Below are 72,089 nucleotides of genomic sequence, written 5' to 3' on the forward strand. Positions count from 1 at the left end.
CTTTAAGGAGTTCATCCAAAATGGGTGATTTAAAACATGCACTTGTCACTTTCTTTTTATTTATTTATATAGTTTCATGTGAATCATTTGTAAACCAATTTAGGACAAACATTTTTCTAAATCCAAAAAATTCTGAAAACTTTCTGTCGGTGGTGCTCTGCTCAACCTTTTTCATGTAAAGGACCCTCAATTACTGTATCTATTTGGCCGTGGACCTCCGTCTGAGAATATCTTGTTCCAGGGACCGACCAGACGCCACATTTTCACAATTTCTCAAATAGAAGATCTACAAGCTCGTATGAGCTTGTAGATCTGCTATATTTCAATAGCTAAAGTAAGCTATAACATAAATGCTTAAAAGTAAAACACAGGGGTTCCCGTCCTGAATGGGTTAAAAACACGTATATCCTTTCTACGTCCAAGCATAGACATAGTAACACCCGGTCTGCCTCCAATTGGTCTGCCGGCACTGCCGGCCTTACCAGAGTTTCCTCTGAGGTAGAAGATACATGCTGGATATGCCACGAGGTTACTCCGTGGTTGGAAATAATAAATAATACAAGAGAATGACAGCTTGGCACTTGCAACAGTAACTTTAATTTTTTAAGAGGCAAACTAATATTTGTTATGCTGTTGGCCTGTTTATATAACAGTATTAGTTTACTATAATTACATTAATACACGATAATCACTTTATTCAATCAAAGCAAACGGCACAAACAATATATTAGTTTATTTCCCACCACGGAGTACCCTTGCATCTCGGAGGACAGGCAAGATGTCGGCAGTGTCGGTAGGCCAATCAAAGGCAGGCGGGGCGTTACCATGTCTATGCTCGGATGTAGAAAAGATATACACGTTAAAAACATTCATTCATTGCCAGTTTATTTAAATATATATATCAGAATACTAATTATATATATAATTATATATATATTATATTCTAAAATAATGGTACTGTTTTGTTGTTATTTATTGTTTATTGACAAGAATGTATGCATGGTTTAAATAAAAGAAAATAACCAAGTTATTCGTATTTACGTATTTAAAGCAATACTGGGTAGCTTCCCTGCTGGTCACTGCCGGTAATGCATTTATTTGTTCGAGTCCTACATTTCCCAGCATCCCATTCGCGTTTTACCAGAAGTCTAGTCCTTCGGCAAAACAGCGCTCCGCCCAGGCGGTGGCGTAACCGTCTGGGCACCCGACTGGTAATCCAGTCACAGTGTGTCGCGGGTTCGACTCCCGAGCCTGACACGGCCTTTACTGCATGTCTTCCCCAATCTCTCTCCCGTTTCCTGTCAGCCTACTGTCTGTCCCTTCAAAAACCAAGAAAAGGCGTGAGCCGCAAAAAAAATAAAAAAAACAGCGCTCCACTCATAGGCTCCACTCCACTGGATTTTACTTTTTGTTATTACGCTCAGAAGTGAAATATGTCTTCAGAAGATTCAGACACTTCACAATTGGTAGGGTTTTACACAGTCTGCATGTTCATGTACCTGAACAGGTGTGCAATCTTCAGGTAATTGTTGCCAGACAGTAGAATATTTATGGCCAACATGAAATCACCAGCCTGCATTCCGAATTTAAATTGAGGTTGTGAATTCCACTTCCACAGCAGGTGTCCATTGGAGCATCTCTACAGTGAACACAAGGGAATGGGGAATGAATTGATTATCAAAAAGTTTCACAAATAGCTGTCACAAAACCTTGTCAAAAAACATTCTTCTGGAAAAATGGGAAATGGCAAAGGAAAAAAATATCCTTACCCATTCTAAGACGTATGCTGTACCCCTTTTCTTGATTTGGCAATCGAATGGTGGTGAAGCATTGCAGGCCACATTCATTTCTGCATCTCCCCAAGTGCAAGTGGTGATGGGAAATGACAGGTAAGTTACAAGCTGCTTCAAGCTGGTCTCATAAGCGATTGCTGCACTCTGGCCGACAATGTCATCTTCACACTGAACTTGGAGAGGGCTCAAATTAAGTAAATAGTAAATAGTAAATAGTATTAGCCTTTCGTCAGACAAATGTTGACTATAAATTATTTTAGATACAATTTAGGCATTTAGCAGACGCTCTTAATACAGAGCCAGTTAAAGTCAGCAAGAACACATGGCAATACATAAAAATAGTAATCACAAATCATAAGTAAGCTAAGAACTGTTATGGGAATATGTCCATCCGGGTGAATGTATATCTTAGAAGTTTATTCAGAAGAACAGCAACAAGCAAACCACATCTCTCAGTCTAGCAGGCTTAGCCTGTATCACTCAACATTGTCTCCCAGTACATCTCTCGTTCATGGTCTCCCCCACCCACCAGTCTCCTGAGCTTCTCTGTAGGTCCTCTCTTATAGGCTACCCCTCACAGTGCGTTGTGATGAGACACGCTGTGGACTGTCGTTTGAGGTAATGCAACAAATTTGTAAGAACGAGACGGCATATTATCGATTGTAGCACATTTATCATTTACACTTAAACGCCTCGTTTTGAATGATATGATATGGCGCTGCACTAGTAGGCCTATAGCCTTTGCGTTATTGATGTTTGTGGTCTGGTGGCTGGAATGTTGTGATGTGTGTTACCTTGCATGACTTTGATGTTTCAAAAACTACTGCTTTCAAATTATGACTCATGATTACACACAAGTAGCCTACCACACCCGGAGTGAGCATGTTTTTGGGGCTACAAACTGTACCACCACTTCAGACTCCATCTTAGTCCATGGCACTTGCCCTAGCCTCAACAACCTTACAGGCCTATGCAAAGGCTAAACTTACGTAACTTAGATAGCATTAGCATTTTATGTAGTCATTGCACTCTATAGTGTATACACATCACATAGTTTCATTGTATAGATATTCCACTGTTAGGTTCTTAGCTTACGTATGATTCTTGATGACAATTGTCTTTATGCATTACCATGTTTTCTTTCTTGCTTACTGTAAATCACTCTGGATTAAGAGCATCTGCTAAATGCCTAAATTGTAAATTGTATTCAACTTTACTACAGGTTTAAACCACAGTAAATAAAAGACTACATACTGTAGCGGCCAGCCATGGCGTCAGCCAATGGGACTGTCGTGGGGGTGGGACTGGCGACTGGGAGTGACGGGTTGCTCTGTGTGTGTAGTTAGGTTGAGAGTGCATGCTTGTCTAACTTGAATGTGCACAAACTGGCTGCTGTTATATGAGTGATCTTGGAAGTAATAAAGAGAGATCTTTATCATTGTGACTACGTCTCTGCCTCCGGTTCCTGAGATCGTTACACTGGTGTCTGAAGAAAACTAAAACTAAAGACGGATTGTCGTACGGAGACGTAAGTTGCGCGCATTGTTTACTAGCTAGCTTAGCTTCAGTTAGCGTGTTAGCTAGACAGGCCGGATAACATGGATAGCTCCGGTGGAGTGAAAGTAAAGGAAGAACCGTGGAACGGAGCAGATTATGGGCTGCCGGGACCGTCGGGCGTCATGCCCCAGCTAGAGTTGACCACGGAGGCTGACCACCGTGGAGGTCGCGCCGCGGGGGACGCCACGGACAGCAAGCAGCCGCCTCCTCCTCCTCCCGCCTTTTTCCCCGCATCTGCTGCCTCGGTGAAGACGCCCAAGTACAATGGTGGCTCGGACTGGGAGGCGTTTCATGCTCAATTTGAACTGCTGGCAGACGCTAGAAGGTGGGACTCGAGGGACAAGGCACTGCAGTTAGCTTTGTGCCTTGAGGGGGACGCTCTGTCATGTCTCCTGCTTCTGGACCCTGTGCAGAGGCGGTGCTACGATGCCCTGGTGGGGGCCCTCAAGAGGCGGTTTGGAACGTGGTCCCAGCCAGCGCTCTTGAAAAATGAACTGAGAGGAAGATGCAGGAAGCCTGGTGAGTCGCTCCGGGGGCTGGCTAATGACATTGAGGGCCAGGTGCGGCGGGCATACAGTCACATGCCCGCCGATGCACGGAGTGAATTGGCTACTGATCTGTTCGTCGGGGCCATCTCCCCCCCTGATCTGCGTGTACAAGTACAGCTCCAGCACCCCAAGTCTCTGCTAGAGGCACTGGAGGCGGCTATAGAGAGAGAGAGCCTACAGAGTGCTGCTGCCAGCGGTGGACAGGAAGTGAGCTCCCATACGGTGAGGGCTGCGTCAGGATGCCCCGCCAGGGAGGAGGTGCCAGCATGGGCGGCGGAGATGACTGAGCTGCTACGGGCGGTGACTCTACAGGTACCGCCGCCGCGTGGCCCGCAGGTCTGCTGGGGGTGTGGCCAGCCCGGCCACATACTACGGAGGTGCCCGGCTGCTCTCCAGAAGCGGGGAAACTCCTCGGGGTCCGCATAGACGGGGATATGCGGGCCCCTATTTCCACCGCTGCCCCAACATCGCCAGCCCAGGCCTGTTGTCCAGCGGAGGGAGCCCAACGGTGCAGCGAGGGGGGAGGGGCTCCGTCCCCCCAAGAAGTAGATGACAGCACGCCGCCACCTTCTCAGCCTCGTCCGTCAGCAGGAGCCCAGTGGTGCAGCGGGGGGGGAGGGGCTCTGCCCCCCCCGGAAGTAGATGACAGCGGTGCTCCACCGGTCGTGGTGGGGTGGATCCGTGGGAGCTCCGGGGGTGGGAGCTCCTGCCATGTCGCTGTCACTGTCCAAGGGGTGCCTACTGCTGGCCTGGTGGACACCGGGTCGTCGGTGACGCTGGTGAGGCCGGACATCCTGCCCGGCGGGACAACACTGCAGCCTACAGCGGTGGGCCTCCGCACAGCCACAGGTCAGCTGGCTCCCATGTTGGGGAAGGGGCTGATGTGGTTGTGCGTGGGAGGCAGACGTGTTTGCCATCTGGTTTGGGTGGCGGACGTGCAGGACTGCTTCATCCTGGGACTGGACTTCCTCCAGGACACGGGGTGTCTGCTGGACATGGGGAGGGGTACGCTTAGCTTTCCAGGGGGTCCTACAGTTGCCATGGGCCCCCTAGCTACCGGCCCCCTGCCCCCTGCCCAGCCCATCGTCCAGTCTCTATCTCCGCTGGCCCCTGTGTTCACCCCGCCACCCTCCACCAGCTTCCCCCCGTGCCCAGCGTGGCCTCCCCAGGGGGGGGAGGAGACGTCGATTGACGCTGGGCACCTCCAGTGCCAGTCAGCAGCCACGGCCTTGCCCGGCGAGGGGGGCGGGGGTGAGCTGCCTCCCGGCGTGTGGAGAGAGGAGTACGGGGACTTGGAGAAGCAGCAGCAGGAACAGCTGAGACGGCTGCTTGAGGAGTTCCAGGACTGTTTTGCGATGAGTGAGAGCGAGGTGGGGAGGACTACCATGGCAGAGCACGTGATTGACACTGGACTTGCGGCGCCCATAAAGTGCCGGCCACGCCGCCTCCCTCTCGCTCGTCAGCAGGCATGTGACAAGGCCTTGGAAGACCTACTGCAGGCAGACTTCGTTGAGCCGTCAGAAAGCCCCTGGGCGGCGCCGGTGGTCATGGTCGCGAAGAAGAACGGAGACTGGCGGTTCTGCGTCGACTACAGGCGGTTGAATGACGTGACCACGAAGGACTCGTATCCCCTCCCCCACATCGATGAGTCCTTGGACCTAGTCTCCGGGTCCTCGTGGTTCACCACACTGGACCTCAAGAGCGGCTACTATCAGGTCCCCCTCTCCCCTGAATCTCGCTCCAAGTCTGCGTTCTGCACCGGGCGGGGGCTATGGCAGTTCAAAGTCCTCAGCTTCGGTCTTTGTAATGCACCTGCCACTTTCGCCCGGCTCATGGACAAAGTGTTGGCTGGTATCCCCCGCCAGGAGTGCCTGGTGTTTCTGGACGACTTTTTGGTCCACGGCCGCTCCTTCGAGGTGGCCCTGGAGTCCCTGAGGCGCGTTATGGAGAGGATAAGAGCTGCAGGGCTGACGTTGCACCCTGAGAAATGCCACTTCATGCGCAGAGAGGTGACTTTCTTGGGGCACGAGCTGGACGCGGAAGGTATCGGCACCATGAATGACAAGGTGCGGGCGGTGGAGGAGTGGCCCACCCCCCGTGACCAGAGTCAGTTGAAGAGTTTCATCGGACTGGCCTCGTACTACAGGAGACATGTGACTCACTGCGGCTGTCCGGAGGAGTACTGCAGCGGGCGTTCAAGGCGGCGGCCACCGGGGAGGAGCAGTGGCAAGTGGTGGTCCCTAAGGACCTGCAGGAGGCTGTACTGAAAGCCATGCACGGAGCAGGTGGGTCGGGACACTTTGGAGTCACCAAAACACTTCGCCGTCTTCGGCAGAACTTCTACTGGGGGCGGCAGAAGAGGGACGTCGCTGACTTCTGCCGTCGCTGTGACCTCTGCGTTGCCCGCAAAGCCCCCCCGGGCGCTCGCAAGCGCCACTCCAACAGTTCCCGGTGGGGTGCCCAATGGAGAGGGTGGGGATAGACATTACGGGACCTTACCCACGCTCCGAGGGGGGCAACTGTTATGTCCTCTCCGCCATAGACTACTTTACTAAGTGGCCAGAGGCATACGCCATCTCAAACCAGGAGGCGGTAACGGTCGCTGATGCCCTGGTGGAGGGCATGATTAGCCGGTTTGGCGCCATGGAGTCCCTACACAGCGATAGGGGGACGAACTTTGAATCTCGGGTGTTCGCTGCCATGTGCTAGCGCCTGGGCATACACAAGACTCGCACTACCCCGTTGCACCCCCAGAGCGACGGGTTAGTGGAGAGATTTCACCGGAACATGGGAGATCAGCTTGCCATCGTCACCTCCCGACACCAGCGGGACTGGGACAAGCACCTGCCCCTGGTGCTCATGGCATGCCGCTCTGTGGTACAGGAGTCGACGGAGTGCACGCCGGCTCTCCTCATGCTTGGGCGGGAGCTGCGCACCCTGGCGGAGCTGGTCTTCGGTCGCCCGCCGGACGCCCCGGCCGTCCCTGCAGGGCCGGAGTACGCCAGGAAACTACAGGATCGCCTAGACTCTGCCCACAGCTTCGCCCGGGGGCAGCTACAGGAGGCCGCAGTGAAGCAGAAGCGCTACTACGACGTGAAGTCCCGGGGGCGAGACTTCGCACCAGACGAGCTAGTCTGGGTCTACAATCCGTTGCGGAAGAAAGGACGGAGCCCCAAGCTGGACAGCAAGTGGACGGGACCCTGCAAGGTGTTAGAGAGGCTGGGAGAGGTTGTTTACCGTGTGCAGATGCCTCCTCGGGGAAGGAAGGTAGCCCTCCACAGAGACAGACTGGCCCCCTACAGGGGGGGACCTCTCTCCCCCGACACGGGCGCACCGGCGACCTCTCCCTCTCCTCCGGCAGCCCAACTCCCCCCCGGGTCTCCGCCCATGCCACAAGGAGACACTGGTTCCCCTGCCCCTACACCCTTGTCCCATTCCCCCCCTGACCCCCCCTCGGGCACCCTTCCCCCCCCCCCCCTGCCCCTGTCCCCCTGCCCCCGACCCCTACAGGTTTTCGGCCGAGGAGGCGGACAAGGCCTCCGGCCCGTCTGGGAGACTATGTGGTGTCCTCTGGGGCACTGGTCTGACAAGGACGTTGTGAAAAAAAAACAAAAAAAAAACAAGAGTTGTGAACTGTATTTGGGATGTGAGGGGGGTGTATTTGATTTCTAGGCGGTTGCCGTGTTGTGTGTTGGCTGTTTGTCTTGCCTGTTGGCCCGGTCCTCGGGGTCGAGGACTTTTGTGAGGGGGGGTAGTGTAGCGGCCAGCCATGGCGTCAGCCAATGGGACTGTCGTGGGGGTGGGACTGGCGACTGGGAGTGACGGGTTGCTCTGTGTGTGTAGTTAGGTTGAGAGTGCATGCTTGTCTAACTTGAATGTGCACAAACTGGCTGCTGTTATATGAGTGATCTTGGAAGTAATAAAGAGAGATCTTTATCATTGTGACTACGTCTCTGCCTCCGGTTCCTGAGATCGTTACAATACATATCTTGTACAATTTTACTACAGGTTGCATCCTTGCATCAAACAGTCCAGGTCTCTGATCCATCTCTGGCTGTTCCTCTGACAACGTTGAATGTCTTTTGGAGGCCATATCTCTCTAGATACTGTACACCTCTCTCTGTGCGGTGCTCTGTGGAAATCACCAGTAGAAAGACCTTTCATTATACTACATATTCAAATAAAATTTCCTGTTCAGTATAAAGGAGCAGTCACTAGCTGTTCAAGTGCTAAAATAATTGTCCCCATCCTGATGTGAACATCAGGTGAAAATAAATTGTATATTGAATGTGTAAAAGGGAAAGTCAAAAAGTAACATAAATAGCCAATTTACAAGCAGCTGTGTGTGGCACTGTGAGCTTGTAAAACATGGCATAATCTTGGACATAGTTTGAATGCTGATTAAAAATCGTGAATAATACATTTTTAAACTGAGCTTACAGTGAAGCTTACAGTGAAGATAATTGACTAGTAATAATGTCTGTGAGATCGATCGATTGCTCATGCATTCAGCTTGCCTAGAACTTCCTGTCTGAGAGCTAGCAGATTTAAGACATCGGGTTGCCTTCAGAATAAAATAAGGTTTTTTTAATTCGTTAATTAAATAACTATTACAATACATTATTAGTGTAAAAGTGTGTTCTTTTCGTTAAGAATCACCCAACAAGGACAGAAACATAATGTGTGTCTTATAGCATCATTTAAATGCTTAATTTGTAGTTTTAATGTGCAAATGAAACTTTTTTCAATACTCTAGAGGGTACTCTTATTTTGAAGAGATCGTCCACCGGAAGTCTTAAATCTGTTCATTAGATCTGCTCACTAGACGCTGCCCAACAATACAGCACAGTACGTCTGCTTATCGGCTAAAAAAACTATTCTCCCCTGTTCCAGGTAAATATGTGGGAAAACGTTACCCTGTGGATACATAGTCTAATGCTATTTCTGCACTCTTTTTTTGTGTGTTTTAATGGGGGAAAGAACATTAATAGCCTTTGTAGTGTTTACTCAACTGTGACCACAACATGTATAGCTAAACTAAGCTAATCTAAGCTAATAGCACTGTGTAGCACAACCAATGTCAGACTGCACGTCGATGTTTGTGATGACGTCACTCACAGAAAAGAGGTTATTGGAAAGATATTAACTGAGATGATTTGCTGAATGCTAGTATGCACAACTCTGAATAACAAGTGGTGCAGTTATAATTACTGTTATTCTGTATTGCACTAATAGTTCATGGGTACATTTATGCTGGTTAAAGTCACATTACAAAGTCATTGGTGAAATATGCTGTTTCAACCAATCAGATTGCTTCTTCGAAATGACCCTTGGTATAATTGCAAGTAAACTTAGCATGCACCACTCAGTTCACAAGGGTGTGATTTTTAGTACTACTACTTATTCACTGAGTCAATAGTTTCCAGATAAATGACTAGGAAAGAACAGTATAGGTGTAGCCAGTTAGACCAAATGTAGGCTACTGTCTTCTGCCATGTTACAGATTCCCCAGATTAGCTTGTAGTTTATATTTAGACAATTTTAGTTTTATGTCATTAAATGTTCGGGTGAATTGAAAATGGACCCTGATGTAAACAATGTTTTTGTTTATTTTTCCTCGTATCAGGTTTTTTTTTTACTTTCATTTAACTGTACCCATTCTACAAACTGATCTGGTAAAAACAGAAATAAATGTACATGGCTATTTAGCTTGTTATTGACCTGGACACTGCTTATTTATTTCACAGAATCCACCCTACTTCCACCCCGCCCATACACGAAAACGCGTCACCACCCCCAGGTAAGTTGTGATTTGCTCTAGTTCACTACAATGCAATTTGCGGCATTTCCAAAACAATATTGTGCAGAGTAGCGATTATCAAACGTATTTGCAATGCCATACGTTGAAAGATCTGTTGCCCGTGGACAAGGCACGTTACCTCCGCAAGATAGATATTATCGGCATAGATGTTTGTCCGTATGTGATTAAGCCATAGAAAATTCTGCCCAGGGTAAAAAAACGGATGTGACGTTGTTGGGCGTTCCTGTCTTGTTCTGTGTCAGTGTATCTTTCTTACCGGAGGACTTCATTAGGGGTCACACAGAAACTAATACAAGTTTAAGCTGTACACTGTGTGGCAAAGAGTTTAAATTTAAAGCAACAGCTGAAGAGTCACACAGAGACTCAGACAGGGGAAAAGCCCTTTTCTTGTATAGTTTGTGGTAAAGGCTTTGTTAGCACAAGTCATAAAATCACACATGATGACTCATACAGTCGAAAAGCCCTTTTCTTGTACAGTATGTAGTAAAACATAACACATTATTATAAATTATTATTATTATTGGCCTACTGGTTTGTGATCCTCCATTTAAACAATGATTTAAAAAAGACGCACACATACGCTCTCTCGCTCTCTCTCTGTCTCTCTCTCTCTGCACGCAACACGCACATTAGTAGGCCTAGTAGAATATGCAAAATATATTATTCTCTCTCTCTCTCTCTCTCTCTCCACATTGCTTGGAACTGGAGACCAATTGGGTCTCCCATTTACCCTCTGAGAGCTGTTCATGAGGTGGACAGCTGCTGCTAGGGCTAAAAGAGGTTTAATGCGCACTCAACCAGGGATTTGATCTTTCACAGGAGAAGTGAATGAGGATTGGGAATCCTTCTATAAATGAAATAATGAATTGATCTTTCCAGCTAGCATATAAACCTTGGGCCTATTTTCCGCATGCTAAGCCCAGCCCAGGCCAGGCCAGCTAAGCATGCAGCTCCACAACACGGTAGGGCAGGCACATGAGTGAGAAGCTCAGTCTCGTCTGTGGAGGTTCAGGTGGAGGGATGACTTCGACAGTGAGACGCCAGCCAAGGCATGCAGCGATCGGTGTGGTCTTCAACCTGAGTTGTTTATTGTTTATTTTGAATTAAAAGGTAATGTCCTGTATTTCCAGGAAACCGGAGGCGAATTTGAAGAAGAAGAGAGGATTGAAGAATATCGCCTTAACCATGGTAAAAAAAAATTAACTAATAGCTATCACAATGAAACTTCTCCAGTTGATTACTTACATTAAGACTAAGCTTTTTTGTATTACAACTTTTCTGAAATTATATGTTTAAATATGCAAATGAGGCATTATATGTGCTAATTTGCATATATTTCGGGACGATAAATCTGAAGATTGGATAAAGCCAGGTTCAACATTATTGTTTCATTTTCTTGACATATTAGAGACAAAGAAAATTACAGATGGGATTTTTGATATCTCTAATTATCACTCCATAAATCATTTTCGCCATGTTTTTAGGAATAAAATGTGATGTAAATCAGGCTATGAATGATATATCAACAATCACTTCTGTAAATATCTGCAGGATATAGATATGAATAAAACTGGACAGTTTTGTGTGTGTATGTGCAACAGAACTGGAGATTCTTTGTCCCAAGTATGAGGAAAAACTCATTTTGAGAAAACGGACTTTAAAGATTTGTATTTTTTAATGCAAATATTTTCACACCGGCTCCGTCCGCCGCGCCGCGTCGCCTAACATTTAGCATGGCAGAGGCCCCTTCGTTAAAAGTGGAGATGGCCATACTAGCTGCTGCCTCAACCATGCTCATATGTAGTGACTCCAGGCCTCTCTCAACTTCTGCCACTGAAATTAAGTATGAATATGGCAAATCAGTCACTGTACATGATCAAGTTTCATTGATACAGTAAACTGTTTATTTTATTTTAGGGGCAGACACATAATATACAATAAGTAGGCCTATGTGTTTTGGAAAGGACATGGGACAATGACATTGTTGTGCCTAATGAGATTTATTTGTTCATATGATGATCTGATTTTCCAGGCAGGTAAAAAAAAGGTAATTTCGGTCAGCTATCCATCAACATCACGTGATGTGGCTTATGTAGAAGCCATACATCAAGATGCCGAAAGATTGATCGAGGTGACCGTGGTCCGAGACCGTGATGATGCCATTGGTTCCACACCACCAGCCACACCACCAGCCACACACCAGCCACACCAGCCACACCAGCCACCAGCAAACAGAAGACAGCAGGAGAGAGTGAAGAAGTGGACATATTATGGTGGAGTGGTGGGGACCACTGCGGGGTTACCGTTGGTGGCGTGTCTGTACACTCAAGTCCCGTATCTCGCGGTAGGATATGATAAGGGATTTGTGGTAGTTTTCATACAGCTCATGCTTGCTACCGCGTTTTCCGGGGCTGGGTTAGCTATTGGTAGGTGGGTGGGTGGAACACTTGCAGCACTGTTTTAAGATATGTGTGTGGTGGTTGGCCTGTTCAACAATGTTCAACTTCAATGTTCAAGAAATGGAAGAAAAATAACCTGTGTAAAATAGTGTTAATGGCTAAATAAACATCAAAAAAATAAATAACATCTTCTAACATGACCTCCTTGCAGTGAAGTCTTTGTCATTGTTCTGCCTTTAGTTATAAATAAAACAATCATAAAGTTAAAAAAAATTGGGGGCTTTTTGCCTTTGTTAGATAGATTAACAGTAGTTTGACAGGATATGGGGAGAGAGGTGGGGGGGAAGACACAGAGCAAAGGTCGTCTGGATCGGGACTCGAACCCGCGACACGCTGTCAAGCAGCCTTGATTACCAGCCTTATAGGTGCTCACATGTTCATGGAACCGAAGCCGTCTACTTCAAAACTGATGATTCTCTCTTGACCCTCTTTTTGAAACGCGGTGGGCAGCTGTACAAGCATATACATGTATTATTTTGTTGTTCCACTTTTGCTTTGGCAATGTCAACGTTTATTTTCTCATGCCAACAAAGCCAATTGAATTAATACATGACAGCATGCATAGTAATCACCAGCTCAGTGGCCTTGTGGTTATAGTGTCCGCCCTGAGACTGGGAGGTTGGGGTTCAATCCCTGGCCGGGTGATACCAAAGACTCTAAAAATGGGACCCAATGCCTCCCTGCTTGACACTCAGCATCAAGGGTTGTATTGGGGGTAAGTCCCTGCGACATACTAGCGTCATGTCCAGGGGGTGTACTTGTACATCAAGCTGCCTCACGCTACAGAAACAGGAGATAGGCTCCTGCCCTATGGGCCTCATGGCTCGGCAAGGCTACCTACTATGCATATAATCACAATGCTATCACATATTTTCGAACACTGTGTGTTTGTGTGTGCTTCCGTCCGTCTGGTTGTGTGATTTTATTATAGTTATATTTTTGCAGAGTTAAAGATCTATCCATTTGGTTACCAACTCTCTTTAGCTGGGGACCACCTGGCTGGAACTCCCTCAAGGACCATGGCATGCACTGGTGATCCCCGTGACGTAGAGCAGGGGTTTTCAACTGATTATGAAGTGGCGGGGACCACCACCCTAACTGAGAATCAACCATGGGGACCACTGTTGTGTTGTATTGGGTGGGGGTACATTGGTTATATGGGCACATTTCCTAATAATGATGACTCAACCAGTCAATCCCGTATACTTGGAGATTGTCATAAATACATCTCAACTTTTCTGAAATGGGATCCTGAACCCTACCACACCCGGTCAAGTAATTTCCCCAAATTCAAGGTACCAAAAGTTAACTCTGCAAACTACATTAAAATTGTCACTGCTCCATTCTTGGTCAAAGGTCATCTAGCGGTTACCTACCACCGCTGTGTAGGATTTCAACTTGGTTTGTGTGAGTTAGGAATGTGTTTCTAGAATGCATAGCCAAATGATTTAATCTGTTAATCTGTTTAATCATGCGTCTCAAGCAGAGCCCGCCTACTGTATATATATGATATGATTTCCTTTTTTTTTCATAGAAGTGTATTTGTACTTTAAATGTTCTGATGAATTGAAAATGGAGGACTTAAGGATGTTGCACACTGGACACGTTTTTAGGGGGAAACAGACGAAGAACGCAGCTAAAAATCTGAAAGAAGCAGCAGTGTGCCGGGACCTTTAGTGCTTTTTCTGGTTTTATCCTAGTAGAAGCTTTTGTATTGACCTGTACTTTCTTTTGAACTGTACGCATTCTCCTGAGCCTCACTGCTGGGTTGGCGGGGGACACTAAAGTGAAAATAAATCGTGATCTCTGATCACAGAATGTGATCTGTATTGGTGTTGCGTCACAAAGGGACGCGAGGAGTGTGTGTGTGTACATTCCCCAAAGCGCATATTATAACAGTGCATCCACCATGAGTGACAGAAACACTCTGTCCCATCCATGCATGAGTCACTCCACTCAAAGCAAACTCTAGTCTATAAACATTTAGGGCTGTATTTAGCGTGTCTTAAGTGCCAGGTCTTATTACTTAACTTAAGACCTGGTCAATGCTCTTTGGCCACTCAGAATAGCCAAATGGCATTGATCACGCCTCCAGGTCTTAAGTTAAGTAATAAGACCTGGTACTTAAGACACGCAAAATACAGCCCATTATCAGTAGTAGCATATGGGAAGTTGTTTCAGAGGTGTTTTATTTGGTTTATGTTATAAGAATAGAATTCCACATAACTCAAGCTAAGACAGACGAGTGAACTGTGGAGATCCAGACTTTTTCTGCCTTTATCAATAGCACACAGTGAATGGAGACTGGAATGGAGAATAGAGAGCGTCGGGGAGTGACAGCAGCAAAGGGTAATCGAACCCGGGACTCGCTGTCATGTGATAATAATACACACCCACAAATTCGATTTTCAAGGGGAAAATAATAGATCAAATCAAAAGGTTGGGAACCTCTGGACTTACTGATACCGTTACTTTCCATTATCATTGCTACAACAAGCTTCCAGTAATGCAATTTTTCAATAACCAACTAGTTGACCAATACCTCATTAAAGTGTTTTGTGACTCACCAGTGCACATAACCTAACCATACGGTGTGCTGTGGAAATGTAACTAAATCCTGTTCAACTTCTGTGTTTCAAAAGAGATTTAACTGAATGACTTCAGACCATTTACTTCCTGTAACTCTGGAAACATTACACTCCTGAGTGTTTGCTGAGTGTTCACTCTTATATTGCTGAGATGTTCTATATCACAAATTGTTTTATTTCCTTAAACTGAATGTTTTTGATTGATGTTGTTGTGCAGGGAGCAATAAGGATTATGATCTGGTTCTGTACATGATGCTGTCTGGTAGAAACCTTGGACGTCTAAAGCCGTTACCTTTCAGGAAATGGAAGAAAAATAACCTGTGTTCTTATTAACCACCTTCAACCAGGCCTAAATCATTTAAGAACATGTCAAAAACATGGCGATAATATTATCTTCAATCAATCATCAATATAATGAATGTGTGCGACAATTTGTTACTTTTGCATGACACTGCCATATAGGGCGTCAATTTCAAAACCAAAAGAAAAGAGAAAAAAAGATGGAGCTAAAGGTTTCTAGCCTGGCTAATAAGCCAGACCGAATCAGCCGTTGGCAAAAAAAGTTGCCTGCCGGTGGTGTGATTTGAGTCTGGCTTATTAGCCAGGCTAAAAGGTTTCTGCCCGACAGCAATGTTAGATAGACACTACTGTCCTCCCCTTTCATATTCTTATTTCTGAAAAGTGCTTAAACACTACTGTCCTCCCCTTTCATATTCTTATTTCTGAAAAGTGCTTAAACACTACTGTCCTCCCCTTTCATATTCTTATTTCTGAAAAGTGCTTAAACACTACTGTCCTCCCCTTTCATATTCTTATTTCTGAAAAGTGCTTAACATCTGTATCACTGAAAAACAACTTCAGTTTGTCTTCCATGTACTGCTTATCTTTAGAAATAGGAAAAGAAAGATGTGATGCAACCATTTAGGATGATCGGCTAAAATAGTTTTCTACTGTTTGTACTGCTTTGTAACTAATACATTTAACTTTAGTATTTAACCCATTTACTAGGCCAGACGTCGAAATTTAAAAAAGTATTTTTAAAATGTATTTTTTGCTGAAAAACCTCATGTTTCTATATCAGTGGTTCTCAATATTTAATGTCAAGGACCCCACAAATGATATGTAATATGCCTCCGCCCCCCCCCCCCCCCCTCATTCAATCAAAGCATACAAAGAAGCATATCCTTCTATAGAATAACCTTCAAAACAATCAAAACAAATATGTACAAAGCATGTAACACACACTAACATCAAAGGAAACATCGAAACGAAATGTATAAATATATACACTTTAAAGCAATACTGGGTAGCTTCCCTGCTGGTCACTGCCGGTAATGCATTTATTTGTTCGAGTCCTACATTTCCCAGCATCCCATTCGCGTTTTACCGGAAGTCTTGTCCTTCGGCAAAACAGCGTGACTTTCTACTCCACTCCACTGACTCCAGATATAAAACTACTCTGCTGCACTCATAGGCTCCACTCCACTGGATTTTACTTTTTGTTATTACTCTCAGAAGTGAAATATGTCTTCAGAAGATTCAGACACTTCACAATTGGTAAGTTTTTACTTTTCAAACGTCTATAGGCTATATATGAAGTTGAACATACTTTATTATGATATGTGTTATTCTATCGTACGTGGACACATTTCGAAATAATGAATGGGGAAAGTTTTCTAACACTGTAACGATTATAGTTCAAGGTTTAGAAATGTTTTGTGCGTGCACGTTTTTTGTGTCGTTGTTTACAGTATGTAGCATAGCGTTGGTACTTGGTAGTCAACGTGGAATCAGTCAGCCAGCCTCCCCCCGCTGAAGTGATTCTATGTTATAACTTATTAAGTATGCACAAAGCCAGGCTAGTGTCTATGTGCACAAACTCTGTGTCCAAGGGACAAACTATAATATGCTATAATGCAGGGCATTTCCACACGATTTGTAGCGACGTTGTTATAATCGTGTTGGTGAATTTGCATCCTTTGTTTGGCTGGTAGCGACCCTCCGCCCCCCCCCCCCCCCCCCCCCCCCCAATGTAAAAATCTACCTTTCCGTAATGTTTTGCAAGCCTAGAGCTATAAGGTCATATCTATCTCTGTGTGTGTAACTTATATACAGGTAGTTTTTCTTATTATTATGAACTTTGTTTCTCCCTTATGTATTCATAGTTATAGACTTGATGAGTAGTGCAGTGAATATAATGTATAGGAGGCGATATGTACTGTAGGAACTAGGAACATAAAATTATACAACATGTGATTCCACTGAAGTCAGTCTAAAATCAATATTATAACTGGAGTCTACGACAGTAACTGTCCCTCATCCCATGCTCTCCTGTACAACTCTCTTACACACATTACGTAGTGTAAAACATAAATACATTATATTGTAGATTAGGGTCCTATTTGAATAACTGTTGGAGTGTTGGTCCTGAGACCCACTACATTGAAAACGACATCAACATCACTATAATTAGATGATAAAGAACCAAAAGTAGTAATGAAGTAACCAAACAAATGTCTTGATTATTTCAAAGTGTTTTCTAAATGGTTCAATGTAGCCTATGCATTAGGCATTTCTTCATACTGTAAACATATAACCATTAGTATGGCTCATAGTCATGAACTACTGTGTATCACTGTGAAATCAATAGATCCATGAATTAATCTATAATTAATTGCACTTTTTCAGGGAGAAGGTATGGAGGTTACACAGTCAGACGATGACTGGACACAGACTCATCTGACTCTGAGCGAATCTGATGAGGAACAACCACGACCATCAGCTCCAGCAAAAAAGAAAAGAAAAACAATGGAAGGAGCAAGAGGTGGACGTGGTGGCGGGGCTGAGTCTGATGAGGAACCAGGACCATCAGCGGCAGCTCGTGGACGAGGAGGGCGTGGACGAGGAGGGCGTGGCAGCCGTGGCGGACGAGGAGGGCGTGGCAGCCGTGGCGGACGAGGAGGGCGTGGCAGCCGTGGCGGCCGTGGTGGAGCCACAGGGAGAGGTAGAGGGGGACGCCAGCGTGGTAGAGTGTTGATTGCTTTAGAAGACGAAGAAAGGATCCAAAAACATACAGAACTTCGACTGGCAGAAATAAGGGTACGATGGATAATACATGATCTTTTAATTTTATAATTATGATTTAGATATTGAAATGACCATGTTATAATACAGTCACATTTTTCTCTTACAGGCTGCAACATCTGCCTTGACTCCGGAGGAAGTCAAGGAAATCCTTGATGAAGTCCTTGTAAGACTGCCGGGAGTTGATGTTTGGGCACGTAGAGGGGCACGACCACCAACTCCACCATCTCCACCATCCCCTCCACAAGCTGATCGGCTGTGGTGGTGCACTTGTTTGAACTGCAGGCAAATGCCATTAGACATTGAGAGGTTGTGTTGTGGCAATGTTCCTGAGAGGTGCATCAGTCGCACCTTTCACTTTGAGACTCTGTGTTTGGAGGAGGCTCACCTGCGATTGAATCGTGAGCTGAGAAATGAATACATTGCACAGATTGATCCACAAGACCCAGGGAAAGACAACAGAGAATTTCGCCATGCAGCCTACAGACAGTATATATTGTGGCAGCGCTTGGGCGCAGGCAATCGGCGTGCCATTCCCTCCTGTGTTGTTTGTCGTATTCGAACGAAATTTCCTGACCCAAATAACCGGTACACCGGTTTCAAACCAAATGCTCTGTGATCCACCCGTTTTTTGTCTTCATTTGAATGAGTAGGAAATGGGAAGAGAGAGATGGAGAGTGACAAGCATCAAAGTACGTCCGGATTGGGACTTGAACCATAGGTGCCCGGATGTGTACGCCAGTCATCTGGACCTATATTTTTCTTGTTTTGAAGTGTATATTTTTGTTTACAGTCATATTTGACACTTCATTCTTGTCACAATAGGATAGTTGTATTGTACTAAAAGTGTTTTAGTTTAGTATTTTGTTTTTTTTTGTTTCTCAAATTGCACCTTTCCAAACTGTTTTGGATGTATATTTATGTAACATAGCCTACTGTGAAGTTGTTCACTTCACACAAAGTTCACCTAACTTTGCTACTACAGGGAAAACATGCACATGTACATGTCATTGTTTTTTTTACTGCTTTTTATTGCACTCTTATTTTCTATGTTTTTGTTTGCTGTGTTTATAATGTTAACTTTGCTACTACAGGGAAAACATGCACATGTACATATCATTGTTTTTTTTTACTGCTTTTTATTGCACTCTTATTTTCTATTTTTTTGTTTGCTGTGTTTATAATGTTATCTATGCTGCTGCAGTCTGAAAGAAGCCAAACAAAAATAAGTTGTACTATATGTACCTGCACACAAGATGGAACAATAAAGTACAACCTTGAACCTTCGTGAGTGTCCCCAGCACAACTTGTTACTATAGCATCAAAAACCAGTTGCGCTTGATGGGTTTATTATATTGAAAATGTTACATTTCACATCTTTAGCACATTTATATGGATCCTGTTTCAACATTTTTCTACTTGTACTCATCTACATTATTAATAATTATTATAGTATATTTTCAAGATAAACCCATATTTGCACTAGTTACTTTATAAAAAAGGAAATCAGGAAGATCTTTTTTTGCACTGTTATGGAAATCAATATATGTCCATCCGGGTGAATGTATATCTTAGAAGTTTATTCAGAAGAACAGCAACAAGCAAACATCTCTCAGTCTAGCAGGCTTAGCCTGTATCACTCAACATTGTCTCCACCAGTCCCATGAGCTTCTCCCTAGGTCACAAAGGTACAATACAATGACTCTCTTGGCTGTCGCCCCCCTCCTGAGACAGGAACTACCTAGCGATACCTATTCAGGCCCAGCACGGTCTCATAACAAACAATAGGTGTGACAGTCTTTTACATACAACTTGATTGGATTAAGACAGGCTTTCAGGCCAAGGTGTCGTTGCTCAGACACGAAAAGACAGACTAGCATGGAACAAAATACTATATAGATTTGAGTCTTCATATTTCCCACAACAGCACTAATTCCTGTTCAAAATGTTTACAATTGTACTAAAGAACATGACACCTTCCAGATAGTCAATATTTTATTTTCCTATACTGTCACACTACACGTTCATTCTGATTATGAGGGCAGATTTTCCTATTTGCAGAATTATGTAAAATAATATTTTAGAAAACACCAATTGAAATGCATTGGCAGAATCCACCCTCATAGTTAGAATAAAAGTGCAGTGACCATGCCATAACCCATCTTTTTTTTATACCATATACCTATAAGTCTTCTGATTTAGATTCAATATTTTTTATGTACCTGCAATATTCCGAAATGTGTGGAATAAATACTCAAAAATACTTAAAGATCAATACAATACAATGCCTCAAGTCAATAAGACAAAGAAAGATGAACAGTAACAATTATATCTCAATGTGATTTAGTAGAGCATATTGATGAGACAGTATGGTAAAATGACAAATGCTAGGTGCTGAAGTAACAATTTAATGGCATTTTTGAGACAGTACAGAAACAATGGCATTGGCAATCACTATGGTACAGTATGTACATTATGTTGAAAAGTAGCAACATTTACTAGCAACTATGTACATTTTAGATTTAGACGGATGCCAGGTCTTTTTAGACCCATACACCTATATTAGACACAGTACGCTGATAGGCCCAGTTCAGTTTGATATCCTGGTAGATGTTCCATAGTCCATACGTGGTGCCGTTGATGGTATTGTCTCTTCCTGGGCCCGGTGGTCAAACTGATTTTTCCATTAAACAGCTGATGTACCTTCATTCGTTGCCCTACAAAAATAATTGCATTCATTAGCATGTTGACAGTACATAGCATAAGGTGGGCATTTTGTACCGATATGTGTTACCGATATGTCACATTTTATATGAAGTCTACCTGTCCTCTCCTCTCCTTTGCTGCGTCGCGACTAGTTCGTCAACAGATGGCGGTGGAATGGGGGGTAAAAGTCCCAGCCGTCTGGGGTCCTCCGGCCTGTGTATTCTTCCACGAGGTAGTCCTTTTTTAGACTCCAGACGAACACGAACAATGGCTTTTTGAAGTTCAGGGATGTAGGCATAGTTCTTCTTGGTCTTGTATGCATAGGTCTTGTATGCAATGTTGAGACTTCTTGTTCCACAACCTGCCATGGCTAATAATGTTTTAGAATGTTTAGTGTCATCGAGATGTCAAGTGTAATCACACAGCACTAATATTCATGACATATTTTTACATAATGTTGCATTTAAAGAAAGAGGGTTTATTTACATAGAAACAGGGAGGGGGAAATGGCACTGTCCGCACCGACATAAATATATCCCTGACATTTGGAGATCTGTGGTTTACGTTTGTTTGCTGTTTGCCAATACCATCTATCCCAGTGGTTCCCACAGTGGGGTCCCCAGGGGACCCCCAGGGGTCCTTGAGGAGGGAGTTCCAGGGGGTCCCCATGAGCTAAAAATGATAGTTTGGAACCCAATGGACCCTTAATGGGTCTGTAACTCTGAGAGTGTACAAATAGAATGTTCCATTTGTACACTCTCAGAGTTAAATTAACATTGATTTTACAATTATACATGTGGGTACCAGAGATATAAATGCCATTAAATGGGGGTCCGTAGACTAGTGCATGTCAAACTGGGGGGTCCTTGAAATTAAAACGGGTTGAGAATCACTGCTAGAGCCGTAGAAATCTTCTCTTATGGGGGGGTCCCTGGCATGTATTTTCAAATGGGGGTCCGCGGGGCTAATGAGGGGGGTCAAATTTGGGGGTCCTTGACATGAAAAACTGTTTGGGAACCACTGACAGATCTATCCCATCAAGTTTCATAGATTCATAAACTTTGCTAAACCCAGCTGCTCTTGATTTGGATCATGATGTTCTTGATTGTGACCTTGAGCTTAACCCATTCTAGACGGGGAACCCCTTTTGGTGTTTTAACTAAGCATTATGTTATACTTTAGCTATTGAAAAATAGCAGATCTACAAGCTCATAGCGCACCACCGAGTGGCGCGCTATGAGCTTGTAGGTCTGCTATTTTTGAAAAATCGTGGAAATGTGCCTCAAATCTTTGAATATATATTATTACAGAGTGAACATTTTAACTCAAATCTTTGCTTCTGGGGGAGGTGGTCCCTGGAACAGGACATGAAATATGAAATATTGGACATGAAATATTGAGCACCACTGATACAGAAACATGAGGTATCTCCAGGTGGAGCGAAATCCAGACGCGGCGGACGACGAAGTCGCGACCTATTATTTTCAGTCGCAACGTATAATATCAATTCGTCCCATCAGAACGGACTCGTCGCGGCTATATCTACCCGTTTGCGACGTGATAGGTTGACTATTCTTTTACGTCGCGACAGAACGGGACACGTCACGGCTATATCTACCCTTCTCGACGTAAAAGGTAATTCGTTCTGGCGTGAGCTGGACTCGTCGCAACAGAACGGAACTCGTCGCGGCTATATCTACCCGTTTGCGACGTAAAAGGTTGACTTTGTTATATGCCCGGTGCCCGGCTCTCTCTCCGCCGTCTCCAAGCGAGCCTGAGTGGTTCTCTGGGGTTCCAGCAGGCCTTTTTCCGCGCGCATCGTGCCCGGGGAACGGCCCATGCGCTGGGCCTGGCACCAGCGCGTGCACCTTGTCCATGGAGCCCCATGATTTTAAATAAATATGTCTCTGTCTCTGCGTCTCTAGAGCTATAACATATATACTGTAGCACACATCATGTGTGACACATGTGCACACACACACACACACACACACACACACACACACACACACACACACACACACACACACACACACACACACACACACACACACACCGAGTACTAAGTATAAGTAGCATATAGGGTACGGCTCTAAAAACATTAAATACTGCGGGAGCATTACACTAAACAAAGTTGGATTTGTACATTGCAGAAACGTAACATAACGTAAGTGTTCTTATTATTGTCCGTCTGGGTTTTATAATGCAGTGTGAGTCCGCTCCGCGATAGCCGATCTGCAAGCTCACAACGCGTTGCGCTGATTGACAGTGCACGTGCAGCAGCTACTGTATAAAATTATATTTAAGTAGGCTACTTTTTTGTGTGACGTCTGTGTGTTATTGACTTCTTGTTCCTTAATGTGCAGGTTTATCAGAGCGATATAGTGCAGCTGTGAGTGAGTAGGCCTAGCTGCTGCTGCTGCGTCCGTGCACCAATAGAGCGACCGCGGCAGCGGCACGTATGCTTGAAATATTAAATAAAAATATGTTGGGCTTCCGGGCGTCCGTTTCTGGACTGTACCAACGGGCTTAGGGCCGGACGGTCCCTTAACTCCACGGGCCCCTATATTTTAGGCCCGTGCAGGGCTCTAGTGTGTGTGTGTGTGTGTGTGTGTGTGTGTGTGTGTGTGTGTGTGTGTGTGTGTGTGTGCACATGTGTCACACATGATGTGTGCTACAGTATATATGTTATAGCTCTAGAGACGCAGAGACAGAGACATATTTATTTAAAATCATCCTGGCACAGGCCTATAGTCTATACTAGACAACGGCGTCAACCGTCAACTCCGCTGGTGGCAAAATAATAAGCCAATAATAATAAGTTGCGGGGCGGGTGCCTTAAAATATATAGGCTACTCTAAGGTGGGGCACGCACCCACTGTCGTTATAGGAACCTTCTGCCCTTGCCTATAGAACTGCCCCCCCCCCCCCCCCCCCCGCTATCTGCCTATCTGCATGCGCTACGACGCAGAGAACGCAATGAGAACTCACTCTTTTACTTTACTTTAATAAAGTACTTGTAGTCTATATTATCCGCCTAAGGCAAGTCATTGAGACACAGACAGGACAGACAGACAGACAGACAGACAGACAGTCAATGCGCTATACGAGCGCGGTGAGCTTTGATGATCGGCTAAATTAATATAGCCGTGTATATAAATTAAATTCATATGTCCTTGTAGGTTATCTATTGTGTTGGCCAGGGTAGGTTATCTATTGTGTTGGCCAGCCCCCCCCCCCCCCCCCCCCGCTGTCTCTCGGTATTTCAGAAAACTGTCAGAATTTAGAAGACATTTTTTAAATTTCGACGTCAGAACTAAATGGGTTAATTTTCACCATTTTGATCCAAAAGTGAATGATCCCTTCGGGGGGGCAGTCGTGCTAATCTCAACCCACTAAGATTCATGAAAACCTGTGTTTGTTAACCCATTTTGACCTGCGGGAAGGATTCTACAAATGTCTTCTAAAAATCATTTATGTCAGTGGTTCTCAAACATTTTCACGTCAAGGACCCCCAAGATTATATTAGATTGGCTGCCGACCCCATCTGAAGATATGTTGTTCCAGGGACCCCCCCCCCCCCCCCCCCCTCTCCCAGAAGCAAAGATTTGAGTTAAAAACTTTGGCTCTGAAAGAATATATATTCAAAGATTTGCGACACATTTTCACGTTTTTTCAAAAATAGCAGACCTACAAGCTCGTAGATCTCTACAAGCTCTTGTAGAGAGCTTGTAGGTCTCTACAAGCTGTATAGGCTCTACAAGCTACAAGCTTGTAGATCTACAAGCTTGTAGAGACTTGTAGATCACCAGGCTTAGAAAAGAGAACGTGGTGAAGAACTACAGGATTTCCGCTGTGTGTATACTTGCTTTTTTCAACCAATCACGACAAGGTTTTGGCGTGCATGCATGCGTGCGTGCGTGCGTGCATGTGTGTGTGTGTGCGTGCGTGCGTGCGTGTGTGTGTGAGTGTAATGGCGTAGGTTATTCTGACAGCAGAGCAGCTGATGAGAATCATGAGCCTGGATCAGTGTTTTGTTTTTACGATGTCCTCCGCTCCACACACCCAGCTGATACAACCCAGATCGTTTCCCCTCTCAGTGTTAATCTGTGTTTACCCAACAGTCATTTTACTATATAACCCATTCTGACCTGAGATCAGATTCATACGAGGTTTCCACTGGACACACACTGGTCTGAATAAACCCTAAACCAGGACATAAGGGGATGATCAGTCTATAGAGGGTCTGCGCGTGACATCATCGTATACCTGGAAGCTATGCGGGAACGCCCACTGAGTGGTTAAAAACTACTTTCTGGCCTTTTACTTGACAGCCCATTCATCCACACAGAAAGGTCCTGTCTGATTGCATTAAACAATGTTAAACTCACCAACATTAAAGTCCTGTCTGATTGCATTAAACAATGTTAAACTCACCAACATTAAAGTCCTGTCTGATTGCATTAAACAATGTTAAACTCACCAACATTAAAGTCCTGTCTGATTGCATTAAACAATGTTAAACTCACCAACATTAAAGTCCTGTCTGATTGCATTAAACAATGTTAAACTCACCAACATTAAAGTCCTGTCTGATTGCATTAAACAATGTTAAACTCACCAACATTAAAGTCCTGTCTGATTGCATTAAACAATGTTAAACTCACCAACATTAAAGTCCTGTCTGATTACATTAAACAATGTTAAACTCACCAACATTAAAGTCCTGTCTGATTGCATTAAACAATGTTAAACTCACCAACCAACGAAATGCTTGAATTATCCTCTTTCTATCTGTGTCAAGTGTCAAGAGTTTGGAAGTGCTTGTTTTCAATGACACAACATTTTGCTGCCTCCTGCATCATGTGACATTTAGCACCAGGTGGTACGGCAGGACGGTTCAGTGATTTACAAACTCCGACACTCCAATGTTCTGCCACTCAGTCTAGATGAGGGGGGGGGGGGGGGGGGGGGGGGGGGGGGGGGGCGTGTCCTGATGGTAAAACCATGCCTGTGCATACTACTCTCTACGTATATGGAGCTCTGGGCCTTCACCTGAAATGGGATCAGTGTTGTTTTTGGTAGCAAATTTCTAATTTAGTTTTAGTCATAGACAGTCTCTTGAATAGTTTTCACTTCGTTTTAGTCACATTTTAGTCACCTGGAATGTTCTAGTGTTTAGTCTAGTTTTAGTCGACTAAATGTCATACGATTTTAGTCGACTAAATCTACAGTTGATTGAGTGGCGCGCTATGAGCTTGTAGATCTGCTATTTTTCAATAGCTATATAAAGTATAACATAATGCTTTAGTTTAAAACACCAAAAGGGGTTCCCGTGTGTGGCGTTCAATGTCCCCTCCAGGCTTAGAGTGATCCGCTCAGATCGTATAATGACAGCTCAAAGTATAAGACAACAACTGGTTATCATTCACACGGAGAGAGGAGAGAGAGAGAGAGAGAGAGAGAGATGAGAGATGAGAGAGAGAGAGAGAGAGAGAGAGAGAGATGCCACAAAGAGCCGAGGTTCTCTAGCCAAAACATTCCCTCCTCCAGAGACAGAAAAAAAAGCCACATGGTCTCAGTATCGTCATTTGACTCGCTGGTTCTTACTGTGGATAGACGTGGTCGAATGAGAAGACTGATATGAAGCTCTCATCGAAATATGAGGACGAGTGCGTTAATCAATATTGCTTAATAAGGAAACACTGCAGTGTACAGAATATTCTGTCTGTCTGTCTGTCTGTGCGTGAACATGGAGTGCTGTCACTGTGTGGGGAGTAGGTACTTGCTTCATCTCAATGAACTTGTAAACGTTGGAGGTTGGCGGTCATTTTGCGCTGCTGTCTGCGCTCAGTGCCTCCATGCCCAAACGACCAGTACGTGTATAGAGAGAGAGAGAGAGAGAGAGAGAGAGAGAGAGCAGAGAAAAAAAGAGAGTCCCCGACTTGACGGCCCGACGACCCACTGCATGCACGTTACCAGTGCCGTTCGCTACCTATACGCGCAGTATGCGCTGCGAGTAGGGCAACACACAGAGGGGGGGCAAAACATGTGCCAAAAAGTGCCACGCCGACCCTCAAAATAACAATTTTCTCTGCGGCTCCACCGCGTAATAACGAAGCGGCCGTGTGTGCGTCCTCACAAACAGTGAAAATAGACGATCTGCATGAGGAATAGCAGCACTCTCGTCGGGAGGGGGGGCAGTACAAATATCCTATGAGTAGGGCAACCAAATGGTCAGCTACGGCCCTGCACGTTGCCCTAATTTTACGTGACGTCCTAACTATTACTCAGTATATACTCAGTATAATTTATAACACCAGAATTGAACGCATTGATAAAGGTCCCTGCTGCGTTTCCAATGGCTGTGGATGACAGCATGCAGTGTGAAGGCAAAACGCAGCAAATTGACAAGTTGTGAGCTTGTAAGACTGGCCATTTTAACTATTCAAAAATGTTTTGCAAAAATAGTAAAAAAAAAAAAGGCAACGAAGTTTTGGGATAAGGGGTTTAGCGTTGACGAAAATGGAGCCCATACTGTATTACGAACCTTTGCAAAAGCCCTCCTTTCTCGCTCAAAATGTTCCGACAATTTGCTGACAATCCACTTTGCATGCATGTCTTATCTCTCGCTGATGGGAGTTTTTACAGCTTGTGTATTAGTTATGACATGAGTTGACATGAGGGCACTAGTGGGGTCTACTTAATATTTCACGTGAAATCTATATTTCACAGTTAGTTTTGTAAGTATATTGCAAGTTGCACTATTTTATGCTATTGTCATATAGCTGCAGATTGCACAAACTGTATTGTATCGATGTATGTTTTTTTCACCAGAGGAAATTTTTATTTTCTCCAAAATGAGTTAATAGCACAGGCAGACTCTTACTAGGACATACTAGAGCATGTCTGAAATAAGTGTCAGAGCTGAAATCGACATGTAAATATGAAATAAATGCTTAAAGGACTACTTTAGTTTTTTCAACCAAGGTTCGTGTTTTAGGTTGTTATTAGAGAAAGTAAAAGGTGAGGGATAATCTTTTTTCATTTGCTGCTTTCTTTCATTAGCACAGGCAGACTCTTACTAGGACATACTAGAGCATGTCTGAAATAAGTGTCAGAGCTGAAATCGACATGTAAATATGAAATAAATGCTTAAAGGACTACTTTAGTTTTTTCAACCAAGGTTCGTGTTTTAGGTTGTTATTAGAGAAAGTAAAAGGTGAGGGATAATCTTTTTTCATTTGCTGCTTTCTTTCATTTTAGGGATTTTAGCTGTTTTTGACAGGGGGGGCATTCGAACATGGGGCTAAATATGTATTGTTTTACAAAATGTTATAGCAATGTATTATTTTATTATTTACTATAGTCCTACTAGACCCCAAGAAATGTATGGCTCACCCCCAGTAGGCCTCCTTCACATTCAGTAGATCCTGTGATTGATTGATTGATTGAAATATTTATTAATAGTTTGCAGAATTTACAGTACATTTCAAGCACAAACTCAATACAAAGACTGTGAGTGGACGACCCAATTAAGCATTACACTTGTTTACAACAGGGTCCACATTGTTCAATTCATCAATTTGATCATTTGTGTGTGGGCAGATGTAATTTCTTTGGGTTTATTAGGACTATAGTAAATAATAAAAATAGAAATCGATATAACATTTTGTATAAATAATACATATTTAGCCCCATGCTCGAATGCCCCCATGAACCTTGGTTGAAAAAAACTAAAGTTGTAGCTAGGTGTAAATTCATGTAAAGTGAACCTTTCAAGCCTGTTTTCTCAACTCGCACATGCATGTTTTATTACTCTATAAGAGGCGTCTGGGAAAAACGCAAGGCCCTGTGCTGCTAACATTAATTAGCAGTGCTGCTAACATTAATTAGCAGAAGAGCAGGCGCTCCTTATCACTCTATAGTCTGCACACGCTCACTGACCAGCTGTAGTTGATGCCTACTTTAAAACATAATATGACAAACTTTGGATTTATTTCTTCAAAACGAGCAGAAGCAACATAAGGTAAGTGATTCATTCACACATTCAGGGCGGGCAGTGGGACAGCGTCTGTCGCTAAACATTGTGACAGCTAGACGTGTGGAGAGAGAGAGAGAGAGAGAGAGAGAGAGAGAGAGAGAGAGAGAGAGAGAGAGAGAGAGAGAGAGAGAGAGGCCATTCCCACAAATATTAAGCAATCCGATGTTAGACATGAGTTCCTTTGAAGGGACAGAAGACCAAACTATTCAAGTGTTATAGAAGTTTTCAATTCCCCCCCCCCCCCTTTCCCCCCCCTCACTGTATACGTTTCTTTTCCCTTTTTGCTTCCTTTATGATTAATTCCTGTTCTGTTCTTTAACTATATAGAAGTGTCTATTTGTACGTCTCTAAATGTTTTGATGAATTGAACATGGTGGACCCTCTTGTAAACAAGTGCAATGCTTAATTGGGTCGTCCACTCACTCACAGTTAACAGTCTTTGTATTGAGTTTGTGCTTGAAATGTATTGTAATTCTGCAAACTGTTAATAAATATTTCAATCAATCAATCAAAAGACTTTTCTAGTTATTATTATTATTATTATTATTATTATTTAAATGTATTTAATTTGTCAAAACACCAGTATTCATCCTCATTAAAACCTAATTAATTAATTACTAATTATCCACAATTAGGGACTATTGAATACTGCATATGAATATTGTTCATTGTCATGATCCGCCACTGCTGTAAAACTAATTAGACAGAGATTTTCTTCACCCAGCTGAGTTCTGACTGCCACAGAGGAGCGCAAACTCAGCTCTTTTACAGTATCTATGTATGTAAACTGTGAAATATAATTCACATGACATGTTAACACGTCCCCACTAGTGCCTTCAGAGGAAAAACCCATGTCATAACTAACACGCAGGCTGTACATTTTGTACAAACTCCCAGCGAAGAGATAAGAAGCCATGCGTTCCTTCCAGTATAAAAGACCCTGCTGGATGCATGCTATATAGAGTCAACCTGAAACTATGGCCTTCCTGTCGATCCTCTCCTGCCTTGCCTTTGTCGGCGCTGCCTATGGTGAGTACTGTACTGTACTGTGCTGTAGTATACCTGTCCTGTACCTGTCCTATGGTGAGTATACCTGTCCTGCGTGCATGTACATTTGCTTATAAAGTACTGTACTTTTAGGCCTGAGGACGATTCTACAAATGCCTTCTAAATCCTGACAGTTTTCTGGAGAAAGAAAACCCTGTTTCTATGCCATCGTCGTTCTCAAACAATGTCATGATGCCCCAAAAATATATGTAACTGGTAATCCTGGTCACTAAAATGCCTCCCCCTGGCCAGCCGGGGCGCCTGGTGAATAACGTGTTCCTTCCACGCGCTACGTCCAACCAGGGAAACTCCCCCCCCTGTCAGGTGGAAAGGAGCAACTGGGACACTCAGGCATGAAGGAAGCATGAGTTCAAGTCCGTTGCTCTCCCCTTGTCCCCATATGGGGGACTAGGTTGGTGGAGGGTGTGTAGAGCCCAGGATCACATTAGATGATTGACACAGGGGTGAAAAATTGGTTACAAAATTGTGGGATGAAAAAATATATTTACAAAATATATATATGTAACTGGCCACCGACCCCCATCTGAAAATATGTTGTTCCGGGTAGCTCGTAGCGCGGCTATGAGCTTGTATAGATCTGCTATTTATCAATAGCTAAAAGTTTAACATAACCCCTAAAACACCAAAAGGGGTTCCCTTACCACCCAGAAGGGGTTAAGTACAGTATCTGAGGTACTGTGTGTGTGTGTGTGTCTCTCTTTCAGGCTGTGGCGTTCCTGCCGTCACTCCGGTGGTCACTGGATACTCCCGTATCGTCAATGGGGAGACGGTGGTGCCTCACTCCTGGCCCTGGCAGGTCTCCCTGCAGGTACAATAAATAGCTACCTACCGCCATTTATTTTTTATCGAAAATTAATTAAAAAAAGATACAGACACAAGAAGGCCGTTAGGCTTGTTTCCGCTGTGTCCGTTTAGGGGAAAGGGGACACAGGGAGTAACAAAACCAAACAGACAGAAACTAAATAGCGTTTGTATTTTGCCCTGCTGACCCTGTTCCTTTTGGGGAAGGAGGGACAGGAGACAAAGACATAACAAGAAACAAAAACACCCAAAAAGGTACAAAAAACCCCCCAACCAATAACCAATAAAAACTAGATATTTTTTTTGTCCTATTTGTTTTTAACCTATTCTAATCTAAAAGGTCAGTATGGATTTAAAAATGTAGGTCATGTTATCAGCCAACAAGCTTTTTAATGTGAATTTTAAGTTTTCGACGGAACTGATCTTTACAACATCCCTGTCTCTGACTGTGCCCCTTCTGATGGACATGTCTGTGGGTCTATCTAGTGTGTGCTTCTATCTATGTGTCTATAATTTAATGGGCAATGCAAAATAAAATAAAAAATATTTTTCAGTCTACGGTAGCCTGGCTCCAGCCCCTAAATCGCTAGCCACATTAAAAAATGATGTTCAGGCGATTTAGGGGAGTGAATGGAGTAATGGAGTGAAACAAAATGAAAATTCAGGCTGAGTGTCAGGCTAAGTCTAAGGAATTTTACTTCTTTTTCTATACGGTGAGCGAGTCTTTTCCTGTCAAAGTTTCCCTTATGTTTTTGAGACCACCACTACCGTAGTCAAGTTTGAAGAAAAAAAGGACGAAGAAAGGCGCAACAGTTTTTTCAGTGCTTCAATGCATTTATTCCATCATCATCTTTTATTTTCTTTCTTTCTTTTCTACTGTGTGTGTGTGTGTGTGTGTGTGTGTGTGTGTGTGTGTGTGTGTGTGTGTGTGTGTGTGTGTTCGTTCGTTCGTTCGTTCTGTACGTGGCACCGGCTGTGAATTCAGGATTACACCGGCTTCCACTTCTGTGGCGGATCCCTGATCAACGAGAACTGGGTTGTGTCTGCTGCCCACTGCAATGTCAGGTACAGTACAGCACAGCACAGCACAGCACAGCACACCACAGTACAGTACAGTACAGTACAGTACAGTACAGTACAGTACAGTACAGTACAGTACAGTACAGTACAGTACAGTACAGTACAGAAGGAAGCAACATGCTACCCTGTTCACGTATAAAGCACTAATTGGTAAACTACCTCTGTATTTAACAAAACTCAATACATCAGTTTATGGTACCAGATCACAAGATAAGCTTTTGTTACCAAAAACTACTGCTAAATCGAGAGATACTGCCTTCAGGGTGTACAGTATGCTCCACATTTATGGATTAATTGTCAAAACAAATTGAAGTTGAAATGTCCTTGTTTCATTTACTACTTTTAAAAGACTCTTAACTGACCTCACACTAGAGGAAGGCATACAGTATCTATGAACCTGCTTTCTGTAATATTTGGTTATAAGGTTTTTTTTTCTGTGTGTATATATGCTTGTGTATTATATTTGTCATGTATGTAAAATCATTGCTGTAAATGTTTCAATCAGTCCAGCAGCTCCCTCTGACATTCACATTCTATTCATACAGAACACATGATGCAGGGGATCATTTACAAAAATGAGACCTCTAAGGGCTTTCACTTCTAGTGATTTTTACTAGTTGACTAGTTTCCTAGTTTACTAGTCGACTAGTTGTTTAACTAGGCCTACCTATTTTCTTTAAATAATAGTTGTACATTTAAAAACGGTGTACATTGGTTACTATAACTATAATCTTGCTGATCTTGAGGCCTACAAAAAAAAATCTATCGACTAGTCAACTAGTACCAACAAGGTCCACTAGTGGATATTTACTAGTCGACTAGTTGAATAGTCGACTACTAATTTAAGCACATGCTACTTCAGTCACATGTTACTTCAGTCATGCTAGTGTTAAAGCCTTCTGTCACAATGTCATGTTACTTCAGTCATGCTATAGTGTTAAAGCCTTCTGTCACATGTTACTTCAGTCATGCTATAGTGTTAAAGCCCATCGTTTCCTTTGCAACCTTTTCAGAACGACCCACTGCGTGCACCTGGGCGAGCATAGCAAGGTCTCCAAGCCTGACCACGCCCATATCCGGAATGTTGCAAAGGTACAGTATGATGTTCTGTTTAATATGGACATAAACATGATTTCCTTTACTGTACATTTATTATCAGGATACTCTATCAGGCTTCAATCTTTACACTCCTCTCCTTGACCTGCTCATAATACATTTGGTCATGTCCCTGCGGGCTACATATTGGAAAATACAGTTGAAGCCATGTGTAGCCCCCTCCGGTAGATAGATACGTCACAAGGCGTTCTTTGTTGTACAGACATTTATTGCGTATGCCAAATGCCAAAATGCCTTGTGACGTATACCGGAGGGGGCTACAGTGAGAACTCATTGGCCGCATCCACTTTGGGGGGAATAAACGGGGGAAATCTTCTCAGTATCAGCACAATTGAGTCTTTAACTGATATCATGAGCTGTACTCAAAACAGCAGATCTACATGTGGGCAGCAGCAATGCACTTTAGCTGTTGCACGCTGAAGCTCTCTTCTCAGAATGAACTGGCTCTGCCCTGCTCTGCTAATTACCAGTGATCGAAACCACCCAGCTTGCTCATCAGCAGATCAGGCTTCAGCTGCTCAGAGGTTAAAGTGACCTTAGTCAATCAATCAAACATAAATCACCTCAATACACATTGAAAACAAAGTAAAAACACATGAAATTGACATGAAACAAAAAACATTATGAACTTCTTAACTTATGTACTTATTTATAAATTAACTTTTAATTCTGAAGGCAGCTTTTAATCTTGATGACAGCTACACCATACACAACGTTGACTTGCGTCGTTCCTCCGATCAGGTCTTCAATCATCCCGACTACAACCAGTACAACATGAACAACGACATCAGCCTGATCAGGCTGGACGGCCCCGCAGAGATGGGCCGCGTCGTGTCGCCTGTGTGCGTGGCCGAGAGCGGCGACCACTTCCCCGGCGGGATGATGTGTGTGACCACCGGATGGGGCCTGACCCACCACACTGGTGAGTGACCACTGGATGGGGCCTGACCCACTGGATGGGGCCTGACCCACTGGATGGGGCCTGACCCACCACACTGGTGAGGGGAGGACGTTTCAGTGACCAGACTATTGTACAGCGGCCAGTTCAATTACCTAGAATAGAATAGGATGTCCCAAAGTGGAAGGTGGAGCAAACTGGTGTCTCAACCACCATGTCTTTATCGTGAAGGGAAGTTATCGTAAGATATTCTATACTCTTGTTCGGTATATAAGCTTCAGGGTGATTGATTTCACCCTGATCTTCTCATCAAGCATAACGAGAATTCCATATGACAAATATGTATGTTCTGCTATAGCTGAAATTAAGCTCAAACCCAGTAAGACCCAGAAACGATTCTACAAAGTTCTTCTAAATCCTGACAGTTTTCTGAAAAACCCTATGTTTATCTGTCAGTCGTTCTCAAACATTTTCATGTCAAGGACCCCCAAGATTATAGCCTTTTGGCCGCCAACCCCCATCTGAAAATATGTTGTTCCAGGGACTCCCCCCCCCCCCCCCCCCCCCCCCGAAGCAAAGATTTGAGTTAAAATGTTCGCTCTGAAAGAATATATATTCGAACATTTTCGCGATTTCAGCAAAGATAGCAGATCTACTAGCTCGTAGCGCGGCACTCTGAGCTTGTAGATCTGCTATTTTCCAATAGCTAAAGTATAACACCAGAATGGGTCTGACGTGTGTTTTCTCTCCAGCTCCCGACACCCCCGCCCTGCTCCAGCAGGCCGCGCTCCCTCTCCTCTCCAACAACGACTGCAAACGTTTCTGGGGAAACAGCATCACTGACCTGATGATCTGTGCCGGAGCCTCGGGGGCCTCGTCCTGCATGGTGAGTGACCGGGAGCGATTTTAGACATGAAACCATGGAGTCTGTGTGGAGTCTGCATGTTCTCCCCGTGTCCCCTAGGGTAGGTACCCTCACATGGTCTCCCCGTGTCCCCTAGGGTAGGTACCCTCACAAAAAAACATGCAGGTCACTAAACTGGTCACTAAACTGCTTCCCCCTGGCCAGCCGGGGCGCCTGATGGAGGGGAAAGGAACTGGTTGGAATAACGTGTTCCTTCCACGCGCTACGTCCAACCAGGGAAACCCCCCCCTGTCAGGTGTAAAGGAGCAACTTATTGGACACTCAGGCATGAAGGAAGCATGAGTTCAAGTCCGTTGCTCTCCCCTTGTCCCCCATATATGGGGACTAGGTTGGTGGAGGGTGTGTAGAGCCCAGGATCACATTAGATGATTGACACAGGGGTGAAAAATGGGTTACAAGATTTGGGATAAAAATATATATATTTAAAAAAAAGAAACCATGGAGTCACCAAATTATGACTTGGTCTTGTCCATTTCTGTCAATTTTATTATTTACACACCATTAGCCTATAATGTTCCTATTTTGATCATGATGCCCACAAACTGAATGTCAAAGTCTCCATGTTTTCTCCATAATGTGTATTACAATGATTTACTATGACACTATAGCAATATGGCATTATTAGACATGATGACCATGGAGTCAAATGATGTCTGTACACGGAGAAGTGTGTGTGGAATTCTTTATTAGGAACAATCCCTTGAGATGAACCATCTCGTTTTCAAGGGGGTCAAAGGGCAATTCACAAAATACACTTCATACACTTTTTTACAAACTATTCAACCAGACAAAACAAAACAATTCATAGATAAACAAGAAACAAACAACAAAACAAAAAAACAACAAAACAAAAACTGCAACAAAACAACATTTTGTCTGACTAAACGTAGACATAACACATGGATCATTGTCATCAGTGTCTGTGGCAAAGACTTGGTCTTGTCCATTTTCTTATTTACACACCATTTAGCCTATAATGTTCCTATTTTGATCATGATGCCCAAAAACTGAATGTCAAAGTCTCCATGTTTTCGTCATAATGTGTATTACAATGATTTACTATGATGCTATAGCAATATGGCATTATTAGCAACTAATAGGCCTACTAGTGGTTCCCACATGTTTTATTTGCAAAGACCCCCTTACTGTAACTCTGAGAACCTGTTATTCATTCATGTTTCTGGTAATATTATCTGGTATATATTAAATGTTATATTATGGGGGTCAGTAGCCTATGCATTTCAAACTGGGCATCCTTTTCAAATGGGGTCTTCCCCTGAAAATTAATTTTCAGGGCAAGACCTCGATCTCGCGCGTGCCGACTCGGCCCCCAGGCTGGTGTTACCCTAGTCAAAATATGGCCCTTGAGGAAAAATAATTGGGGAACCCTGATATATGTCCATGGCAAAAAATAATAATAATAACAAAAACGGCCTGCTTGTTGTTTCAGGGTGACTCTGGTGGGCCTCTGGTCTGTGAGAAGGCCGGAGCCTGGACCCTGGTTGGTATCGTATCCTGGGGCAGTGGGCAGTGCAGTCCCTCCATGCCCGGTGTGTACGCCCGCGTCACCGAGCTGCGGGCCTGGATCGACCAGACCCTCGCTGCCAACTAGAACATGTCATCTATATACATATAGTTTACACGTACTAGTGCACAATCAATAAAACAACCAATTATTCAAACATGGTGCCTCAGTGTATTTGTCCAATTGTGCCATTAATGGAGTTGGAACAACAGATGTTGCAGGAGGCGGAGGAACACACCTTGACCACACCTTCACGCCATCCTCCGACCCTCCACGCCAATCTACCCGAGCCAGTTTATACCCGCCCAACACAACCCAGCATCCGCTCTGCTTTTCGTATCCCGCCACCATCCCCATCATCACCACCACAGGACCAGCAGCATCTCCACTGCTCCATCTCCTCCTCCCTCTCTCCTCACCTCCACCATCCCCATCACCACCACCACAGGACCAGCAGCATCTCCACTGCTCCATCTCCTCCTCCCTCTCTCCTCACCTCCTCCCCCCTTCCTCGCAGTTCCCACGGGGGGATCACGCCTCCACGTGTACCGTGGGGCTGACCGCCACACGACCCCCTCCCCAAAGACCCACGCCCCGCTCCCCCCACTCTCCTCCTCCCCCTACTCTCCTCTTCATCATTTCATTCATTCATTCAATAAAATCTTTAAACCTTCCACAATGGTGTGTTCATTCCAACTAGTGAATTGCTTATTGTTTGAATGAATACATCTTGGATTAATTCTTCCTGGGGCTTCTTCCATTATAAATGGTTCAAAATCTACAAAGTAAATTAGTAACTAAAGTTTTTAAATAATCGTAGCGGAGTAAAAGTACAATATTTGTCTCTGACATGTAGTGGAGTAGAAGTAAAAGTACTGGAAATTGCAAATAATAATAATAATAATCTTTATTGTTTGATTCCCATTGCTGCTTCATCCTCCAAACACGTCCTCCACGTCTCTCTGTCGCGGACAGACTTAACGTCCCGTATCATTGTTCTGGATGGAACTCCAATGTTCTCTAATGTTTCCCTGGTGGTTTTCCTCACATAGCATAAGGCGCCACATGGGGCATTTCAAAAGATATACAACACATTTTGTTTTGCATGAAATCCTACCTATGACTGAATATTGCTTTACCAGAATGTGGATGTGAAAAAGACTCATTCTTAACCATGCCATTACAATTACTTAGTTAAAGATGGAGTGCCACAAGTTTTGTATTTTTCCAGTTTTTCATGTGTCTATGAGGTACTTCATTAGACACCCTGGAATTGTTTTTATGTGCAACGGTGTATTGACTTTGTATTTAGGGTTTCTTCCTGGAGGCTGAACCCTTGACAGTCAAACGGGCAATGAAGTAAACAGTAATATAGTGACATCACACTATCAGCCCCTCCCCTAACCCCTCCCCCTTTATCATACAGCTGTGGGTGCGGCTTCAGTTCAGGTGGATCACCACCCATCATCACCCACCAGGCAAACCAGGCATACTTAATGAACTGGTGGGCGTGTCCACATAAAAGCATGATTTTAACAAATACTGTACACTTTTTGGAAAAAGTTATTCCCCCTTATATTGTAATAATACCTGATGATCATGTTTTACGGTGGAAAAAAATGGTGGCACTCCATCTTTTACTGTTGAGTGAGAAAACAACGTTGCACATTATTCATCTGGGGACCCACCTAGGGGTCCCGACCCCCAGGTTGTGGAACCCTTGGTCTAATCCGTCACCTTCCTGTTGTGTCCCGACAGGAGGCTTGTTCTTTGCCAAACAAATGAGGTCGAAGCGCTACGTGACCATGATGGATCCGTTTCAGCATCGCTACGGCAACGCGTTCACCACGCTCCTGCTGCTTCCCAGCCTGCTCAGTGACCTACTGTGGGTGTCCTGCATCCTGGGTGCCTTGGGTCAGTCACACTTTTTATGGCTCTGCGTATCATGAAAACCTGCAAAACATGTCAGTCAGTCCGTCCGTCCGGCCGTCACGCCTCGTGACACACTCCATGTATGGCCGTCTCCATATATGAAGATCACAACACTGACCTCATAGCCGCATACAAGACTGGATTATCACCTAGATCTGCATATATGGAGCCGGCCAGCAACTCTACATCTGACCTCAACCCCTTTAGATCTCCATATATGGAGCTGACCTGTTCTGACATTCCATATATTGATCCGTTGGTCTAGTCTACTCCCACTTTTGCTACTTTTTTTACTTTGTCATGTCAGTGCATCCAAACTACCTCCCCCTGGCCAGCCGGGGCGCCTGATGGAGGGGAAAAGGAACTGGTTGGAATAACGTGTTCCTTCCACGCTCTACGTCCAACCGGGGAAACTCCCCCCTGTCAGGTGAAAAGAAGCAGCTTGGACTCCTCATGCATAGAAGGAAGCATGATGTCAGTCCGCTGCGCCCCCCAGGTTGGCAGAGGAAGTGTATCGCCCAGGATTACATTAGATAATTGACACTGGGTGAAAAAAAACATGGGATAAAAACAATTACAAAAATTGTTAGTTCTGTTTATCATTGCATCAGTCAGTGCTACTATACCTATGTAGGCCTCGGTTTGAGGAGCAGAAACACAAAACAAACTAAATGAAATGAACAGTGTACGACATGTAGGGACACTAGGGTTCATATTGTGTGTATAATTGTGTGTTTCTGCAGGCGGGACAGTCAGCGTGATTCTCGACCTTCACTCGGCCTACGCCATCGTCCTTTCTGCCGGCGTCGCCATCACCTACACGCTGCTGGGAGGCCTGTACTCTGTGGCCTACACCGACGTCATCCAGCTGGTCATCATCTTCATCAGTCTGGTGAGAGCAGACGTGAATGGGTATAGCCTGGGTTCCAGCCAGTGTTGTTTTCGTCGACTAAAACTGAGATGAAAAATGTTCGTCGACTGCCTTTTTTCACAGACGAAAACTAAATAGAAACTAAATGAAAACTAAAGCTATGGTGACTAAAACTAAGACTAAATATATCGACAATTTCGTCAAGAAATAAAAAGTAGACTAAAATGTTAGGAAGGGACTAGTGGACAAAGATCCAGTGTAAGTGCTCACAACGCGTCGCAGCGCTTGTAGATCAGCTATTTTCAGCAAGTGTAAAATCAGCCATTACGACGGCATCAAGGCCCGCCAAAATAAATTTTAGTCGACTAAATCAACCGTAGATTTAGTCGACTAAAATGGTATTAAATTTAGTCGACTAAAACTAGACTAAACACTGACACATTCCAGGTGACTAAAATGTGACTAAAGCTAAATGAAAACGTTTCAAGAGACTATGACTAAAACTAAAATCTAAATGTGCCGCCAAAAACAACACTGGTTCCAGCCTGATTCGCTGCGTTCCGCGGATCAACGTTTTAATACAGCATGCGGAGTTACTGATTAACCGACATCAAAATATTCTGTCGTCTCGGGTCCGAGAGGCTAATTAAATCTCGTCAAATGGTGGTCCGTCCGTGGCTCAAATGCCGAATACATTATGGATGATGTGGAAAGGGTTGAAAACCACCTGGCTGTGTACTGTAGATTGCCTGGTTGGGAAGCAGAGAATCTCGGGTTTTGATTCCCGGCCATGGAAATATGTCCCACTGTAGGCCTACCTTCGTCAGGCAGCCTCTGTAGACATTTTTAAAGCACAGCTCAAGACCAACTTCTACAACATTGCTTTTAATTGATCTTTTATTCTTTTGTTATTCATGTCCTCACTGTATTGCATTACTGCTTGTTTTTTAACGTCGTTGCCTTGCTTTTCTTTTATTCTCTCTCTCTCTCTCTCTCTCTATGCTCTGTAAAGCACTTTGAGCACTTTGCTATACAAATAAAGTTTTATTATTATTATTATTATTATTATTATGTTGAGGAGGTGCCCTAAGTAATGCACTCCATGGATCTACAGTACTTTTTCCCCCAATTTGTATGTTTTATCATGGAAATATTTTGGAAAATGTAGATGTTTTTTTTTTTTTTTTTAGATTTAGTTTTGGTACATTTTGATACATTTTGGAAAGTGGTTAATGCAAACCTCCTCCATCCCCTCATCCCTGATATTATTAGCACTTCTTCACGAGCGGTGAATATAATTATGTTATTGACCTATATATACGATTCCCTATATATATTGATATAGACAGCTGTCAAGGGCTGGTAGGCTTGGGGGTGGGAGTCTGTAGGCTTGAGCCCAGCGGTATGAATGCGGGTACCACATTTTATATATGATTACCGGTATGTATTATTGTTGTTATTATATTGTTATACATGTATGTATTGTAGAACCTAACTGAAATTCAGTTTGAAATTTCAAATGGCCATAACTCAAAATTGTGTTTTCCGGAGACAAAAACCACCATGTATTCAAGTGTTGATATCTACATAACAGAATATAGTTATCAACTCAGTTTATTTTTTCCATGAAAGCAGACATGAAAATCCTTCTTTTGAAATATTCCGTGTCATTGGAGCCCCACCAGAGATTATTCTATAAATTTCTAAAAGTAGGGGATTTAACATTGGCATTACCAATTGGCATTACCAAGACAGCCTGGCAGGAAATGTGTTGTTAACAAACTTCAACTTTAAAAAAATGCTTTTTTCTCTTTACACATTTTGGTCAAATAAGTAGCAATGTGTTGCAAATTGTTTACCACACAGAAACGATCACAATTTCACATATAGTCCGTCACACCTGCAAATTAAAAGCTTTTCTATATACAGTAAAGACAAGTTTGTCAGAATGCAGGGTCTGTACACAGTAAACCATCTGACCACTGTCACATTATAAGCTGCATATATGTAGACCTGAATGAATTATGTATGTTCCATGCTAAACACTGTATAGCATTGGTTGCCAAACTTGCTTGTCAATGTGGACCCTCATTTGAAAAGATAGAGATTTTTTACACCTAGCAGTGATTTAACCATTATTGCAGTTTGAACTGAATTAGGCTACGGTCCCCTATTAAATGACCAGCCAGGAACCCCTAAAGTATATTGTAAAATCAAATTCAATTTAACTCTTGAGTGTACAAATGGAACCGTTACTCTATGAGTTACAGCCCCTAAGAGTCCATTTGGTTACCAACTGTCATTTAGCTGGGGACCCCCTGAAGGACCCCACTTTGGGAACTACTGCTTTATAGTCTAGTGGTAAAATGTATGCCTTATAAATAAAAGGCTGTTAAAATGTTGATCAGAAACAGTGGCACATCTAGCAAGAATGAATAATATATGTGTGGGGAAAATATAATACGTCCAATATGAGGAGCTGCATGCCAGCTTGACATACTGCATTTAACAGATCAGTAAAAAATCTATAATTTATTTGATCTAAGTCTATAAGATAAGCCTATTCAGGTGATATATAACGACCACTGGCCATGGCAGATTAAATAATGAACATTGTTAACACAACAATAGATGTGGCCTGCTATTGCCCACTTTAGTATTCAATAGATTGGTCAAATTAGTAGAGTTTGAACATCCTTTGCAGCACATGGACACTGATTGATTGATTTATTAACAGTTTGCAGAATAGGTAGGCTACATTTCACATGAAAGCACAACTCAATAAAAATACTTACTGTGGACGACACTGATAAAGCATTACACTTTTTTACATCAAATCATCAGAAAATGATATCAAAGGGACTGTGAATTAGCTGAAAAGACGAATGACCCGAAATTAATGATGCCTATATACTGAAATGCATTATAGTAAGAGCTTTAGTAAGAGCAAGAGTCTAGTGTGTGGTGGCTAAATAGTAAATACACACAAAGGGGGTCGTTAGCATTCTTAGCATTGCGCTAGCTAACATTTTCATAATAATAATATTACAAAGACCGATAACATTAGCAAGACAAGATCATCGCAAAGCCGTAATATTAGTCTCAACGTACCCTTTTGAAAATAAATGTTGTTTTCGTCTGGAAAGCTCCATAGAAAAGAAACACGTTAATAAACAAACGTAGTAGCCTAGCGGCTTCTTCTTCTTCTTCTTCAATGCCCCGCTTCGCCGGCAGAGGATGTGACATCATGTAAATAGAGGTGGGACCATTCGGCCAATGACTGATTGACAGACTGCTCAGCCAATGGCAGCCACACGCGCGTCATAAATGTGGCATGCGCGGAAGGACTGCGCGGGGAACTCATTCAATAATTCGGCGGGATGATTCGGCGCGTCTTCTTCATTGCAGCTTGTTTGTTAGCAGTTTACCGCCGCGTTCCTGCTACAGTTATTCTCAAACAACATGGCTGGGAGGACAGAGGTGAGCAATATCATGTTCTTATCACTTTTTTTATGTATGCGTTCAGGCTATATAGTGTATATACCCGCTGTATAATGCAAACTAGAGCATAACACAACACATTGCTGGAGCATGCCTGCACATTGTCTCCAAACAAACTGAACTAGTGAATACCAATGTCCATATTGTGTACACCAACCAATAACTAAAGCTATTTACTCGGTGCCTGTCTTCGAAATTTAACTATATTAGTTTACTTTAACTCTGCAACGGTTCTCAGCCAAGGTGGGTCACAGAATTCACAAGTCACCAGTTTCGGTGTAAAGCCTCTATGCGATAAATGGGTTTTACATTTACAGTAATTTCACTACAGACACTAGATTGGATAAACCTTGACAAAGCATTAGCTGCTCGTTTCAAAGCCTTTGTATTCATCATGGTCTGTAATCACAGCTGATAGTTGTCTTCACTAGCATGGCAGTGGCGGCCATTTTCTGGTTTCAGACATTGTGCAGGCCCCATTCATTGCGTGCGCGCACACACAGAAGCATCCTTTTTTATATCTGTATCTGTGCTTTTTTTTTTGCAAACTGTTAGTCAAGTTTTCATTCAATGTATTATATAAAATAAAAATTAGAGCTATGGAACAGACATTGTTGTGTTCTATTCATGTTAGAAGCTCATCAACAATTGTTCTTGCAGGAGGAATTAAATGACATGGATTCCCTGCGCTACTACTCGGGAAGGGGACGAGGACAACCTGGCCCCCCACCATATGTCAGCCCCAATAGGCACACTGCACCCGCTGTGACCGCCAATGCCGGCCGGCCCGGCCCCTCTGCCCCAGCTGTGATTGCCACCACCGTCACCTATGGCAGCAGTAGGCACACTGCACCAACACTTCCAACTGTTGGTCAGTCACTGCAAAGGTATTTGCTGCCTGCCCCACATATTACTGCAATTAATTATAGCTGTAATATATGTAAAATATGAGTCTATTCTTTATGTGAATCATTACTCTGCTGACTTGGTAAATTATATCTTTTAAACATTAAAACTGTTATCTATTCTCTACTGCTGCAATGTGTAGCATTGGTGTCTAAGAGCTTCTGCTATGTCCCTCTGTTTAGAGTACCAATAGGGGGTGCTGTTGCACCACTCTCTTGACGATTTATTTTATAGTTGAGAGATTAAGCAAGGTCCTACACTATTATTGTATCACCACTGAAACTCCCAATACTTGGTATTTTTTCCTTCTACACCTATTTACACACTCAAAATAAAGCTTATTGGGATTTTAATATTGATTACACTGCTTTCCCTTTGTACAGTTCTTTTGCATATTTGAGGCAGGGAGGTGTCCGAGCTAAGAAGCGCCCAGGTGCTGCGCTTTCCAAGATGGCTCCTGCAGTGGTTAAAAGACACTTGAGGCTCCAGTTTTTCATGCTCCCTGGCCCTGCTGAACGCACTCCAAATCCTTCGGAGGAAATTAAGCTCCTGGAGGCAGGGTTGGGTAAAAGAACTGTGACATTACCAGAGGATGCGACCCACGATGAGGTAACCATGATGTGCAGTAATCAAAATCTATCAACCTTTACATGGCGTTGTGTTTTCATTGTTGCTGCTCTGATCATTGAGTTATATTTATAGTTGTCATTCTGTGTGGAACTGTGGATGACCCTAAACACTGTTTTTAATGTTAAACCTGTTTTAGATTGTTGCTCTACTGGAGTTTCAGTTCTCCAAATTGGCACAGCTGAATGGAGCATGGCTTTGCCACAAGGCGACAGGTAATCCTACTGGATTTAAGGGGTGGCGGTGGCTCAGGGGTAGAGTGCCTGGATGGTAACCGTGAGGTTGCCAGTTCGAACCCGGGCTCCCCCAGAGTTACTGTCGAAGTGTCCTTGAGCAAGACACTGAACCCCTAATTGCTCCTGATGTGCTAGTTGGTGCCTTGCATGGTTTCCGCTGCCATCGGTGTATGAATGTGTGTGTGAATGGGTGAATGTAATGCACAATCTCTGTAAAGCGCCTTGGATAAAGGCGCTATATAAATGCACCATTTACCATTTACCATTTTACTTGTACTGCATTGAATATATTAATGCATTTATTTCTTACAACCAATCGTAACTTATGTTACGATTAATTCAGTCTGTAGTTATATCAGTGTTTCTTCTGTAATACAAAGGTGCTTTAAGTGTCAATTATTTTAAATAATTTAATGATGGTAGTTCTATGCCTACTACCAAATGTTTTATACATTTCTCAAAATAAATACCAGTGATATTTATTTTTTGTATTTAGGTGGTCATGGGCAGAGGAAGCTTGTCCAGGTGACTGGAGAGGATGTGGGCTATACTGGCAGTTTTCTGAAGAATGTGACCAACAATGGCCGACACACCCTCTACATTGGCCCAATTCAGGATGAACTGGATTGCAGGTAGGGATGTTGATAGTTAATCAATTAATTTCCGTTAAGAAATTCTTCAATTTAACACCACCGCCACATAAACTGCTCTGCATTTGCATGTGATGTGACAGACAAGACACTGAGAGTGCATATTTCATATTTTCTTTATCCAAACATGCCACTGTATCTCAAATGGTAAAATAAATATTTGTTAAGGACTTTATTGCCTTGTTCAGACATTGATTGAAATTAAGATTCTCAGATTTCTAACGTCACTTATCAACTAACCGGTTAATTGATGATTCACATCCATAATTGCAGCCCACTTCCCCATGACTCACCGGAGTTTGTGAGGATGCCAAAGGCCAGCTGCAGGACATGTGGGCAGTGCGTTGCAGACCCTCCATGACCCTCTCCTGACCCTCCATGTCAAGAAATGTCTTGTTGAAGAGGTAAGTAACATTCAAACTATTCACTAACGGAATACAGGTTAGTTGATTATGTTTGCTTCTTTACGGAAGAAGCAGTGTAGTGGCAGAGTCGACTCTTAGTCTGTGTCCGGGGCTACTCGACAAATGCTGTGTGCCAAGGTGGCAGTGACTCGGGGTTAGAGCGGCCGGATGGGAATTGCAAGTGTCCTTGAGCAAGACTCTTAACCCCTAATTGCTCCTGATGTGCAGGTTGCTGCCTTGTATGGTGTCCTATGCCATTTGGATTAAAATTAAATTTGTCTCACTCTATTCAAAGATCGGTGATGTGCCACCACCAAGCGAGGATGAAGTCATCAATGTCGTGGATGATGGTGATGAGTTTGCTGTTGTGGATGAGGCTCCAATAGAAGTAATTTCCTTTTTTACTTGCTACCTGCGATGTCTCCGTTGTGAATTGTAAATATCATGAAATAAATGCATGCTAATTTCTCTTTTCAGGAGATCTGTCCTATTTGTGGGGACGCATTTCTAACACAGGACATTGTGTGGCATGCAAACCTTTGTGGAGTTGGGTACGAATACATTTGACTTAAGCATTCCTTTGCATTTCACTGATTGTTTTAACAGTTATAATTGCAGCAGAGAGCTTATCATGGCATACGTGTGTGTCATTTCTTAGAATTGCAGAAAGTTCTGCGGTGCCCGATCACAGTCACACAACTGCTGCTGCTCCTGCAGTCACAGTTGCTCCTTCTGTCCCAGGTACCAGTTAACACCTCACAAACTGACACATACTTATTACACTTAAACAAATAAAACCATATATATATGCGCTCACGGTCTGTAGAGGCTGTTGCTTCATTTGTCACCACATTGCAGGTATCTGTTAGTGAAAGGTATTCCCATTTTACTAACTCTACTACAGTTAATTGCTGATAATTAGAACCCTCAACCTTTGAAGATACAATCCAATAGTTATGTGATTTCCCTCTTCCAATGGAGAGGGGTAATTACAACGATGTCTGAACTACACTAAAGATGGCGGTGCATCTAGTCCATCCGATATTGTGCCCTTTATTGGATTTATCAACCAGTTTGGATTTTTTAGAAAATGTCACACTGAAATGTTTAACCGTAAACACTGTTTTTGTGTATTTCCTAGACTGGCAGCAAATTGAGGTTCCCTCAAGAGCTGCACAACTGTTCAGACAACACATAGTCAGGGAGCAGAGTCGGGAGCCAGAACTTAGATTGACCATGGACATGCATGCTGAAGTGACAGACAGAGAAGCTTCAGTCATTGCATTCTACAAACAAAAGCGACCAAAGTGGGCTGCCTTGTTTTTGTGTGTGCTGGAAGGTAGCAATATTTAATTTCAAATGTATACGATAAAGTTCTTTTAGTCGGGTGCAGTACTTGGTTCAAACTAGTCATTGGTCCGACAACCTACCTCAAACCCTAACTGCAAGCACGGGAGCAGAGCATGTCCGACATGCGAGACTCATGTCGGACTAATGCTCCGTCGGAATTTGCGGATCCCATTTCGGGTCACACAATTGGTTCCCAATGTGTACAGTTGCTAAATTCTCATTTTGGTTATTTATGCCACTGATCATTTGCTATTTATGTTAGATGAAATTGAGAACTGTATCACACAAGCGTCCAGTAATTGGTTCTTGTCCATGTGATCATGATCATGTATTTCAACGGATGGCAGCCTAAATGGTCAGTGCTCCCTTCAGGTGCAAATAAAACAATGCTTCAAATATCCAAATTAAATTATGTTACTAAACATGTGGTCCAACCAATGTTTCAAAGTACAATAGCCATTATTGACTGTTTCCAGGTCCTAGACCGTAGATCAACCATTGTTTTATTTCAACTATTATTGCGTTTAGGTGACCTGGCTGTCGGTGTCGGGAACTACCCATAGATCCGAAGTCCCGTTAGTCCGAACATGCACTGCTCCCGTGCTTGCGGTTAGGTTTAGGTTTGCTCCCGTGCTTGCGGTTAGGTTTAGGTTAGGGTCAAAGATAGGGATAGTAATTTCGGAACAATGAACCTTCTGACTAATGACACGGCACCTCGGTGTCGGTGTGATGCGGCACTTCATCAGTTTTGCAATGCATATTTTGCAGGCAGGACTACACATGAATTTTGGTATGTCGGTTTGCTTTGTTAGTGCTACAGTATAGCTCTGTCTTAGACCCTAAGGAAGCACCTTCACAGTTGTATCCTTGATATCAGTCTGTATGCAGCAATGTGATGTCTTGTCAATTTTCATGAAAAACATTCTTCTGGGGGAGGGGAAAAACAACTAATATATTGGTTGTGGTACCACATGGCTAACTTGCCTGCCGTCGGCCACTCCCCTCTAGCCTCTCCTGTTACCCTCATTCTAACTGGGCTGGCTGCGTGAACAGAGCTCCCTCTGCAGATCCATAGCATAGGAAAAGGGTTACCTGCGCCAAAAAGGCTAATTCCTTAACTGCTAACCACCGAGTGCCTGACAGGCTTTGGCAGACCTTCACTTTCTACAAAAGCACAGGTATACTATCACACAGGCCCTTCTTGTGCATGGTAAATGGGAAGGGATTATATCAAAAAAACGTTTATTGGACTCTAGTTTGTTCTGACAGGCTAAGAAAGATACCGCATGTTGCTGCTTTCCCCACAGCATTCTCCACTTAACTTAAGGACTAGCCATGTGTTTTGCCTCGCACACTTTGTGTTGTACAGAGGCAACGGAAGGATTTTGACTTTGTGGTGACCAACTTAGAACCTTATAAATGCACCTTTTGAAGTGATCTGGAGCCACAATGCTAGCCAGCTACTTGCTATACCCCTGATTGCTTATGATTACAGCAGCTGTGAGTAGGGACTGGTCTCACTCTGCCCCATCTCGACACTAATTCTTTACTCTACTTTGGTGCATGTCCTCAAATTTACTTTTATGTGTATGCCCTTTATGAAGATAACCACTATGCTCAATTGGATTACAATTTTTTTCAAAATAACGATTTTCTGGTTCCTTTGTAGTGTCTTGGTTGCATGTGGACGGATTTTCCTAATTGTTTCAATTTACCCCTCCCTCACTCATTCTGGTTTTCATCTGTGATCCCCTTGTGTATTCCTACATTAATTTACCTGGATACTGGTCCCATTAGTGATGTTGTGTGGTCTAAAAATTAAAAATTAAATAATTAAAAATTATAAAGATAGGAAAAAGACCTTTTCTTTTTTCCTCCTCCCACCATGCTAATCAGCCGCAGCGGTGCCTGCGTATGTAATAAGACATGACCTGTGTCTAAATGTATAAATCCTCTCGTTAAGCGTCTCCATATTGTCCCCGCCGGAACCGCCACGGCTCCTGCGTCCGACTGTGTCACCAAACGGTCTGACGTACGGCGTGCTGCCTGCCTGAGGTGAGTTGGTGTGGTTGCTGGTCCTCTTGCAACCTGCGGCTCTCCGCTGCCTTTTTACCACCTAGTGTAGTCTCCTCTGATGATGTCACGCGACGTGCTTGCACTGCTTTTCATTTATCTGTTCAATTGTTCATTTGACAGGGACATAGCTCTTTAATCTACGTGTCAGTTCTCACATCAGTCTAAATGGACCAGAGTTAGCCGAAGCTAAACTTCATCTGTAGTCCCTGACCTGTCCCGTAGTCTTAACCACATGACATCGGCTCAGGGCCGTCTCGGTCACGCGACTGACTGTCGATGTTTAACGAGATCTCGTCGGTCACGCGGGGTGTCGCTTCGCGGACGGGATATTAATTGGGACCGGTCATAGCCTAACGGATGCCGCCTCACTCCTCTGCGCTCGTGCGCTCGTAGATCTGCTATTTTCTCGCCCTCGACATCTCTGTTCAGGACCACGCCACTGCGCGACTCCCACTGGGTCTTTTATACTCACCACGAACCCCGCCCTGACCCTAACCTCCCACGAGGCTACACGCCCTAAACCTAACCGATCGACTCCTCTCTCTAACCCTAACCTTAACCCGTGGAGGACTATAACCAGTGTTGCCAACTCCCCAGTAACGGAAATAGCTAGTGGCTCCTCGAAAAGTAGCTAAAAGTAGCTAGAGGTGGGATATGCGCGCGCGCAGCGCGCGCCCTTGCGCGCGCGTTGCGCGCGCCGCCCCTAGCGACTTTTTAGCGTCCCTAGCGACTTTTAGACGACCCTAGCAACGAAAATATGTAGCCAGCCCAGAAAAACATTTGTCATTTATGTGCACTTTGTATCATCTCTTGCTGATACGTGACGTGACAAAGTTGGATATCACCATGAAACTTCACATCAAACTGACATCAAAACAAAATTTGTATTTTGTTAACAGGAATTTAATTGTATTGGACCATACTTTGTCTGGCCCCTCCCCCGAGACCACTTTGCTATGGGAAACCCTACCAGGAGCACTAGGCTCCAGACAACACAGCTCCCGGGTTCATTGGGGCACACAAACCTCTCCACCACGGTAAGGTGATGGTCCTTGGAGAGGATTTTTTTTTTTTTTTTTTTTTTTTGGGTTTATGTTTTTTTTTTTTTTTTTTATGGGTGCTAGCCCTTCCTAACACGTCATCATAACATAATAACACGTGGCACATTTGCCATTGACAATGAAAGGAGAAATATGTGTCTCAACAAATCGGCCAACACAAACATTAAATGTCATTGACAATGAACAGAGAATTTATGTCATGTGTGTAATCGCCTTTTTTAAACATAGTGCAACTGTTAATATCAATTAAATTTGAAGACAGGGAGATAGATAGATAGATAGATAGATAGATAGATAGATAGATAGATAGATAGATAGATAGATAGATAGATAGATAGATAGATAGATTTTTTTTGGGGTTTTCATGTTTTTTTTTTTTTTTTTTTTTAGGTGTGCTAGCCCCTCTTAACACGTCACCGTAACATCATAACACGTGGCAATGAAAGGAGAAATATGTGTCTCAACTCTCAACAAATCGGCCAACACAGACATTAAATGTCATTGACAATGAACAGAGAATTTATGTCGTGTGTAATCGCCTTTTAAACATAGTGCAACTGTTTTAATATCAATTCAATTTGAAGACAGGGAGATAGATAGATAGATAGATAGATAGATAGATAGATAGATAGATAGATAGATAGATAGAAACTAATTAAGTTAAGAGTGCCCCTCATTTCACACTGGTGTGATTTTTATTTATTTCACACCTACACAGCCGTGTATGTGTGACATTGAACCTGTGTTACACAGGTTCACATATCATCCAGGTCAAAGTCATCGTCACTAACATCCAGCAGGTCCTGCACTATATCATCTACCTGGTCCACTGCAGCTTCAGCAGGTGCTGCTGATGTTGATGCTGTGGCTGCGGGAGGAGCTGATTTGAAAGAGTACACTGCTGATGTGCCAAACTGCTTCAAAACGGTGTCAGGCAGCTTGTGCTGATAGCAAGCATCTCCAGACAGCTTCAGACCATATCTGATGTACAGGATTGAGTTCAGGGTCTGCAATGACATCCGATTCCTCAGTTTTGTCTTGACCACACTCATCTGGCTGAAAACCCTCTCAATTTCAGCATTTGAGTGTGGCAAAGACAAAACGGACATGGCAGCCATGGCAAGCTCATTAAATGGGTTGCTGTCAGCTGCATCCCTGAACTGCCACACTTCAACCCAAAAGCCCACGGTGTCCTGCAGTTCATTCCACTTACAAAGGTGGATTGTACGCCATTGCTGCATGATCTTATCAATATCACTGGGAGAGTACCCAAGGAGCTTGGCAATGTTTAGGATTTCTTCAAAGCTCTTCATGGGCTGTAGAGCCCCACCAACACTGAAGACAGACATGCCCTGAAGTGTTTTTATGTTGTCAGGCAATCTCTGCCTCAGCTCTTTGGTCAGGGCGATGATGAATGCTACACATCTACTTCTGATGTTGCTCAGCAATTGTTCTGGCAAGCGGGCCTCATCTGCCTTTGCTTCAAAAAGGTACCCAAGATAGGGTTTGGGGCTGATGAACCCATCTATGGGCTCATTGAGGACATCAACCTTTGCCAGGGGATTTAGCACCCTGCTGCTGACTGACTTGATCAAGCTAATCAAGCAATCAAGCAGCTTGACTGGGTCTGCCTTTTCCCCCTCAAAAGCCTTAATGGCCTGCTGTACCTCACCCAACACTGACTTCAGAAAGGTCAGGTATAGGACGTTTTGAGGGTCATTGTACATATTGTACAACACCTCAGCCATGTAGCAATGCTCAGTTGCTTTTGTGACGCTAAAATGCAACTTAAGCTCCTCCCACTGGTCCAAAATACGTGTGACAGCTGGTTCAATTGAAAGCCAGCGTGTGGCACACACCTTGGTGATCATGAGTGGTTTATTACCAAGGTTGATGGTTTCATATATGGCCTTGTAAGCCTCTCTTCGTTTGGGAGACACTGAAAACCAGTTGTAGGTCTCCCGCACAAGGTATTCAATGCTGCGTGGAACTGTGTCCTTGCTGGCATGACTTACAGCCAGCTGCAGGGAATGACACACACAACGGATGAGGACAAGCTCCGTCCCACACTCCTCCTTCAGCACCTTGTGGACCCCATTGTTGACCCCTGTCATTACAGAGGCATTGTCTGTTCCTAAGCCTAGGAGTTTCTCTTTTTTCAGTCCACATTTCTGCATGAAGGCCAAAACAGCTCTGGCTATAGCCCTGGCATCCCCAGACTCCAACTCGACAAGCCCTAGAAATGTTGACACTACGTTGTTTTTAGTCTCACTGAAGTAACGTATCACCACCCCAAGGTATTTTGACACGCTGATGTCAGTGGACTCGTCAAGAAGGAGGCTGAAGCGTTGGTCACCCACATCCGAAACCAAACGCCTGAGAAAGTATGGAGCCAGACATCCATTTACCATCTCTGTGCACTTGGTCCTATGCATTTTGAAATTGGTGGCAGCAGTGGAATCTGCAAACGCCACTTTGCAGGCTTCCCCAATGTGGTCACATGCCAGCATGGAGCAGTGCTCTGCTATAGCCAGGGCAATAGTTGCCTCTGCCCTTTTTGCCTTATCTATATGAATGTTGATGGTAGGCAAAGTGCTTTGTGTAGCTCTGTTGTAAGGCTTTGCCTTTTGTATGTGCTTCTGGGAAGCCACATGCTTTTTAATATCACTCATTTTTGCAAAAATGTCAGATTTGCAATACATGCAATATGCACGTGTGTCATTGCCTGGCAATGGCTTTAACCATCCCTTGAATTCAGGAATAGTTTCCCACTCCCTCCTGTACTTCTGAGTGTAATGCTTAGAGTTAGCCATGCTGTAAGCCTGTAATATGCTTCTGTGCGACTGCCTGCTAAGGTTGTAGAGTAGAGTGAGTGGACGACGTGGGTACTGGGTAGGTAGGTAAACTAAAGTTTTTAGAAAAAAAAACCACTGAAACTTTTATTTTTCAGAATATATATAATTAACTGATTCATGGATCCGTCGCTGGGGCAGTGGGGCGTGGTTAATGTGTAGGGGTTTTTCGACACGCCAGCGACAGCGTTAGTTTAGTTTCAGTCAGAGCCCTCTGTGCTGTCTGAACTCGGAAAATTTGCTGCTCGTTTAAACGCATTGTAATTAAAAAAAAACATACCTCAATTCAACTAACGTTTAGAACGCTATTTTGTTCTGATCCATACAGGAGTTAGAAGGTTAATACTTTATGCATTTGCGTGTGTATTTTATTTTTACTAGCAGACTAAAGTGAGCTGCCACTGCCAGTGCTTTGCTTCCTCCTTTCTTGCTCTGGGTGTAAGCACACCATGATGATGATGATCGCATTCATTCCATTGTTACAATGTGAGTCAACGGGACTACGGGAGTGTCATTACTCTCTCTTACTAGATTACTCTGCTGTCACAGCAGAGCTCAGTGGCTTCCTCGACTCGGCTCGGTTATGTGCACATAACCGAGCCGAGACGAGGAAACCACTGAGCCAGACGCGCCAAGTTTTTTTTTCTTTTTTTTTAGGCTGAGAAGGAAAATTAATAAAAATGAGGGTTTTTATCTCTGGCGACTGTCAACACGATTTATCCCCAATTCACCAGAAAAAGTAGCTAAATTTCTCGCCAGAAGCTTTTCACTAATTAAGTCGCTAGGGGGGTCTGGAAAGAAGCTAAATATGGCGACAAATCCGCTAAGTTGGCAACACTGACTATAACGCTGACCCTAATCCTGACCTCAACCCTAACCCTAACCCAGGTGGCGACACACCTAAACCTAACCTTTGACGCTGATCTGTAAGAACGATACCTTAACCCTAAACTCTAACCTTAACCATGACCTACGCTGTGACGACGCCCTAACCCTAACGCCCTGAACTTTAAACCACACTCCAACCTTAAAACCTCCCACGGGGCAGCACACCTGGTTCCTGATTAAGAAAGCCGAGCTTGTAGATCGGCTATTTTCGCTCTCGCGTCCTCACCCCTGTTGTCATATGGTTAACTGTGAGTGTTTCATACCTACATCTGTCCATATACAGTTTTACTGATGGCACACTGCCTTTCATCGCACTCCCCCCCCACCCAAAGCAAGCCATAATAAAACTCATTGGACTGAAATCACACGCGGAGAAACTTGGTACCGTTATCCGTGGGGACCACCTGTATGAGAATCGTGTCTGGTTCTGGTCCGAAACACGATGTGATCACAGGTAAACCACTGATGATTGTGATTTTGAAATTGACATGCATTTGACCTTAAAACAGGCCTGGGTTTACCCGTTTCTCCATGACAATCTTCCCTAATAATAGTTCCCTCCCCATTTTAAATCCCAGTTTAAACATGGAGCCGGGATTTCCCCAGTACCTTCACCCTGGCTAATAATGTTGGAAACCATAATCAACAACATGTTATCTTTATTTTCTAACCGACGAACCTCTCTGGAGCACCTTTTTACTACATGTGACAGGGACACGTTCTCCTGCCTTCTTGTTTCTCCATGGTGTGAATGGGAGTGTATGTTTCTCTGCTCTCTCCGGTGACTCCGTGCCTTCATCACACAGTAAGACCCGGCAACGGGCAACTTACAGATAGGATGGCAGTATAACTGTTCCCAGGAGGAGGTTCTCCCCTAGAGCCCGTACTATAGGACTGTACCAATAGTTTATTTATTTGTTCATTATACACATACAATGTTTCTCTGACGAGGGACCTCACACTAGTCTGGTCGGAACCGTGTGTGTGTGTCTCTCTCTCTCTCTCCACCTCCCCCCTCTCCCAGCTATTCCTTCCATCATCTCTAATCAGGACTCGGGACATGCAAAGCCACTCCCGTACCCCACAGAGGACTCGTGACCGCTCACCGAGGTGGAACCGCCCCTATCACCGAGATGATCGGTACGACCCGATCGGATGGGAAGCGAGATCTCACTCTCCCCCCTCCCCCCGACAGCCCTATCATGAGGTGAGATATGCACCCTGGCGAGACGGATACAGAAACCGGCCACATCGTCCCCGTTCACCTTCATATGACAGCTATTATGAAACTCCCCCGCACCAGTGGTGGGACTACCCCACCCCCTAGAGAATACCGCCCTCCCCGCACACCCGGTAACACCCCCCGGGGCAGGTACGGTCCCTACAGAAACCCTCGACGCGTTAATTTCGAACCCCTGACGGCCTCCTTCTCCCCGAACGCCCCCAGACCTCTGATGCCTTCTATGGGTAAACAGCGCGCCGACACCGCAAAAGCCAACACAAAGGATTTGGTGGGTTCCGTGACTCCTGACAACACTAAAAGACCCTCTTCTCTCGCACGTTCTACACCCAAGGATGACACCCCCGCTCCCCCTTCTGAATTATCAGCCCCGATGCCACTAGACGCAACCGTTACCACTCTCGTCACGTTACTTAGAACTGCCCGCTACCTGGACACGGTCTCGTGCGTGACACAACACAAGCTGTTCCCCGAGGGTTACGCTGACAAGATTCAGACGATGAAGAGTTCATTTGTCGTATAATTTTCTATAAATTAACTAACTAAATAACTATGGTACTGTTTTCAGTCTGTCAAGTAAAAGTAGGATTAGAGAACCACGGCACACCAAAAGGTCTTTTCACTCAGGCTCGGATTACATCCTTTGAAGCTTGCTCGGAGGTGTCTATGAAGCCAGGTCCTATTGTATGTTACAGAAACATGTGTTTGCATAGTCCTTTGACCAAAGGGGAGAGGTTTAGAAATTAACAGTTGGTAACCATTTGGTACTGATAGAAATCCACAGTTAAAACTCAATGATTATATAATAATCTAAGACTCTAACTATTTGTAGTGAGTTTAAAGTCTCCTGTAAAAGGTATGATAAAAAACATAGGGTTTCGACATGTTGGTGCTTAGTCTTAATCACTGTTTCACACGGTTCTTAATTCATTTCCTTTAGTGTTCAGTTTTTACTTTATAGGTCCGTAACATTTCCTAACTACAAGTGTTTCCATTTTTATATACTGTTAAGGTATGATTAACCATGTTCATAAGTTGTTTAAAGGTTACGTTTAAGTTTTGTTAAGTTTCATTATAACTAGTTACTCTCTAGGGGTTATCATCTAAAGCAGTTGAAACGGAACAGCCCTCTTCTCCTAGGTCCCGCCTCTCTCTCCAACCGGAAAGGGATTTTATCATTGGTCAAGAGTCAGGAAACGCCTGCCGCATGTCCGGGAGAGGAGGGACCTATAGTTACAATATAAGGCTAGTCTGGAGGGCTGATCGAGGTTCCTGGGTCCGGTTAAAACTCATCATTCGGCTAGAGTTGTACTGTGTGTTGCGTAAATCCAGAGAAACCACGGAGAATTTCCTTTGTTCTCATCGTTTTGCCTTGACTGTTGGACGGCTTTTGGATACAAAAATAAAGCTTTTCTTCAACCTCATCACATCATATCCTGTTTCCTCTGTTGTCCACCGCCGTACACTGGAAAAGAGACCGCACATTCACTCCCACGGGCGCCAGCGACGCCACCAAGCGCAAACTTACTGAAGCGGCTGAGACTTGGATGTCACAGTGCTACTCGGTCCTCGAAACCCATTACACCGATAAGATAGCCTCTCTCCTCGACACCTTGAAAACTAAATCATGCCGGGACCCACAGGAATCTTGGGCGACAGCCCTTCGCGAGGTAAATAGACATCTGAAGGATCGACTGGGAGCTAATGTTACTAGTTAAAAGTAGAATTCACGCTTCCTTCTGGGACCCTGCGTCTCCTTCCCGCGCTTAGACAGCCCCAATCTCACAACAACTGACCTCGGTCTGGACCGACGACCTCCGACCCGTTTACGTTCATCGATTCCCCACTCCTTTTCTCCCAAACGTCCTCGCCCAGTTCTTCCCCTGTATTAGCGCTTGTCCAACTACCCAACGTGACGTCACATCCCCAGGTAGTAGTAGCCGCTTCCCCTACGGACGAAATTATCTTAGATTATTTTTTAGAGATAATTTTTAGAGAGGTGCTCAGGCACCGGAACCACCCAGCATCAGTATGAAACGGCTACTCGACGCCACACTACTGGTCGATGCGAATCGCAAAGAACCTACCGCGGCGAGCGACCCCTCTACCTCCACCCTACAGACCCCCTTGTCCTTAGCCAAACGTACTATACATTCGTACAAGGGCGACAAGAGCGTGTGGTCTTTGGATCCCACGCGCCCCACCATTCTGGCAGGAGCCTCCAACTTTAGGCTACTTCCTTATATTCTGGATCAGAGGGTCCAAGTAGACTGCTACCCGGGGGCCGGCGTATCGCACGCGATCGACATTCTGACGAAAATACCCAAGCCCCACCCTGAGGTGAGACAAATCGTTCTCTTTTTCGGCTTTAATAACAGACATAACTTACAGCTTAACACCTTCGAGAGGAACGTACGCAGACTACGAGAGGTGGCAACCGAAAAATTCCCCAAGGCTAGGGTGCTTTTCCCTCTGATAACCTTCTCACCCGACCTTCCCGCTGAACACCAAGCAGACTTACGCAGGATCAACGGTTGCCTCGAAAAGTAACCACATATTCCTCCCCTACCAGCGGGAGATTTACTGACCCAGACCGATAAAGTCCACTGGCAGAATACGACGGGTGAAAAATACTGGCAGTTATGGCAGGGCTACTTAGCCTGAATATGTCCCTTTCTCCATGTTTCGGCTATTTTATTTCTCAAACTTCTCTGTCTAAAAACGACACTACCACAGGATATTTTTTCGCTCTAGGATGCTCTAACAGGACCGGACGAAACTGCTATAAACGGGGCAAAAACACGACAGCTATGACGATACCACCGCGGGCCTTTCCTGGGCTGGGCTCGAGATTACTTAACTCCATCCACCTCCTGTTAAACTCCATCCAAGACTCTCTGCGCACGCACGCTGGCGGACCGGCTACTTTACTTTACTTTACTTTACTTTACTTTACTTTACTTTACTTTACTTTACTTTACTTTACTTTACTTTATTTCATTATATTAATTCTCTAGCTTCTCTGTCTACAGACGACACCACTACATGACTTCTTCGCTCTAGGACGCTCTAACAGGACCGGACGAAACTGCTATAGAACCGGGCAGAAAACATCTCTCTGGTAATCTAGGCGCTGACAGGTCGGCGATGCTCTCTGTCAGTATTGGCGTGCCCTAGTTCCGTTTCCTATCAGACCCGTGGTCGGTTGGCCTCATCGGCCACTGGTCTTGTTTCCCCCGGTTTTCGTACGGAATATCTCTTCGACAATCCCCTAACCCCTAACCCTAACCCTAAACCTAACCCTAACCGGGTTTCTGAATGGCGGTGTTTCGGAATGGGCGTCTGTCACCCAATGGCAGAAACACAGGTTGAAATCCACAACACATACTTACTCATCGTAATCGTAATTATCAATACACAAAACTTTAAACTCTATGGCCAGGCGCACGGTTTACCAAAGCCCTGCAATATATACATCAAAACGTGCGGCTCGGCCGGGAATGGTGTGCTTGTGCTTTTCTTTCCGATTCGCGCTACCGTGCCAACGTAATTCGCAATAAACGACGCGAAAAATCCCCATTCAAAGTCAATGGGGAAAAGCGGATAAAAACAGAAAATGACACGTTACTTTGGAGCCACATTGCTCTGGCATACTGTTACGTAGAAACACGATTTAAACGTCAAACAGCACATGAGGCAATCGACTTTGTCGTGGTTAAGACAGAATTCAAATATGTTGCACGGTTTGCCTGCTATTGCAGTTCAAAGTGTGTGTGGTCTGAGCAATAATCTCTGCAATGCAACGCATTGTGACTTAGAGTGTCACGCTCGCAGGCGTCTGTTCTACGGTGCTTGGACTCTACATCTCGCCCCCCTTCTTCGAGAGGAGGAGGATAGCCTTTTGACTATCCCCGCCCCCGCCCGCCCCGAGGCCGACCAAGATGGCGGCGCCTATAGAGACTGGGAGGACTGGGAACTAAATGCAATTTTAATTCATTATAGGTCTGGTGAGCTAATTTCGACGGTCTGTTTCTGCTCGATGTGCCCCTATAACATTTCGATTGTAGGTGTTGTGACATTTTGGACACGAGTTTTATTCATATCTATCTCCACCTTCTGTGTGATACAAGTGCACTAAGGCTGCAGGGCAGCAGCGGTTGCAATGGAGCGACTCGAGCAGCAAACCATAGAGGTACGGTGCATGTAACATTATAAACTAATGTAACATTGTGTGTTTACATTGCTAGCGTGATGCTAGCCTGACCCAAACAGAGACATTTCTCGTCTAGAGGGGCGGGTCGCGCCTCAGAAATGCGCGCACCCTGATTGGATCTCATCGATCTGTCCGTCACCCCCGGCCCCTCCTCTCCCCCCTAGTGCAGCGCTACGTCACATCATTTAGAGCGACGCCCACCCGGAAGGGTTGACTCCCACTTTTAGACTGGTTCAGCCCACGGATTTTTCCAGGCTTTCATCTTTCGCGCAGACGAAATGAAAGCCTGGGTATCGAGGCTAGCGTGATGCTAACGCAGCTCACACAGTGAGCCTATCTGTGGCATCAATATAGCCTACCATTGTCTGACTTGTCAATTCAAACGTTTTTAATGTGACAAGTTGTGGTGTGTTGGTGATCACACAGGACTGATTGTTAGATCAACCTGGTATTTTATAATGGGTACTAAGTTGTGTGCTATGTGTCCATCCATGCTAACCTAATAATAGCCTTATTGTTAGATCAACCATAATAGGCACACAGTTGTGTGCTTGTCCATACTAGCCTAATAATAGCCTATTTTAATTTATTTAGTCACATTCAAGTAGTGATGGTAAGTAGTGTTGACATAGCAAACAAAGCCCTGGTAGGTAGTAGGGGAGACGGGGGTAATGTGAGACACTGGGTAATGTGAGACACCCCCTGTATCACATGACCACAAGACATTTGTGTCATGTGACCATTATATGTTGAAGCCCCTCCCATTTCCTACCTGCCATGGAGGAGAGGACCTTATTGTGCTGTGGTAAGCATGTTTTTTTTCACAAAAATATGTTTTTTGCATGTAAAAGTTAATTTTCTTGTCGTCAACATAATCAGCTGTTGTGTCAAAGCTAATTAATTCAGGTAGAAAAACTTAAATCATACACGTTGATGAACTACCATCATATACATCCATGAGATTGCTGCTAGCTGAAGATTAGCCTGAATTGCTAAAAGAGGTCCTGTTTACCAAAATGTGGGTGTGGGGTAAAGTGAGACAAATGCTCTGGGGTAAAGCGAGACACTGTCTCACATTACCCCACCATGAGGCACAAGTTAAGTTCAGTTTTAAACATATTTTAATCTAATATTACATTGCATATGTTTTATTTTCTATGTCATAAACATTGTAGAAAATGCCAAGATACACCAGAAAGACAACCTGGGGTGGAACCGCCCTTGTAGAGATGGAGAAGGCAGCCGCTGAGAGCAAGGCAGCAAAGAAGATAATTCACCAGAAATATATGCACAATTGCACAAATTATCAGAAGAATCCTGGGAAACACGAAAGCATGGGAGAGACCCACATTTGCTATAAAGGAAAACGATGTGGCACATGTTCTGAAATGTGATGTGGCGAAGAAGCTGCCACAACCTAAACAGCGTGGAGGAACCACACAGAGAGAGCAAATCCTCACCTTTAGAAACCAGTGACTTCCAGGAAAGTCTGGATGGCAACCGAGGAAGGTCAGTGACGCTGGAGAGACAGCTGACCTCCCGGAAAGACTGGCGGGGTAACAGGGGCCAGCAACCCCTGTCGCAGCACTCGCAAGAGGGCACCAAGCAAGCTACAGAACGTACAAATAAGCAATACCCCAGAGTCTCCCGAGAGGAGGGGAGGAAGGGAGACTCGATAGGACAGATTCAACGACAACAACAAGTGACACCGACTCAGAGAAGGCTTCTTTGACTCAAATACACCAGAGTAAGGCTAAGTGTGGACACTGGACAAGGATGGACACATGCACACCGCACAGACGAACAGTATGGTGAGATGTAGGAGAACCCTAGGCATGAGGCAAACCATAGTCCTAGAGACCTCAGTGCCTGCAGTCCCCCAAGAACACACAAGGCCGAGGGAGCCTCCTGTTGGTTCAGGCATGACAGAAAGGACAGTGGGCGGATCTTCGGGGGGTTCCCTGGGCGAGCTGGTCGCTGGGGTGTGGTCAGCACTGGTTTGCTGCACCTGGCCAGCAGGTCACTGCGTTCCCTGTTGGCCGGGTGTGGCCAATGCTATAGCTGGTTTCACCTCGGTGATGGCTGTGCCCGGGGCGCCCCTCCACAGATTTGTCTATAGCTGGGGGCCTGGAGGAGAGGGGCAGTGACTTGGCCAAATCACTGCTGACCCGCCAACTGGAGAGTGTAGTTGTAAGACGTTTGGAGACCACCTGATAACCTCTCTTCCAGGCCAAGGCTTCATCCATTATAAATGGATTATAATCACATCGTTGATGTATTTACAAACTGTAACCTTGGCTGGAATGTAGAGTAGACCTAGTTGTAGCTGTAGCTGTTCTATCTGGTTCTGATGGTGCTGAGCCCCTACTAGCCTGCTCTAAGGGTCAAGTGTTCCGAACCCAATTGCTGTCTACTATGCTAAAGTGACACAGATACATTCCCGGTCTTAATGGGTTAAATGGGGGGAAACTTCGACCGAGAGAAACGTTTATCTCTTTTAGCAAGTGTTGCTTTTTGTAGAGATGTGAAGTGTGTGCGTGTGTGTTGTGTTCTAATCATTTGAATGTTAATTAAAACATTTTGAATTACAGAATGTTGTCTTTGATTCTGTTCAGACTTACTTTCAAGTGTTTAGAAAGAAAATGTGGTTAATGACCAATTCCCATGATTCTGTTACTAGTCTGACATTAGTTTTGGAATGTGTGGTTGTCAAGCTAGCTGTCAGTGTTCTAACTGTTAAAACAAGTGTTTTTATGGTAGTTTTAAAGTGAAAAGAATAAGTGGTTCACTTTACCCCATTGATTTTGATGGTCTGTCTCACTTTACCCCAGCCCTGGGGTAAAGTGAGACACCTGACCACTTTTTTAAAACAATCATATGTTCACTGCCCTTTGTCTTGGATTCATTCTAATCATTTCCATTTTTAGGAAACATCCCAAATTAATGGGAAATATGTAAATTTGACTGATATATCATTTTAGCTCGCCTACAGGGGAGCAAATGTAAAAAGTGTCTCACATTACCCCCGTCTCCCCTACATGCCAGCTATGTTGGGATTTGGGTGCAACTCCCAGGAGGGCTGTCAAATGCTGTCTCACTGCTGTCCACTGTCCAGTTGTATGTTTACAGAAAATGTTCAATTCATTGTCACGCTGTCCAGTTCAGATCAGCTCACCTAAAACCCACAAATGTTTTCTTGTAGACACACACACAACTGTCCTACGACCAGATAGCTCTGTGATTACACCTGTGACAAAGCACATTTCAATGTTCGTATGCTTTATTTTGCCAGATGCATGTTATTATTTATATGAAGAAAGGTAACATGTGATGCTGATTATTTAAATGGTTACTTCTATTTCACAAGTATGGTAATGGGCCTTGTACAGGGGTGAGTGACAGCTGTCAGTGATTGGTTGATTGTCACCACCCAAGGTTATGAATAGAGGGAGTGACACACAGGGAGGGGGATCGCCAAACAAACAGAGTGCAGGCCTGCACGGAGGAAGAGAGGAGCTTCAGGCGCCAGATAGGGTTTGCATTACGACCGCTATTGAAGGTGTAAACGAACTTATCTGCAGCCATAGTATTTATAAAGAACTGTCGGGCCCAGCGGACTGGGCATCACGGGTGCCGCTGCCGAGGGGAACCGGAGTCGGAACGGAGGATAACCAGCCGGTGATTGGATGCTATCAGGGCTACTACTGCTACCGGTGAGACCGTTCCGAGATTGTTCTATGTGGATTGGATTACAAATATAGGGGTACCCCGACCTTTTTTCATATTTTCGTTGATCGTTTTTGGAGCAGAGGAACTTTTTCGTTGCGTTGGGAAGTTAATTGGGACAGTCGTATAGACTCTTGCCTGCGCGCGCCTCATCTGAGGGGGACGTCGGACGCGGACGTTATTCTCTAGGGGGGGTTTGGGAAATAACTGTTGTTTGCTGGTTTAAGTTGCGAGCCTGTTTATTTTATTTAATAGGGACAGAGACCGGGAGAGGCGTTATCACTGAAGTGTACTGTGACTACTGTATACTGTTGATTCGGTCAATGGCTATGTCTGGCTATTCTCTATATAAAGAATTCTGAATATAACCCTACGATCCCGCTTAATTTTTCCTTAGTTAATAATTTGCCTTGCTGTGAAGAGGGCGATTGTTACAGGTGGTGGCCCATACGGGGATCTAGGGTTTAGAATAATATAGAGAGCCTGAATCTGTGGTTGTTTTACAACGGTAAAACAGAAGTACACTGTAAATACTTACACTAACTGTTACTCAAAAAAAAGTACACTGTAAAAACTTACACTAATTTTTACTCAAAAAAATCTGAAAAAAGGTATACAAAACACAATGGAGGGAAACGGTGAGATTGTGAACCCAGAACCTGGGGCAGAGGAGGTAGCCGTTGTTCCAGAGCTCAGGGAAGACCGCATTCCAATGCAGCAATTGGGGTCATTTCAAGGGCACCGCAACCCTGTAGGTGAACTAAGTTCACTCATTAGCTCGCTGTACATTTCAGATGAGGAGGGTGGGGATGAATCAGAGGAGGAAGAGGAGATCGAGGGCCTTGACACCCTAGTGCAGCGTGAGTTTGCCATGGTTAGAGACAAGCTACAGATCCTGGATAATCAGGTACAGCATGTGCATGGGGAATTCGACAAATCACTTCAGAGCACTATTAATAGGGAAGGAGTCTTGAGGGAGTACATTGACCGCAGGATGGAGGACATGCAAGGTCTCGTCAGAAACTCGGTCAAACAGTTAGAGCAGGGAGTGGTGGAGTGTCTAATGAGGAGAGATGGGAAGTGGAATGCTGAGGTCACCAAAATAAGAGGTGCCCTTGCGTCACGCCTATCGAGGGCCCGTGCACCACCGCCCCCCGACCTCAGTTACTATGGAGGTCGGGCACCTCACGGTCCTCCCACTAGCACCCCCTATAGTTATACCCCCCCGACACCACAGGGGCCTGACTTTCTGAGCTTGCCTTTCCCTGGGCAGCTCGACTCTACACCTCAGGGACAGTCTCTTAGCACAGCTACTGCTATTCCTCAGGGACAGCTTGTCAGCATAGCTGCGGCCACGCCTCAGAGACAGCCCCTTAGCTCAGCTACTGCTCCCCCTCCAGCTACTGCGCCTCCCATCACGGCGCCCCAGGGGCAGACCTCCAGTCTAGTTGCTGACCAGCCCACTACTGCACCGCTTGTTCGGCAAACCACTGCCTACCAGTACATGAAGCCAGCCATCAGAATGGAGTTTCCAAAGTACGATGGATCTAAGGAGATCTCCGATATCCTGAACTTTGTGGAGGGTTGTGAGAACTTCCTCTCCATCAGGCCCATGTCTGACGTGGAACTCATGGGAACACTTTCGAGTGTCCTGGAGGGGTCCGCCAGGAGTTGGTGGACAGCCGAGAGACAGAAGTGCACGTCTTGGGCGGGGTTTAAGGAAGCCTTTCTGGCGGCCTTCCTACCCACCGATTATCAATCTGAGGTGGAGGAGAAGCTGCGTGACATGCTGCAGCTTCCTGCCCAAAGTCTTCGTGACTTCGCCTATGACTACCGTGCGCTTTGTCTGAAGTGGAAACCAGAGATCACTGAGAGTGAGCTGGTGAGGAAAATCCTCAATAACTGCAATCCTCGGGTTGCTGGCTGTCTCCGCGGGACCGTGCAAACGGTGGAGCAGCTGGTGAAGGTTGGCTCCTTGGTGGAGAAGGACTGTGAAGCCTCCGGTGCCTACTGGAAGAAGGTGAATCAGCAGAGCAGCGAGAAAGGATCCAAGAAAGCATCCGGTAAAGGAGCCCATGTGACCCACGCAGACGTCAAGATGGTGCAACACAACCAGGAGGAGCCAATGTCCTTACTGTTCGTGCCCATTGCCACGAGAGACGTGGAGTTCGACGCTGTGATGGACACCTTGATGCGAAGGGGCAACTGGCGGCAGATCTGCCGTGCCGACGAGCAGCTGAAGACGTGTGAGGATCGGACGTTCATCCTCGCGGACGGAAAACAGCATCAGGCTGTGGGGAAGGTGAAGCTGCTCTTTGACTGGCATGGTCATATGTGGTCTGTGGATACATACGTCCTTGACGACCACGACCTGACCTTCCCCCTGATGTTGGGTCTTGATTTCTGCCTCAAGACCAAAACGGTCATCAACTTTGGCGACAAGACCTATGGGGTCTGGGGACCAGATGGCTACACATACCATCCTTTTGCCTCCCGGGCCTCACCGATCCCACCGTCCGTACACCTGTACCTGGCCGTGCCAGTGACGCCTTCGGTGGGGAATCCGGTGGGTGCTTCGCAGCCCCGATTCCCAGATGTCCCTCCTGGGGTGGAGTGCCTCTTCCTGAAGTGGCCTTCCGTGTGCTCAGGGCAGCTGGGGAAGACGAACGTCGCCACCCACAAGGTACACACCACGGATGAGATACCCGTGCGGTGCAGAGCCTACCGAGTCTCACCGTTCAAACGCCAGATCATTGAGGACGAAATACAGAAGATGCTGGGCAAGGGGATCGTGGAGCCCTCTGACTCGGCCTGGGCCGCACCCGTGGTGCTGGTCAAGAAGCCAGATGGGAGTAATCGGTTCTGTGTGAACTATAAAGGGCTCAACGCCAAGACCCAGCAAGATGCCTACCCCATGCCCCTGATTCATGACATCCTGGAGTCAATGCATGGGGCATGCCATTTTAGCTCCTTGGATCTAAAGGCTGGGTACTGGCAGGTTGCTATGGACAAGGAGAGCAAGCACAAGACGGCAGTCATAACACCGATTGGACTGTACCAGTTCAGAACCATGCCCTTTGGGCTCAAGAATGCCGGAGCAACTTTCCAGCGATTGATGGAGAGGGTGCTTGGGGAGCTAAAGACACGGTGCTGCTTCGTATATATCGATGATATTATAGTGTTCTCCCCAAGTCCTGAGCAGCATCTGAGAGACCTTGATGCCGTGTTCGCCAAACTGCACGTTGCGAACCTCACCTTGAATCTGGAGAAGTGTCACTTCTACCGTGACCAACTAAAGTTTCTGGGCCACATTGTCTCTGCCCGAGGGGTCGAGACGGACCCAGAAAAAACCATTGCCGTGATGAAGTATCCAGCACCCCATGACTTGAAGTCACTGCAGAGATTTCTAGGAATGGCGGGGTGGTACTTCAAATTCATTCCTCACTTTGCGGACCTGGCGGTGCCGTTGAACCACTTGAAGAAGAAGGGGGTGAGATGGAATTGGACGGAGGAATGTCAGACGAACTTTGAGAAGCTGAAGCAGGCGCTAGTCGAGGCACCAGTGTTGGTCCAGCCCGACCTGGCTCTCCCATTCCAGGTGCATACCGACGCCAGTGGTGTCGGCTTGGGAGCTGTGCTGACCCAGCAGGTGGACGGCCTAGAGAAGGTGATCGCCTTTGCCTCTCGGGGACTCAGAGGAGCGGAGCTCAACTACTCTGCCTCCGAGAGGGAGTGTCTCGCAGTGGTGTGGGCGGTGGAGAAGTGGAAGCACTTCCTAGAAGGGGTGGACTTCGATGTATACACCGACCATTCCGCACTCACCTGGGCATTCAGCAACCCGAAGGCTTCCTCTAGGCTCACTCGCTGGACTATACGCCTCCAGGAGTTCCAGTTCAACATCCACTACAGGAAGGGTCACCTGAACATCGTCCCCGACGCTCTGTCTCGGGCCGTGACTCCTACCGAGCAGCCCGCAGTCTGTGCAGTAGTGGCAGTGGCAGGCAACTCGGAACTCCCCACCACCCTGGATGACTTAGCCAAAGCGCAAGGCTCCGATCCGGAAGTCAAAGATCTACGGGACAAACTGGATCCCTCTGACCAGCGGACAGATCGGATTGGCTATGAGGAGTTGCAGGGAGTCCTGTATCGGAGGATGCCGACCAAGGACGGTGGTTTGAAGTACCAGGTCGTGGTGCCTGGGAGTCTTGTCCAGTGCTTCCTGGAGTACTTCCACGACCGACCCATGAGTGGACACTTGGGCAAGCTGAAGACTCTCTTGCGTGCTCTCGAGGTGGCTTGGTGGCCCACGATCCGGAAGGATGTCTGGGAGCATGTGAAGAGGTGTCTGGTTTGCCAACAGTACAAGCCAGAGAATCATAAACCATCCGGGATGATGCAGACCACCCAGGTGAGCCAGGCAGGAGAGGCTCTCGGGATCGACCTGATGGGGCCGTTCCCGAGGAGCAAGAAGGGAAACACCATGTTGCTGGTCACCATAGACTATTACACCAAGTGGGTGGAAATGTTCCCGTTGAGAGATGGAAAAGCCCAGAGACTGAGTGCGATCCTCAAGGATGAAATATTCACCCGTTGGGGGGTTCCTGAGTATCTGATCTCCGACCGGGGCCCACAACTGACCGGGAGCGTCTTTGATGATCTCTGCAAGACCTGGGGGGTTAAACACAAGTTCACCACCAGCTATCACCCCCAGGCCAACCTCACAGAGAGGGCAAACAGGACCATCAAGACCATGATCGCCTCGTTCGTCGGAGACCAGCACAACAAGTGGGATCAATGGTTGCCCGAGTTCAGATACGCAGTCAATACTGCCATGCATGAGACTACCGGCCGTACTCCTGCTGAGCTGTCCATGGGTCGTGTGCTGTACGGTCCTCTGGAGCGTATGCTGGCATCCCCACCTATGCCCACACAGCCCTCCTATAGCCTCCTAGAGAGACAGCAAGCCATGATAGGGGAGGTCAAACGAAGGGTGGGTGTTGCTCAGGCCCGACAAGCCAAATACTATAATGCCCGGCGGAAAGATGTACAGTTCCAGCCGGGTGATTTGGTCTGGGTGAGAGCACACCCACTCTCAAAAGCAATAGACGCATTCTCGTCCAAGCTAGCGCCTAAATGGTCAGGTCCAGCTGAGGTGACGAGTCAGACAGGTCCGGTAAATTACCGTGTGAAATGGAGGGACAACAATAAAGTAGACACAATTAATGTGGTCAATCTCAAACCCTACTTTGGTAGGACTTGAAAGACAGCTTCCAGCTTGGGGGGGGGGGGGACTGTGACGAAGCACATTTTAATGTTTCTCTACTTTGTTTTCATTATACATGTTATTTATGAAAAGAAATATAACGTGTGATGCATAGTATTATCTCCTATTCGCAAGAGTGGTAATGGGCCTCAAACAGTGTGAGTGACAGGTGACAGATACTGATGTCACCACCCATACGAGATTTCATAGGGAGGAAGTGACACACGGGGAACTGGGGGAAAACAGTGAATGAATGTGTAGGCCTACACGGGAGAAGAGGAGCGCCAGGTAGCAGTCAGATTGATGCATTAAGTGTGATCGCGCTATCTGCTGCCGTTATCAAAAGAACTGTCGGGACCGTCGGGGAATTAGGCTACTGCTTGATTGCTGCCGCCGTCGGGCGTTTGGACTGTCTGGAATCCGGTCGGCGGTTTGCGACCATTGGAGTTGAACAACCTGCTATCCACCGGTGAGATCGAGCCAAAGGCTTTCTTTTGGATTATAAACTTTAAGGGGTACCCCATTTGTTTTTGTTTAGTTCAGAGCAGAGGAGCTCTTTTCTTTGGACAAGGGACTTACTAAAGACTGTCGCGGGCGCGCCGCATTCAATTAAGAAGAGGACGAACGCGGACTTTATTATTTATTTATTTAATACTTAGCGCGGGCGCGCGCACTTGACTTTGAGCGGGTTGGATTGTTTTGTGGGTTATACGTTGTAGCAGGACGCGAGAGGGGTTTTGAAAGAATTGTTTGTTGATTTCAGTTTGTCTGCCTGTTTATTCTTTTTATGTTGTAGGGAGAGCGACAGGGACAGGCGCGCTTTGCAAGCGTTTGGTTTGATAATACACCGTTTTGTTTGACAGTTTACATGCAGCTTCTCTATATAAATAATTTGAACTATATCCCTACGAATCTGTTGTTTAATTTTCCTTAGTTAATAATTTGCCTTAAGATACAAGGGGGCGATTGTTACAATGTTAACATGATAGCATTAGCATGTTAGCATTAGCATGTTAGCATGTTAGCATATTGGCATTAGCATGTTGGCATTAGCATGTTATCATGTTAGCATTAGCATGTTAGCATGATAGCATTAGCATGTTACCATTAGCATGTTAGCATTAGCATGTTAGCATTAGCATGTTAGCATGTTAGCATGTTAGCATTAGCATGTTATCATGTTAGCATTAGTATGTTAGCATGATAGCATTAGCATGTTAGCATTAGCATGTTAGCATGTTAGCATGTTAGCATTAGCATGTTAGCATGTTAACATTAGCATGTTAGCATTAGCATGTTAGCATTATAATGTTAGCATGATAGCATTAGCATGTTAGCATGATAGCATTAGCATGTTAGCATGTTAGCATTATAATGTTAGCATGATAGCATTAGCATGTTAGCTTTAGCATGTTAGCATGTTAGCATATTAGCATGTTAGCATTAGCATGTTAGCTTTAGCATGTTAGCATGTTAGCATATTAGCATGTTAGCATTAGCATGTTAGCATGATAGCATTAGCATGTTAACATTAGCATGCATGATAGCATTAGCATGTTAGCATGTTAGCATGATAACATTAGCATGTTAGCATTAGCATGTTAGCATGTTAGCATTAGCATGTTAGCATTAGCATGTTAGCATTAGCATGTTAGCGTGATAGCATTAGCATGTTAGCATTAGCATGTTAGCATTATCATGTTAGCATGATAGCATTAGCATGTTAACATTAGCATGTTAGCATGTTAGCATGATAGCATTAGCATGTTAGCATATTAGCATGTTAGCATTAGCATGTTAGCATTAGCATGTTAGCGTGATAGCATTAGCATGTTAGCATTAGCATGTTAGCATGATAGCATTAACATGTTAACATTAGCATGTTAGCATGTTAGCATGATAGCATTAGCATGTTAGCATGTTAGCATTAGCATGTTAGCATTAGCATGTTAGCATGATAGCATTAGCATGTTAGCATTAACATGTTAGCATTAGCATGTTAGCATGATAGCATTAGCATGCTAGCATTAACATGTTAGCATTAGCATGTTAGCATGTTAGCATGATAGCATGTTAGCATTAGCATGTTAGCATGATAGCATTAGCATGTTAGCATGTTAGCATTAGCATGTTAGCATTATAATGTTAGCATGATAGCATTAGCATGTTAGCATGATAACATTAGCATGTTAGCATGTTAGCATTATAATGTTAGCATGATAGCATTAGCATGTTAGCATGATAGCATTAGCATGTTAGCATTAAAATGTTAGCATGCTAGCATGTTAGCATGTTAGTATTAGCATGTTAGCATGTTAGCATTAGAATGTTGGTGGCAACGTAATGCGCAATGAACTAAGACAAAATACCTAATTGAAAGTCAATGGGGAGACCTGGCTCACATGTAACCAAATGGACCCTTCTGAGAGGCTAAATGTCATCAAATGGTGGTCCGTGGCTCAAATGCTGCACAGACTTGGCGAGCTTCAGGCACCCAGTAAAATTTCTTGAAATTTTGTTTCTAGTTCTGGGTGCCTGCCATGCAATGGCAGAAACACAGGTTGAAATCCGCAACACATACTTAATCGTAATAATATATGTTCCGAAACTTTGACCGCTATGGCCGGCCGCACGGTTTACCAAAGCCCCACAATATATACATCGAAACGTGCGGCTCGGCCGGGAATGGTGTGCTTGTGCTTATCGGGTTACCGTGCCGAAGTAATTCGCAATAAACGACGCGAAAAATGCCCCATGCAAAGTCAATGGGGAAACGCGGGTAAAAACAGAAAACGACACGTTACTTTGGAGCCAATGTTCCCCCTAACGTGCGCCCGTGCGCGCGCGCGCACATGGCCAAATGCTCTCGCGCACAACTGAAATCTGTCGCGCACAGACACCGACGCTGGTGTAAAAAAAAGTTTTCTTTAAAAGAAAAAGGTGTTCCCCCCGAGTATCATCTACATTACAGTAATAATACCTATCCCGAGTCGACATTTGCCCACACTTTATTTCTATTTACTTCAGTTTATTTAGATTACACACACAGGCGAGGCGACAGACAGGTCTCCTCCCCTCCTTTTTTGACTCTTTGCTCTCCTCTCCTCTCCTCCTGTGTATACTGCGCCCAGTGCGCCGTCTGCGCGGCGAGTGAGGACCTTAATAGGTGGAGACGTAGCAGGCAGCACTGCAGTGCAGTCAGTGTGTGAAACCCCAAGAACCAGATAAGATTGCGTTGCGCCTTGGACCCGTGCGTTGATGGGACATTTATATTTAAAAGGCGAACGGATGGAAGTGCGGCTGTGCGCGACAAGGAGAGGGGGAATAACGTTAGCTTCGCATTAGCTGGTTAGCTAACGTTGTTATCACTACAGCACAACAAGCCTCCGCAGTCCAGTGTACTTGTGAATGAAACAACATGTGGAAGTTAACATTAATCTCTAGCGGTCTAGTCCCATATGGAACCTCTCTCTGTAATTATTATTATTATCCAATCTGTTAATACAGCTTTCTTCAATCAATCCCTCTGCTAGCTGGCGTAGTAGGGGCTGTTGACGTTCGACAATCTGAGGAACTATAGGAGTTGACAGTTGACACACCAACAAACTCGGTCTTAGTGTGTGTGTGTGTGTGTGTGTGTGTCCCAATAAAGTGTTTACGGTTTCTCATGCCCCCCAAGTAATGCACAATTAGTAGGCTATCCATATACCAGTCGTTCTCAACCTGTGGGTCTCCACATGATTTGGGGGTGGAGGGAGGACCCCAGATGACAGTGAAGTGACAATTTAAGGACTTTTAAGACTTTTATAATACCTCAAAGGCTCTAAAAGAAAAAATACCATTACTGCATCAAAAGTAATCAGCAGCAAACCATGCTATAAAAACTGGTCAAACTGGTGAAAATAGCCGATCTACAAGTTCACAACGAGCTGTAGATTGGCTATTTTCACAATATTTATCTGTGCTTGTCTGGGTGGGGGGGTCCCCAGTTCAAATATGATTACTTTGGGGGGTCACAGCCTGAAAAGGTTGAGAACCACTGATAACTGAATATTTCTAAAAATGCTAGCCTACCACCTTGATATAAAATAAAAATGTTGTAACTTGCGTAACCTTATGTAACTATTCATTGATTCACTCGTATACCAAAATCCATTTGGAAAAAAGAAAAAAATCACACCTTTGTGAAGTGAGGGGCGCTCACTTCGCATTATGTAACGTTTGGATAGTTGGTGTCAAGGTGACGTATGTTTGCTCAGTAGTTGCTGATGTCTGCTCAG

At 44.7% G+C, this 72,089-nt stretch overlaps 1 protein-coding gene across 1 annotated transcript; it reads left to right on the forward strand.

Annotated features, from left to right (window-relative positions):
- Window positions 1–29,577: 29,577 nt before the first annotated feature.
- LOC310874108 (chymotrypsin A-like) lies at window positions 29,578–36,100 on the forward strand (the record flags this gene model as incomplete). The annotated part of the gene is made up of 7 exons (XM_083786785.1): window positions 29,578–29,629; window positions 30,373–30,476; window positions 31,455–31,534; window positions 32,563–32,641; window positions 33,407–33,587; window positions 34,316–34,449; window positions 35,939–36,100. 7 exons carry the CDS (start codon window positions 29,578–29,580, stop codon window positions 36,098–36,100), a joined length of 792 nt encoding a protein of 263 aa, XP_083642911.1.
- Window positions 36,101–72,089: the final 35,989 nt, after the last annotated feature.

Source organism: Protomyctophum parallelum (assembly GCF_964188405.1).
Source record: "Protomyctophum parallelum genome assembly, chromosome: 17".
NCBI lineage: Eukaryota > Metazoa > Chordata > Actinopteri > Myctophiformes > Myctophidae > Protomyctophum > Protomyctophum parallelum.